At 48.1% G+C, this 66,042-nt stretch overlaps 4 protein-coding genes across 5 annotated transcripts; all 4 read right to left on the reverse strand.

The window, feature by feature from the left end:
- Positions 1-781: 781 nt before the first annotated feature.
- LOC308657082 (protein S100-A12-like) lies at positions 782-2,373 on the reverse strand. Of its 2 annotated transcripts, none has more exons than XM_081308537.1 (3): positions 2,232-2,373; positions 1,514-1,671; positions 782-1,024 (listed from the first exon to the last, which is right to left on the reverse strand). In XM_081308537.1, the coding sequence occupies exons 2-3, from the start codon at positions 1,649-1,651 to the stop codon at positions 884-886; spliced, it is 279 nt and encodes a 92-aa protein (XP_081164663.1). In that variant the 5' UTR covers positions 1,652-1,671; positions 2,232-2,373; the 3' UTR covers positions 782-883. The 2 variants fall into 2 exon arrangements, with proteins under 2 accessions (XP_081164663.1, XP_081164664.1); XM_081308538.1 differs by having other exon boundaries at positions 1,514-1,674; positions 2,232-2,341.
- Positions 2,374-12,291: 9,918 nt separating this feature from the next.
- S100A8 (S100 calcium binding protein A8) lies at positions 12,292-13,390 on the reverse strand. The gene is made up of 3 exons (XM_081308571.1): positions 13,268-13,390; positions 12,646-12,807; positions 12,292-12,493 (listed from the first exon to the last, which is right to left on the reverse strand). Exons 2-3 carry the CDS (start codon positions 12,784-12,786, stop codon positions 12,365-12,367), a joined length of 270 nt encoding a protein of 89 aa, XP_081164697.1. The 5' UTR covers positions 12,787-12,807; positions 13,268-13,390; the 3' UTR covers positions 12,292-12,364.
- Positions 13,391-21,100: 7,710 nt separating this feature from the next.
- Positions 21,101-22,828, reverse strand: LOC308657212 (protein S100-A15A-like; the record flags this gene model as incomplete). The annotated part of the gene is made up of 2 exons (XM_081308741.1): positions 21,101-21,277; positions 22,658-22,828. 2 exons carry the CDS (start codon positions 22,826-22,828, stop codon positions 21,101-21,103), a joined length of 348 nt encoding a protein of 115 aa, XP_081164867.1.
- Positions 22,829-43,504: 20,676 nt separating this feature from the next.
- On the reverse strand, positions 43,505-45,196 carry S100A7 (S100 calcium binding protein A7; the record flags this gene model as incomplete). Its single annotated transcript, XM_081307862.1, has 2 exons — positions 43,505-43,669; positions 45,056-45,196. 2 exons carry the CDS (start codon positions 45,194-45,196, stop codon positions 43,511-43,513), a joined length of 300 nt encoding a protein of 99 aa, XP_081163988.1. The 3' UTR covers positions 43,505-43,510.
- Positions 45,197-66,042: the final 20,846 nt, after the last annotated feature.

The raw sequence follows: 66,042 nt of genomic DNA on the forward strand, positions 1-66,042 counted from the left end.
CCTCAGCACCACATAAAAATAAATCAATAAAACAAAGGTATTGCGTCCAACTACAACTAAAAAATAAATTTTAAAAAAATGTAGCTGTAGCTGTGAGATATACTGAAAGTATAAAATACACCTTGGATTTCAAAGACTTTAAACAAAAGATAAGAATGTAAAATATCTAAATAGGAATTTTTATATCCTTGATGTGATGTAGTCCTCTCTCCTGCAGACCGTATCCCACCTACCCCCACTCCCCAACTCGGTTATTGTGTGCCAGGTACACTGGCTTTTGTGCCATTCTTTGAGCCTATGCCCACCTCAGGACCTTGATCTTTCCCTGTCAGGAACTCCCGGATGCCAGATATCTGCAAGCCCCTCCCCTTTGTTGCTTTCCGACTTCTACTCCAATGCATACCCAAAACATTCCATCTAAACTAACATCCCATTCTTTTTCCTTCTACCCCGGCCCAAATTCCCTGCTTTAGTTTTATTCACATCATTTATTATCACCTACCAATGTTACCATAATATATATGTTTGACTATTCATTTACTTCCCAATGGAATATAAACTCTGAGGGGACAAGGACTTTGTTATTTTGGTCTCTGGCTGTCACAAATATTCAATGAATATTTTTTCTAAACAAGCAGTGGACTTTCAGTAAATATTGGGTCGACATATGGAGCCAGGGGTTTAAAGGGTCTAAATGAGGCTGTCAGAATAGCAAGGTGACGTACAGCTAAGTTGAGGGACCATGCGCGGAGAGAGATAAAAGTGGACAGATGCTGTTAAGAATTTTTCATGAGTACGTTTATTAATTCTCACTCCCGTCAGGCAAAGCAGGGCTGTGGTGAGGGGAAAAACATGGCTGGGGAAAAGGCTCTCAGAGAGGTTGCTACTCTCGGTGGAGGTTCTTGTGGGTTGTCTCCAGCACAGAGGCTATCAGTAACAGGAATTCCCTAAAGTCGACCTCTCCGTCTTTATTATCATCCAGATCCTGGAATATTCTGTCAATGGTAGCTGGATCTTGGGTATTCTAGGAGAGAGAACAGAGACCGTGAGTTCAGACCCTCGGTATCAAACTCCCCCACCGACCCTTCTTAGACCACTCAGCCCTCGGGACTCAGTTTAGTGACCTCTAGGACACTAAGTCATTGAGGTGGCACTGGGGAATCCAACATGACAAGACAGAGGATGTGACTGACATTCCAGATGAGCCACCCCAGACTCAGGCAAGGCTTGACCTGGAAAGTGCTCTGCAGTGCATCTCACCCAGGCCTCCCCTCCCCTGCACCTTTGCACTTGAGGACACAAATCCCAGAGTGAGAAACTGAGTAAAGCCCAAAAGGAGAGAGAGTGTGAGAGAGGGCAGCAGAGGCCCTACCCCACAGCAGAGGGAGAAGGTCCTGGGGAGCTCAAACTGGGGCTGACCCAACCCCCGTCCTTGTCCCGCCATCCTCTCCCGGAACTCGCCACTCCCTCGGTGCATGGGGGGACAAGTGGTGACGAGATGGGCAGCACCTACCTTGATGGTGTTGGCAAGGTCCCTGGTTATCAGCTTCTTCATCTCACTCTTGGAGAGGGTGTCAAAATCCCCCACATGAACTGAGTGCTGGTGGAAGACGTTGACGATCCCCTCCAAGTGCCTCTCCAGAGCGGACATCTTCCCAACCTCAAGTTCACCTTCTAGAAGACAAAAGAGGTCTAGCTTCACTTCCTCCCCGCAACCTTACCATCCACTCTCCCTCTTTCTGTATCTAGTGTGCAGAAAAACCATGACCAGACGTCCTCCAGATCCACTTGGGGTCTCTCTGCTCCAAGTTGGAACCACGGTGAATTTTTGATTTGTGGATAGGATGAAAGAGAGAAATACAGTCTAAAGTCTGACAGAATCAACCCCAGTTGCCCGTGGTGTCACACACGACTCCATCCACCGGGCAAGACCATTTAGAGGTTACTGCTCACTTAAGCTCCCTGCGAAGGGTTCGGGAGCTGACATCGCTCTTCACTTTCCCCAGATAACCATACCTTGGCCATGCAACGTCTACAGACACCCCAGCCCTGGTAAGCCAGGCCTGAGGTTGGATCCACCTAGCACAGCAAGAGCTTGAATTAAGAATGTAGGATCAGCCCAGAAGTGCCCAGGCAAGCGGAGGCTTCTGACACCTGTGATTGCAAAGTGACCACTTGCAATCACAATCCTGTGGGACACCTAAGTAGCCAGCCAAGGAAAGAACACTTACCCTTCAATGCACAAAAGTGTGGAACAGTAGCGGAAAGCCAGCACTGGTGAAGAGCATGAGCCCAGGAGGCTTTTATAATGCAGTCTAGACTTCGCCCTCAACCTTGGGTCAAGAAATCTCTCTGATTCATCTTGAAGCAATTGCTGGAAGATACTCTGTTGCTCAACAGAAGCTCTGGGCTTGTGGTTTCGACTGCAACCTGAGCAGCTCAGATTCCACCCACCCACCTTGAACTTCACATTCCTCCTCAGCTCAAAGCAAAGCCCTGGCACTGGCCACCCACCAACACCCAGGGGCCTTGCACATTTCCCAGCCCTGGGCCAGTGTCCAGCCTTCAAGTTCAGCTTCACACCCTACTTCCTAAAAATAAAAAAAAGGCTAAGAGCAAGCTAGGGAAGGAGAAGGAGAGGTATTTGTTGACAATCTATTACAACAAAAACAATAATGAGAATCAAAATAATTGAAGTAAACACGTAATCCTGGAAGGTGTGTTAGACCAGGACGCAAGAAAAGACCACTGACTCCAATTAAAATCAAATTAAAGCAAGCTTATTATTTCGACCGGCCGGGCTGCCTTTCCCTCCCAAATCGGCGGGAACAAGACAGCACCCCAGCTTTCCTGCAGCCCAGCTTTATAGCCCAGAAAGTTACACAAAGGGGGGTTACAGATAACAGAACTCTGATGAGCATCACACTAATGGTAGTTTACATTTTTTTTTGCTGGCCCCGACATCAGAATTTATGAAGGTCATCAGAGCCTCAGAGAGGGTCGTTGTCTGGCCAGGGAAGGCCAAGATTTATGAGGTGTCACTAAAGTTTCAGAGAGGGCTGCCATCTGGTCAGAGAGCCAGGCAGGGGTGAGTTCAAGGCACGGGCAGGCATTCCAAGCTGGTTCAGAATTTGCAGTAATTTATAGTAAAGCCGAAATTAGCTTTTCATGGCTTTGTGGAGAGATGGCTCCCAATTTTAAGAAAAGATCAGGTTGGGTCTATCAGGTGAAAAAGAGATTAGTTTAAGCTAAGGAAATCTGAATAAATGGAATTCTGCTAATATCCATAGTGAGGCATTCACATTAACAAATGTAACACACCAATGTAAAATATTAATAATAGAGGAAGCTGTATGCCAGGACGTTGAAACTGTCTGTACTATCTTCCCGATTTTTCTATAAACCTAAGACTATTCTAAACAAGTCTCTGTTTGCCAAGAAGTGAAGAGGCATTGGGCACTCAGCACACCTTCAAAGCAGCCCTATTTTTCAGATGAAGAAAGTCCCTGGGGCTGGGGATGTGGCTCAAGCGGTAGCGCGCTCGCCTGGCATGCGTGCGGCCCGGGTTCGATCCTCAGCACCACACACCAACAAAGATGTTGTGTCCGTCGAGAACTAAAAAATAAACATTAAAAATTCTCTCTCTCTCTCTCTCTCTCACTTTCTCTAAATAAATAAATAAATAAATAAAACTGAAAAAAAAAGAAATTCCCTAAAATGAGAATAGTTTTATTGTTATAAAAAAACAATACCTGCTCATTCTTTTAAATATATACATATATGATTTTTAGTAGATGTAGAGAATTTTATATCAGACCTTTGTCTTTATTTCCAATTTTTTCCCGAATACAGTCAGTTCTCAATTTTCTTTTTAAAATTTCTTCCCTCAAGGCAGCCCAAGCTCCCAAAATCACTGTGGGAAGGCCCTGGGCCGGGCTCAGGAGTGGAGTAAGAGCAATCAACCAGACAGTGTGGCCGCCTCCCTTTCGCCTCCTCTCACCCCACCTGGGCACCAGCCTCTTGTTTGGTGCCCAGCCAAGGAAGCGGTAGGGGATCAAGGGTGTTGTCACAGAAAAAGCACCATGCAAAGTTCCTGGCTGTCAGGGGCTGCCCCTGTCTTCCCCACCCAACAGGAAAGCCTTGGGGTCTGGGCTGTGCAGGAAGACTGGCGCTCAGGGAAGCCAAGGAACCAAAGTTTGTGAAACTGCTGGGTACCGTGCCACAAGGCAGGACATGAGTCATTAGACGGTACCAAACCCCATAGAAGGCACAGCAGCTGGGTTGAACCCTAGGGTAAGCCATGGGCTTTAATGGCAATTAGGATCAATATTAGCCCATCAATTAGCATGCGAACACCCCAATGCCGGGTGTCAATAGGGAAACAGAGAGAGACAGCCCAGGGCATATGGGAACCCTCTGCACTCTCTGTTCAGGTCTTCTGCAAACCCGAAACTTACCACCACCAAATAGTTCATTGATTTTAAAAAGTACCGCCACACCTAAAATCACTGTGTACAAAAAGTAGTGGAATACAACACAAGATTCAAACTTTTTAAATAGTCAAGCTCACTTTTACCACTCCCTCTCTTAAATCAATCAAATTGCTGTGGAAAATGATAGAAAAACCTAGAACATTTGAAAAACAATTAACAAGTAAAAGCATGATTGATTCTAATTTTTGCAATCTCAACTAGAAATAAATAGGTACTCTAAAGCAGAAGGGAGAATTTTAAGAGAATGTCATCATGCAAGCATCTGAAAAGAGTTATCAAGACAGCTTCGAATTAAAAAAAAAATCAGAAACAAAGATTTACATTGGTCATTGTGGGTCAAGGGTCTATGGGAATTTCCAACCCTACACTTGTGATTTTTCTCTAAGTTTTAACTTGTATCAAACTAAATTATGTCAAATTAAAGTAATATAAAAATTAAGTCAGCAATACAAAAAAAAAAAAAAAAGTTATGACAACCAAAGGACTCTTTTAGTTACCCAAGAAATAGGGAAGGATATGCAACTTCCAGTAGGGCAGGATGGCAGCCGCCGCCCTCCCCCACCCAGTTCAGCTGTCTTCAAGTTAACCCAGAGCCTGGCTCTGGGGAGTCACTCCATAACTACAAGTGACTTTTCCATCACCAAGTCATTTCTCTAAAGCTACCATGTCCAGAGAGGAAGTAAACTCCCAGGTGTTCAACGAGAGAGAAAGAGGGCAGAGTTACTTTAAAGGGTCTGGCACTCTGGGTCCAGAGAGGTGGGCAACCTCAGATCAGTTCTAGCCTCTGAGCAGTTCCCACCTCTCACCCGGAGGACCAAGCCTCTAGCATATGGGTCTTTGGGGGAACATTCCAGACTCTAGCAGGTGGGGATGGAGGTGAAGAGGGCCGGGGGAAGCACTGCTTCTTGTTGTTTTAACAGAATAGGTACCAACCCTGGGTTCCGGCAAACAGAACGTCACCTTCAGGTTTTGGTTTTGGTTTTTGTCTTGTCTGTGGAAGAAATGAATGAAACCAATGAGGCAAGAAAGAAGAACTCTCCCCCAGTTGTTGGGGACGCAAAGCTGGCCACTGGAGTAGAGGGTCAATTTTTAAAGCAGGGCCCAGGGCTTTTCAGGAAGGGAGAGAACAATCCCTCTCTGTCTTCTGTCCACTCACTTTCCCATCACACTGCCTGAGAATTTGGACTAGGGAGACCACTACCTGTAAAGTACAGGCCCACACACTGGCTACTCTACCACTTGCACAAGTCCAATGAGACAGAGCAAAGCAACTGTATTGAGGGTGGGGTATGAGGATTGAACCCAGGGGTTCTTTACACTGAGCTACATCCCCAGTCCTTTTTTATTTTTTATATTGGAAACAAGGTCTTACTAAGTTGCTCAGGTTGATTTTGAACATGTGGCCCTCCTGCCCCACCCTCCTGAGTTCCTGGGATTACGGGCCTGCACCACTGTACCCAGCTGCAAAGCAACATTATAGCTCACAGATTGGCAACCACGGACCACAGACGCCTAGAATTCATGGCGAGCTGGTCCCCCAAGGTTCAGGAAAACCAGCCAGGCAGGATGGAGTCTCTCCTACATATACCCATGTTGCTGGAGCACTCTTCCCCGGGTTTTATACACCAGGGGCAACTGGAATAGCTGGGTCAGCAAGGCCATGTGGGAGCTTATCTTGCAGTCCACCCTGCAAGCCACGAGGCGCAAAGATAATTCATCTCATAGGCCTTACATCTCCCCAGCCATCTAGAGAAGAAGGTGCTGAAGAGGCCAAAGAAGGATCCTTCAAATGGCTCCACTGTTTGCAACCACTTGTGGGGAGGGGACTGGTTCTGGGTCTCTCCCACGGTGTCTCTGTAAGTACAGCAGGAGGTGTTGGCAATGACCACACACCACCCTGTTCTTCCAGCACAGAATCAGAAACCATTCAGCTACGCACCATCCTCCTGGCCCATGAGTTCAGCAAGTCTTGTTGGTCCTAAAGAGCCTAGGTGGCAGTGTTGGCCATCTCCACCAGAGTCCATGACAGGCTGGGGGCCACTCTCCAGGTACGAGGACACAGACAGAGGAATGGAGTCTGTGTGGCTGGCGGGGTGTGTCAGAGTGTCAGCCATTCCATCTTTGAGTGTCACTTTGCACAAATACCTAAGGATCCAAAATTGCCAAACATCATGCCCCATCTGAGGGTGGCAGGCACCCCACAAAGGAATATATGAGGGAGTGAAAGTAACCTGGTTAGAGAGTGGTCACTGTAAGAGCGTAGCACAATGGTACTACTCTGGTTTAGCCATGAAGGAAATGGCAGGATTAATTTGCAGGACATACATGCCCTCCCACACCACTGGCAATGTTGAAATCTTCCGAGTTTATATCTATGTTCTAACATACCACCCACATTGAGGGTCTCACTCTCCAATCGGAATTGTCAAGGGCCCTTGGGACCCCCATTGGCCTGGCGATAGGCCACACGTAGGCCCTTCAAGTCTGGAGGGAAGTGCTCCAAAACTGGGTGTGGCCGATCCAGTCACGCTTCAAAGCACCTGGGAACTTCCCAAAGCTCCGGATACTGGAAGGAAGCCTCCTCCGCCCCAGAAGGGAGAGGAACTTGCTGCTGGGTCAACCCCTCAGAGCTTAGCCAGATGAAAAGGTCAATCCTCTTGCTCTACGTGCAGCAAGAATATCCTTGTCTGAAATGTTACTCACACCAGGAAAAACTCACAGCACTTCAGGCCCCTAAGGTGTGTCTGAGACAGCAGAGGGGACCCAAGAGAGAGAAGTCCGTCGGCACCTGCTCTGCCTACCTGTCACTCTGGACAGCAGAGGTGGGGCAGGGGCCAAAGAGAAAGAGGCTGGAGAGGCAGGCAGAGACCAAGGCCGGTCCGGTCCACACACAAGACGGAAAACCAACTAGAAAGGGCACATTTGTGTGGCAAGAAGGCTCTCTTGCTTGTGACAGCTCCAAGGTCCTAATTCTACCTCCGCCACTTGCCAGACTAGGAAACCGTCAAGTCTTTCCATATGCAAAAATGGAAACAGTAATCACCTCTCACACACTTGTTATGGGAAATAGATGAAATCAACTGCCTTGGCATTTCGTGCTGAAAAGCAAAATTATCAACAATTTTGAGCCTACACCAAAATTTGATTTTGTTCATGAGAGAACTGGCAAGGAAGATTTTTCTTTTAAAAGGTGGCTTGAATAATATTTGGGAATATACAAAGACAGTCAGAAAAGGAATGCCTAAGTAAGATTCTTAAGTTACATGTAAGACTTTTTTTTTTATAAAGAGAGAGACAGAGAGAGAGAGAGAATTTTAATACTTATTATTTATGTTTTTTAGTCATTGGCGGACACAACATCTTTGTTTGTATGTGGTGCTGAGGATTGAACCCGGGCCGCACACATACCAGGCGAGCGCGCTACCGCTTGAGCCACATCCCCAGCCCAAGACTTTTTAACTTTTAATGGGGTGATAGAAAGCATGACAGTTTGGGATTTAGCGTCTTGACCAGGCTGCAAACCCCTATTACCCTGTCTAGCAAATAAAAACTATCTCCTTCTTTTTCTGTGGTGAACTGCTAATCAAACATGCTGTGCTGACCACGATTCTCAAGTGTCAGGTCATGATAAGTAGCAAGACCTACTTTCATCCTGACAAACTCTGACATGAGATTGAAAACCCAAGCAATCACCATGTTGTCTTTCTCCAGGTTTGAAATTCTGTTTTACTGTCACACAGACATACAGCTGGAGCCCGATCAGCATTGGGAGCTTCCTCTCCCCTCTTCAGCCTGTTTCAATTTAGATGGAAATCCCTAAGTCAGGACAACCAGAAAGTGGGCTGGGACCTGGCCCCAACCAAAATGGCTCGGTCCCCAGGTAGAGAATGTATGGGGAACTCTTTTCCATTGGGATAAGCTCTTTTGCTCCACTACCAGAGACCAACTGCCCAGTTCCAGATCCTCTCCATGCCCAGGGGGCTGAGGCAGGAGAATCGTGAGTTCAAAGCCAGCCTCAGCAAAAGCAAGGCGCTAAGCAACTCAGTGAGACCCTGTCTCTAAATAAACTACAAAATAGGCCTGGGGACACGGCTTGGTGGTCAAGTGCTCCTGAGTTCAATCCCTGGCACACACGCACACACAAACACACAAGAGCCTTAGGTGGAGAACCCGGATGGAGAAGCAAGATTTTAGACAATGTCATCCTTTCAATCTCCGGAAGTCTCCATGGCCGGATCTGCCTCAATTGGTGAGCCAAGGTCTGTTTTGTGGGCTCCAACGTTGCACGAGTTTTCCTGCCAAACTACTATTTCTCAACTTCCCGCTGCCTTGTTCTTCTTTGTCAGCTGAGGGAACGGGAAACCAAATCACCTTGCTCTGGGCCACAAACCCTGTCTGACTCTGCCCAGTGGTTCCTGTAATAGGCACTGTCTGGTTTGTCAGTGATAATCTCCAAACCTGCCTCCTCCGTGAAGCTTCTAAAAACTGCCCCGCTCACCTCCTCTTTCTCCAAGCTCCCAGAGCCACTTGGGCCACCTTCTCTGCCCAACCATAAGCTCGGGAATCAACTGTTGGTACATGGGTGTTCTTTACAACCAGAGCCCATCACTTAGGGTAAAACTCCACAGAGCACTGGGCCACCTCCCCAGGGTTCCCCTGGATGGACTCAGAAAAAGCAGACGCACAGGCATTCCAACCAAAGGCAAACATTATCGATAATATAAATTCTAACAAAGACTTCGCGAAACCATGAAGTCCCACGTCTTCAATTCTGTGAATATTTCATTGAAATTTACTCAGGTGCATTAAAATAAGTTGGAAATAATAATCTAGAGTATATACATATGACTGTATTAATATCACCATATTATAGTGTAATAATATTCTTATTGATATTATTTTTAAAAAATTTTTTGTAGTTGTAGATGGACAGAATGCCTTTATTTTATTTGTTTATTTTTAAGTGGTGCTGAGGATCAAGCCCAGGGCCTCACGCATGCGAGGCAAGCACTCTGCCGCTGAGCTACAGCCCCAGCCCCTGGTTGATATTATGATATAATTATACAATATTTTATGTACTGTATTTAAGGTAGTTTTGGTGTTCCACACCTGGGACAATGGGACAAAATGGGTTAATGGCAAGTCCAACTGTGCATTTTTAAGGGCAATCAAAGGCACTAGGATATGTTACCCCCCACTTCAACCCTGACACACACACAACCCATCACCACCGCCATCAGCGTAGGTAACTAAGAGGCAGAAACGGTGTATTCCCTGCTGTATTCCTGAATTCTCTCTGCACCCACTCCCCCCCTCAGCGTCCAGCAACGCCTGGGATGTGGTTAGGTGACCCTGGGACCCTTCTCATCTTTCTTGGCCTGGGCCACATTTGGGCCAGCTGCTCGCCTTTGTACTACAAGTTGGAGAAAATTATGGCAAGATCCCTGTGGTGCCTCTCAGAGAGGCAGAAGCCGTGTTTCCACCTTGCGAGTGTGGAGCTTGAGAGTGAGCAAAGACATTCTTCCACAAAACCAAGAAGAAAACCGCTTTCTCCCTGGACTCCCACTCACCCGGCAGGAGCCGTCTTCAGGTTCTGTGATTGGATTCCCACCCACCTCAGGTCCCGTCTTCGCCTCAGCTGGCTTCCAACCCTGGTCACTAATATGCCACCCATCATAAAATGGGCTGGTAACGAAAGCCTCAGTGAATAGAGTTAACCTGCCACCTTTCCCTCTCGTCTGCATTTTAATATGACCGAGTTTACTACAAACAAAGAGCCAAAGTTCCTGAATCATCTAGTTGGATCCTCTGGGGTTCGGTGCGGAATTTGTCACACCTGCCCTGGGAAACTCAGGGCAAATCCCTTCACCTTTCTGGGCCTCCGCTTCCTCACCTGTCCAGGGGCAGTTCCACTCCCATCTTCCTCGTAGGCATGCTCTGAAGTTACTTTTCAAATTTATTTTTTTAACTTATGGGTTCTTCTTAGTAAGCATGACGGCAGCACCCGTTTTGACAGAATTACTCAAGCAGGGAATACACCTTATTCTGATTCTGGCCCAGTACCTCTCCTCTCCCCTCCCTTGCCCCACACCTGCTCTCTTGTCTCTATTGATTCTTTTACCCATAGTTATTTTTTTTTAACTAATTTCTTGTGGATGGACATGATGGTGAGATTCTCTGGGGGTGTTCCTATGTGTTCCTAGGAAAGTCACGTCAGGTTCATTCCACGGCCTCCTTTTCTCCGAGGTTCTTATGAGACAACATGGAGGTGGCTTGCACTGTGACAGGAGAATAACGCCACAGATCCTCAGCCTTGGAAGCAGGGAATGGGACTGGCATTGTGTTAGTGGTGGGGAGGGGTCGGTCCCTCCTGAAATCCTGGAGAATTGGCCACCTCCTCCTCTCCTCTTCAGCCTGGGGTGCACCTGGCTCCTCCAAGAGCCCTCCCTCTCTCCAGCCCAGAGCTGCCTTCCTTCCTCTGGCCCAGAAAAATCACCCCAGACAGGGAGGAAGGCCCTGCTGGGTTCAGGCCCTGGCTCAGCGCCTTGAGGTCCCAGTGCAGAGGACCTCAAGCCACCTGACCCCCCGGAGCAAGGCACCTCAGCCCCCAGAGCAGGATGGTCATGAGGGGTGCCAGCAACAGGAGAGGAACTGACCTGGCTGATGACACCACATGTCCCCACAGAGTCCCACCACCCACCCCAAACACAGCACCATAGAAATACCCCACCCTTCATTCCTGAAAACCAGCAGCGAGGCCCTAGGTTTTGCCTTTCTGGGGTCTTTGGGTCCTTTTGAGAGTCTGATGGAGCCACAGAGGAATGTCCCTCTGCACACACCCTCCAAGGCCCTTCCAGGGATGCGCAGACTGGCTGAGTTAAGGACCCTGGTTTAGAGATTGGGTGACAGCTCCCCACCCTGTTCCCCATCACTGACGTCAGTGCCCCAGCCCCCAGGGGGGGACACCAGCAAGTTTCCCAAGCCTCAACTTGGAAATCCAGCTCAAGAGTCAACTCTGCTCAAAGGTACCCGTTCCTCTCTGGCCTTCTCTTTTAACCCACCTTGGAAAAAATCCACAGATGAATGATTGGGGAATTATTTTAGATAATTCACAGGTCACCAGAGAGTAAAATCCCACAGAGCAGCATTTGAATAACCTATTTCTTGAGTTGGATTTTATTAATGGATTAGCCTATCTGCCCATTCCTGTATCATTTAATTGAGTTGGGAGGTTGGAAGTGAAAAGGGAGGAAAATCTTCCCCAAATCCCTAAAGTCAAACTACAGATGTGGGACCAGGGATCTCTCCTCGTGCTATTAAGGCAAGAATCTAAACAGCGGTCATAGAATCAGCCTCTCTCTCTCTCTCTCTCTCTCTCTCTCTCACACACACACACACACACACACACACACACACACACACACACGCTTACACAGCTATCTCGCTGGTTTCCCTAGAGCCATATCTAAGACATTTAGCTGGAAACTAAAACGTAACTGGGAGAACAGTATTAGTTTTCCTAACGCCACCCTGTTCCCAAATCACTCATTTGAGGGGAACTAATAAAATCATCATCTATAGTGTTATGGGCTTTTTAAATCCTTAAGTCCCAGGACCAATGACTTGGGACCATGGAGCTAGAAGAGACTTAGAGTAACTTGGGGAGAGAGAGGGGAGGAAGCCGAGGAGAGGGGAGCACTGGAGGCTTTGAGGGGTGAGGGTAGCAACAACCCGGGTGTCTTCTTCCTTTACCCCCAGGAAGTTCATCCCACAAGAGAAAAGCGAGAGACCAAGAGAGGACTGAGGTATGGTGACTTTATTATCCTGCAGGTACATACACAGGGGCTCAGCCCCAGGGCGGGACAGCTCTGCTACTCCTTGTGTGACTCTTTGTGGGCTGCCAAGCCCACCTTGATCACCAATATGAGATACTCCTCAAAGTTAACAGCATTATCTGCATTGACGTCCAACTCCTTGAACCAGGTATCTGCATCCTTATTCTGTGAGGATCAAAGGGGGAGAAGCCAGAGTATACATTTCTCAGAGAAAGCTAAAGCATGGCTGTCTACAGAGGGCAGCAGGGAAGACCAGTGACCCCTGGGGGCTTCCTCAGAGCCAGGCAGACCCCCAACCACGCGCAGCCCCTCCTCACCTTCGTGTAATGAGGACACTCTTTGGTTAGCATTTTTTTCAGGTCGTCCCTGTAGATGGCATGGTAATTCCCCTTCTGCAGGGAGTACTTGTGGAAGACATCAATTAAGGAGTCCAGGGCCTTCTCCAGATCAGTCGGCATGATGTCCCAGGATCTGCTCACCTGAAGGAAAGAGCCACGTGGGGAATCCTGAGCTGGAGGTGGTGCACTTGCCCATGGAAGAGGGAAGGGACACTCAAAGGGCTCCATCCCCGAGTCATGGCTTGACCTGGCCTCTACCATCCAAATGTTTAAACCAGGAGGTGACCGTGGCTTTGATGGTAAAGGGTGGGATGTGGGTATGGGAGGGACTCTCTGTCTCTCTCTCTCTCTCTCTCTCTCTCTCTCCCTCCCCCATCCCTTCCTCCATATGGCACCACCCTCTGTCAAAGAAGTCCCTGCTGAGGAAATGAACGTGCCCTCGCCCGCTGGCAGAGTGGACGACTCCACTTATCCATGGCTCCCTTCTCCCAGAGCACCAGGCCTTGGCTGAGATCTCCCTGAGCTCCCCTCCTCTCTCACAGAAAGCTCCTTCCTCCAGGGAGGCCTCCAGGGCAGGGCCGACCCAGGCAGCACCACTCACCAGATGTCCCTGAAGCTGGCTTGACAGAGGATCTCCAGCACTGAGTATCCACTCCCCTTTATAGCGGGGAGGCCGGGCCAGCTCCCTGCGGCTGGGCCATTCAGAGAGGCAGCTCCCTGCAGAGTTGCTCCAGCCTCCGGTTTCCCAACCAGGTGGGTGTGGCAAGCACTGGGCACAGCCAGAGTTTCTGAGGGGTGGAGAGGTGGGGGGAGCGGGGAGGGAAGGCTTGCAGGGCAGCAGGCCCAGGGCGAGCAACCAGGGGGAGGCCATCGCAAGGTCCTTTCCTGGGTCCCTGGAGCCCCCTGCCTCGCTGCAGCCATAGTCTCACTCCTGAGCCCTCGGCACTGCTGCTGCTGCTGCTGCGCCTGTCAGCCAGTCTGCGCATCCCTGGAAAGGCCTTGGAGGGTGTGTGCAGGGGGACATTCCTCTGTGGCTCCATCAGACTCTCAAAAGGACCCAAAGACCCCAGAAAGGCAAAACCTAGGGCCTCGCTGCTGGTTTTCAGGAATGAAGGGTGGGGTATTTCTATGGTGCTGTGTTTGGGGTGGGTGGTGTCATCAGCCAGGTCAGTTCCTCTCCTGTTGCTGGCACCCCTCATGACCATCCTGCTCTGGGGGCTGAGGTGCCTTGCTCCGGGGGGTCAGGTGGCTTGAGGTCCTCTGCACTGGGACCTCAAGGCGCTGAGCCAGGGCCTGAACCCAGCAGGGCCTTCCTCCCTGTCTGGGGTGATTTTTCTGGGCCAGAGGAAGGAAGGCAGCTCTGGGCTGGAGAGAGGGAGGGCTCTTGGAGGAGCCAGGTGCGCCCCAGGCTGAAGAGGAGAGGCGGAGGTGGCCAATTCTCCAGGATTTCAGGAGGGACCGACCCCTCCCCACCACTAACACAATGCCAGTCCCATTCCCTGCTTCCAAGGCTGAGGATCTGTGGCGTGATTCTCCTGTCACAGTGCAAGCCACCTCCATGTTGTCTCATAAGAACCTCAGAGAAAAGGAGGCCGTGGAATGAACCTGACGTGACTTTCCTAGGAACACATAGGAACACCCACCCCCAGGGAATCTCACCATCATGTCCATCCACAAGAAATTAGTTAAAAAAAAATAACTATGGGTAAAAGAATCAATAGAGACAAGAGAGCAGGTGTGGGGCAAGGGAGGGGAGAGGGGGGGTACTGGGTCAGAATCAGAATAAGGTGTATTCCCTGCTTGAGTAATTCTGTCAAAACGGGTGCTGCCGTCATGCATTACTTAAAAAAAAAAAACATAAGTTTTTAAAAAAAGAAGATTTCTAAAAACTTCAGAGCATGCCTACGAGGAAGATGGACGGGTGAGGAAGCGGAGGCCCAGAAAGGTGAAGGGATTTTCCCTGAGTTTCCCAGGGCAGGTGTGACAAATTCCGCACCGAACCCCAGAGGATCCAGTTCTAGAACTTGTTCTGATGGGAACATGACTGACAGGGAAAATCCCTCTTTCCTTACCTCCTTTAATCATCAGATATTGACCAGGCTTCCCGGCCCCGGGCCGTCAGCGCCACCTAGGGGAGGGAGACGGTCTCTCTCCTTGGGATCTCCCCAGCCCTCTGGGCTTTACTAGGCCACTTATTGTGTAACAGTGTGACCTTGGACCGCTTACTTACCTGCTCTGTGCCTCAGTTAAAGCGATTCATGAATAGAGATGCAAAATGGAGTAAGCCTTCCACCCATAGAAGGAGAGAAAATATTTGTAAAACATGTATCCAATAAAAGGTTAATATCCAGAAGACAATAAAACTCTAGACAACTCAGCAACAACAGAAAATGGGCTAAGGGTTTAAATAGATATTTCTACAAAAAGTATACACATGGCCAACAAGCACATGGACAATATGCTCAGAATCACTCATCATTAGGAAAATGCAAATCAAAATCAGAACAGAAGGAGGAGCTGGGGTTATAGCTCGGCGGTAGAGAGCTCGCCTCACACACGTGAGGCACTGGGTTTGAGTCTCAGCACCACATAAAAATAAATAAAATAAAAATAAAGATATTGTGTCCATCTTAAAAACATAAAATAAAATAACAGAATGAGACACTATCTCATACTTGTTAAGAGGGCTACTATCATGAAAAGAAAAAAAAACATCTGAGAGGGTGGCCCATGACTCCAAGCTACTCAGAAGGTTGTGGCAGGAGGATCGCAAGTTCAAAACCAGCCTGGGCAACTTAGTGAGAGAGATCCTGTCTCAAAAATAAAAAGAACTTGGAAGTATATTTCAGTGGTAAAATGCTGTGGGCTCAATTCTCAGTACCACCAGAAGAAAAAGGAAAAGGAAAAAAAAAAAGTAACAGCGGTTGGCAAAGACCTAGGGAGGTCGGAAGACTTGTGTGCTGTGGATGAGGATGTAAAATGGTTTGGCGGCTCTGAAGAAAATGGTATGTGGCTTCTCAAAAAAAATAAATAAATAAATAAACATGATTATCACATGATCCAGCAATTCCACTTCCAGGTATATACCAGAAAAAATAAAAGTAAGGTCTTGAAAAGATATTTGTACACCCACATTCATAGCAACATAATTCATAAGAGCCAAGAGGGGAGAACACAAGAGGACATTAACAGGTGAATGGATAAACAAATACACATATACAGTGGAATATTATTCAGACTTTAAAAAGGAAAGAAATCTTGACATTTGATACCATATGGATGAACCTTGAGGCTATTATGCTAAGTGAAATAAGCCTATCACAAAAAGACGAAGGTCGTGACTTCACTTATATGAGGTCAGTAGAGGAGTTGGATCCATAGAGACAGAAAGTAGAAGGGCCAGTGCTGGAGACTGGGAGGAGGGCAAATAGAGGGTAGCTGCTCGATGGGTCCAGAGTTTCAGTTTTGCAAGATGAAAAGAGTTTGGAGATTGGTTGTTCAACAATGTGAGTGTACTTTTAATACCACTGAAAGGTACACTTTAAAACGGTGGAGATGATTAATGTAATGTTATGTATATTGTGCCACAATTATTTTTTAAGTTGTTTTAAAATGCTTCCACCTACAAAAAGAATTATACCTTGTGAGGATTAATAATAGAGCCAAAAAACTTACGACTTAGACACTTTTCTTGGCACATTTTGTCCAGATGTCATATTTGCCCAATCTTCTATTTATAAGGCCACTATATGTATATTACTATGTTGTCCCAATGTCCCTTTTATAGATTTATAAGCCAATCTATCTTTTCATTTCCTCCTCCTTCTTCTCCTCCCTTTATTTGGTACTGGATGCTCTACCACTGAGGCACATCCCCAGCCCTTTTTATTTTGAGACAGGTCTCACTAAGTTTCCCAGGCTGGCCTCAAACTTGTGATCCTCTTGCCTTGGCCTCCAGTGTCACTGGGATTATAAACATGTGCCACCATACTCGGACAGGTTTTTTTCTGTTTTTGTTTTTGGAGGGAGGTTGCACCAGGGATTGAACCCAAGGAGGCTTTGCCACTGAGCCACATCACCAGCCCTTTTTTATATTTTATTTAGAAACGGGGTCTCGCTGAGTTGCTTAAGATCTCGCTAAGTTGCTAAGGCTGGCTTTGAACCTGCAATTCTGCCTCAGCCTCCCGAGCCACTGGGATTACAGGCATGTGCCACTGTGCCCAGCCAGACTTTTGTTCTTAATGATCATAAAGGATATGTAAGTTCTAGTTCATGGTATACCACCTATTTTAATGCACTTGTGTCAATTTCCCTGAAATATTTGCAGAGTTGAAAATTTGGGACTTATTACTATGCATTATATTTTAATAAAGGGTTTACGCGCGCGCGCGCGCGCGCACACACACACACACACACACACACACACTATGTTTGGTGCTGAAAGCAGTGAGCCATGCTTTCTGCCCCAGACCTGTGCCTGATTCTCTAGCCATGTTGTGAGCCCTCCAGAGCCAGACTGTGCATCTTTGCCCTCGACCCCAGGACCCAGCACAATGCCTAGCACACCCAAACAAATAATTGCAAAATCACAGCTGACATTTGCTGAGTCTGTATCCTATGTCGGGAATCATTATAAGTGCTTCATTTGCATCACTTCATCTAACTCTCACAATAATCCTATGAGTTTCATACTTTGCAATTTCTATTGTACAGACAAGGAAACCGAGGTCCACAGAGAGACGGAACAATGAGATTCAGGATATGCTGTGACACTGTCTGGAAGGCTTCTTCATCCTTGTGACATCCTTCTCATCCTTCCCAGCCCAGTTCTGAGGCCACCTGATCCCCGCACACACACCCCCCATATACGTGGGTTAGTTCCTCTCTCCCCTGTGCCACCCAAGCCCCTCTCCGTCACGACATTGGCCCTGACTTTCTAGGATTCACCTGTTTGTGGTCTCCCTTTTCTTTGGCACTGGGAAACCCTCTAGAAGAGAACCTACCACTTATTTCCACACCTCTAGGTAATAAATGAATACAAAATTGAATTTTAGTGTTTTCTTTCCCCAATGCAAAAATTCCCTTCGTTACACTTAGCCATTTGGGGAAGAAGGCAGAGCGTATGAATCCATCAGCCAAATGCACTCTAACTTCCTTGACAAGAGGTGAATCAACCTCTAGGTCAGACTACAGTGCCCCTTCTGCCAGGACAAGTTTTCAACCAGTGATCAGCCCATAAATTGTATATAGTATTCGTCAGGGACTATCCTATATGACCTGCCAGACACTACCTTATCCCAAAGTGTCACATATTTTCAAAGTGTGTTTCCATCCACTGACTCGCTTGATATCCCCAGCAACCTTATAAAGTGGGTGTCACTGGTATCATCATCCCTGTGTGGCAGATGGAGAAACTGAGGCATGGGGTGTGGCTGGAGGTCCTCCTCCAGGTAGCTCAGGAGACTAAAGGCAGTCATGAGTGGGGGCTCCCTCATGGCATCCTGTGCAGGCTGGCCCGTGACACCATGAACGGTCACCCACAGAGCCCTCTGATAGATAGACGTGGGGGCTGCAGAGAGAGGAGAAGGCTGAGCTGAGCTGGCAGGAGATGGGTGCCAAGAATTGGGCAAACGTGTTGGGGGAAAGGCAGAACCTGCAATCAGCCTGAGGGACATGGGGCAACCCAGCGGAGCGGAACCTGGCCGTGTTTACAGGAAAGGGCCAGTCCCCAGTATGTGTCCCAACAGACTGACTCAGCCCATCCCCAGGCTGAGGAAGTACGGACAGAGCAGGGAGAAGTGGTGGAGAAATCCCCAGAAAGGGGGTGAAGGGAGGCCCAAAGGACTCAACCCGGTGCCCTTGTTGAGTCCTCAGAGCCCCGGACAGCCCCCACAGAGCCCAGGTGAGACGGGCAGCAAGGCCTCTACCCTGGACGTTGAGGGTCTGAATACTCTGTCTCCATGACTGGACCAGGACTTGACCAAGGGGTCTGCCTTCAGGAGGGGGAATCGTGGGTCCCCAGCCAGCAGACCCCTCCCTGTTGACACCTGCTGAGCTAGCCCCGCGCTGACTCGGGGTCAAGTTCATGGTCAGGTCTGGGGATACAGAGAGTGGAACAGAACTACAGTGAACAGAGCATGCCCCTGAGCCAGAGGATCACAAGTTCAAAGCCAGCCTGGGCAACTTGGCAAGACCCGGTCTCAAAATAAAAAGGGCTGGGGGTGAGGCTCCGTGGTAGAGTGTCCCTGGGCTCAGTCCTCAGAACTGAAAAAGTGCCTCTGGATAGGGAGAGACCCAGAGGGAAACGGGGTGCAGAAGGCTTCCCAGAGGTGAGCATGCTATGGTGGCCCGTCATTCTTTCTAAATCCATCCTTTTGATCATAATAAGCTCAGGCCACGAGTTCCCAGACCCATCCTCAGAAAAGGAAGCCCACCAAGATGGGCTCCGACGGGGCCTGAAGGCAGATGAGACCCTCCCCGAGGAATTCTGCCTCCAATTCCCGGGCTCCAGGGGAGATCGAGACAGAAACACCCCAGATGAGGCAGGGGCAGGTCTCAGTTGGGAGGGGTCAGGGACCACCAGAGGGCTTGGACCATGGAGTCCAAGTAACTCAGAGACAGGACACCACATCCGTCATCAGGTTTTATTGGTAAACACCGGACCTGACCTTTCCTCCTCCAGGAAGTCTTCTCTGCTTGTCAGTCTCAGGTCCACGCATGGCCCTTCCTATGACAGGAGTCTGTCCTCTTTAATCCGTCTCCACCTCTGAGTCAGCAGGAACAAAGCCTCAGGCACGATCCTCCCTGGAATGACGGCTCCCCACCCCAACACCAAATGCCAGCACGTGTTCCCCTCTGTCACCCAAGCCTGAAACATCAGCGTCGTTCTGGACCCCCCTCCCTCAGTTTGTCACCCAGGTCTGGGGCTTCGATGTCCCCACTTCCCCTGGGTCTATGCCCCCCCTGGTTTCCCTGCATACAACCACTGACCTCGTCCTCATTGCCCTGTGGCCAGGCTGCGCAGGAGCCGCCCGATGGCTCCCCAGCCTCTCCCCTGTCTGATCTACCCCCGGGGTCCCCAGGTAGTGCTGAGAGCCATTGCCAAGTAGGAATGACGCATCAAAATTTCCTTGTCAGCCTACCCCATGTTGCTTAGAGGAAGGACTCTCCATTGTGGAAATGGGCTTGCCTTTGGACCCAGGTCATTTGCAGTGACACTGCATGTGTGCTGGAGTAAGGTGACCTTGCTCAAAGACCAGGGCGGGTCCGGGTTGAGGGCGGATCAGGTTTTAGGGAGTATCCTGCTCCTTGGGTTTAGGGCGGTTCCAGGTTTAAAGTGTACCCTGCTGGGAATAGGGCGCATCCTGCTGCCTCAGGCGCCTTGAGTTCCCGTTGAGTTCTCGTGGGATTCAGAGAGTATTTGGGATTCAGAGCCTGGTGGAGGGTGTGGATTTTGCCCAGAACGTGGATTTCCCCAGAACGGTGTGTGTAGAGTGCTGGTGTGAGTTCGGGAATAAAGAATTGCTGTTTGAATCTACAAGGTGTGGTGGCTCGTGATTTTGTGCCCAGCCAGACTGCGGCAAGGGAGCCTCTGGGGGAGTGTTGGTCACCTCCACCTTAGACAGCCCCTCGGGGGTCCATTACCCAGGTACAGTCCAACCCCAGAGATGGGCCTTCCAGGACTGCGGGGGTCTTGTGCTGGACCTGGGGTGCAGCTCAGTGTAGAACTCTCACCTAGCACACACAGCCAGGCCCTGCGCTCAGTCCCCCAGTGAGAGAGAGAGAGAGAGAGAGAGAGAGAGAGGGGGGGGGGAGGCTCCTCAGACCCACCTATTCAAACAGCTGGCTTTATTCCCCTTGGAGATTCATTTCCAGGCCCACTTTCTGATGTCCTGGACGACCACAGGTGTCTTCACTGCCGTTCCCTCTCTTAAAATGTGCTCCTCTCCCCTCCCTGGTCCCTCCCCAAGCCCAGGCCGGTCCCTTTATATACAGGGTCATTGAAGCTCTCATTCTGAGCAGGGACTCCTTCAAAAACAATGTCCAGTGTACTTCTGCCCAGTGGCTACCCTTCTGCCCCTCTGTCCAGGGAGAGAGTCATCAGGAACATGACTGGGGAGGCACAGCTTCCTTATTAGAGGGTCAACTGCTCAAAGGAAGAGCCTCCTTCTCACAGTCTGAGAGCCGAGGGCAGGGGCTGCGTCCCCACTTAAACAAGAACACGTGGGCTCCGGGGCTGTGCCTCCTCCATCAGTCAGGGGCCTCTTGAAGGCAGAAGTTGAATCTCCCATCCATGAATGGTACCCAGAACCATGAAGAGACTCATACCCCAAATGAGTGTGAGGCTGCCCGAGTGTGAGCTGCACACACAGCAGAGTTCTCCGCCGGCCCCGTAGCCAGCTCCTACCCCTCCTGGAAGCAGGCTCCAGCGGCCCTAGTACAGGTTATGCTGGGCACAGTGGTGGGCACACAGCTGCCGGTGGTACTGCAGGTGGTAATCCTTCGCCAGCTTGCCCAGGATGTAGAGGAACTCTTCAAAGCAGACCTGGTTGTCCTTGTTCTTGTCTGCTGCCCGGAACAACTCCGCGACATAGTAGGGCTCCTTCCGACCCTGAAGAGTGGCAAGAGGGTCAACCACCCTCCAAGCACGCAGCCCGCCCACCAGGCCTCGGCCACCTGCAGGGTAACAGCAGAGTGCCCTGCCCATTGCAGGAAACACTGACTAGGACATGCTGCATCCCCGACCTTAGGACTGAGGTTTGATAGAGGAGGGGACACCGTGAGGAAACGCAGTGGTCAGGCCAGGTGGGCACGGCGAGGCAGTGGGTCGTGGCAGGGGAAGCAGATTTAGTAAGATTCGGCTGATGGGCGTGGCGCCCCCACACCGTTTGGGGCCTTTGGGAAGCACTCAGGGGAGGGGGCTGTGGCATGTGGGCAGCCCTGGGGCTGTGGTCAGCCTTCATCCCTGCAGGCAGATCCATGGCCTCTCTCCCACCACCATCTTCCGCTCCTATAACCCTATCACCACCTCTAGGCTGGGCGCCAGAGAACTGCTGGAGGCTTCCCGCCCTGAGCAGGCTCTCCCCGGCTTCCCTCACCTGTGCCACATCAAGCCTGCTCCCCGTGCCCAGATGTCTGTCCTCTAGGGCCCTGTACCTAAGTGGGACTGTGAGCCCCATGCATGGAGGGCCTGGGGGGTCCAGGCACAGCCCCAAAGAGTTTTCCCTGGAAAGGAAAAGGTGTCCTAGAAATAAGACTAGTCACCCCAGCTCCCCTACCCATGCCCAGGGGTATGCTCCAGGTGACAGAGGACAAGATTGTCTCCTCTGCTCTTTCCCAGTTAGGAGCAGGGATGGGAAATGACAGTGATCTTGAGTCAGTGGGTGAATCTCATGTCTCTGGAGATGACTGTTCAGAAATCCTAGGGGATAGGACAGAGGGCGGAGGGTAGCACCCACAAAAATCCTTGTGGGCCTTACAATCCTCAAGGATCCCCTGGGGTGGGCAGGGCTCGTCCACGTCTGCGACACTCAGGGGGCAGGAGGTGGGAGGAAAAGTTAATTCTCCTGCCCCCGCCTGTCCTAGGGTGGCCCCCACAGTCTCAACTCTGCTCCCCCAGGCCCAGGGGACAGAGTGGCAGGGGAAGGAGTTGAGCTCAAAGGGCTGGAGAAGGGGTCCAGGGCTGGGGGCAGTCGCTGACAGATGGGCCTGCCAGCAGAGGGAAGAATTTAGGGCCTGTGCTCAGCAGCCAAGATGGACAGAGGGACGCACAGTCTGGGGGTGAGGTCTGAGGGCCTGGGACTGGAGTGAGGCCGGCAGGGGAGGGAAGGGCGGGAAGTGAATCTGGGCAGACCCTGCTCTCCTCCACTTCCCTCCATAAGTTGGAGATTCTCCTGGAAGTCAGCTCCTTCCCAACGCCCTCACCACTCACTTCCAGCACTCCCCTCCAACCCCATGGCCAGCCCCATATCCACCCCCTCCTCATCCCCACCTGGTCCCAGACCCCACACACCAAGGTCTCCATGAAGCGGGGCACGTTGTCCGTGAGCAGGGCCCTCAGCTCCTCCAGGGTCAGGGTCTCCACGTCCCCTTCGCGGGCTGCATACTGGTGGTAGCAGTGGATGATTTGGAAAAGGGAGTCCTCCACTGGTGTGTCCGGCATGACTGCTGGGCTCCCACCTGGGACAGGGGGCAGATCTGGGGCTGCAGGGGACAGCAGCTGGGCCCAGCGGAGAATCTGGTCTGGGGCAGTCCACAGCAGGATGGAGGCTTCTTCCCAGAACCTTCTGCCTTCCTCCTCCTGCCCACGTTCCAGCCCCTGGCCTCAGGTGTCCTCCCTGCAGTCCCCTTGCAAACCGACTCAAAGTCACTACCCTGCAGGAAGCTTTCCAGCAGAGTCCCCGGATATAACTGTGTCCCCTCACTTGGACTGGGGGGGACAGGCGTCCTGGGTGCAGGATGCACCGTGTCCTCCTCCCCTCCAGACCACCTGGGTTTCAGAGTTACCCGCCGTCAAAGGAGGAGGGGAGACTGAAGACCCTCTGAAACAAAACAGCGTTTATGTGGTATACAATGGAAATTTAAAATCCTTGAAAAGGCAGTATCCGCGTCCCTGCCAAGAACAGTTTTGTGCCACAAGCAGAAAATTCAAATACCCAGATGCTCGGGGACCCAGCCTGTTCCTGCTGTTTTCTTTCTCACTTAAGTGTACAGACAGCACGGGAATCCACACCTTTGCCTGCCATCCCCTGGCCGTGTGGACCTCTCTAGGACCTGCCAGGCCAGCAGCTCTCCAATCCCGTGGTCCTCCACCACCTCTGTGCAGCGCCCACCTTTGAGGCTGTCACCTGCTGCACCCCACTTCCTACAGAGATGGAGATGAGATCCAGTTTGGGGGATCCAGCTGTCCTCCCTGAATCCTGTGCCTGTGAGAATCGTGACCACATTCCTATACCTTGTCTCGGGCGCTGCTTCTACCCTTATGGGGCCGGCCAGGTGACAAAGCACTGTCTACACATTACCCCATTTAATCCTCACAGCGACCTTAGAAGGTAGTTACCATTACCCCTATTTTCCTGGGGGGTAGGGAGATGAAACTCAAAGAGGTCAAGAAGTTTCTCAAGATCACACAACTGATCCACCTGGAGTCGGATTCAAACCCATGTCCTTGGGAACAAGCCCAAACACCTGCTTTTGGCTTAGGGCCACACAGCTATGCTGTTAGGACACCCAGCTACACTGTGCATATTGTCCAAAACAGGTGGGCCACCCTCCTGTGCTCTCAGAACCGCTCTCACTCAGCACAGCCCACCCTGCCCCTGGGGTTCTCTTGGAAGAGATGCTGACCTGTTGCCGTTGGATCCCCAGAACAGCCTGTGTTGATCCTGGAGATTCCCGAGCTCAGGCAGGAGGCAGTTGTGTGAGCAGGAGACCCCCCTCCAGGCCCCACAGCCAGTGCATCCCTGGTGCCTCCTATTATGCCAGTGTGTGCTTCTCCCTGGTCCCCAACAGCAGGATGGAGCCTCAGCAGCATTCCTGACGTGACGTCACAACCTTTATTGCTAAGATGAACTCATCCAGTTTCAGGGACCCACCTGCCCCTGAAGCAGGATCTGTGGTACCTAAGAATCACCAAGGTCTCATTATCTATCTCCTGCCTCAGAACTCATCCTCCTGGTGCCAGGGCTTAGGTGGGGTCGGGCACACACTTAGACACACTGTTGTCAGATGTCCTCCTGCAATTAGTGACCTCCAAACTCCACAGTCAGGGCACACTCATTTATTCATTCATTCAACAAATATTGCAGAGCACCTTCCGTGTGCCAGTCCCTCTGCTAGGCATTATAAATAAGACACGGGTCAGCAGAGAGGGTGGTGATGAGTGAAGGGACAATCATGCACTGTCATGATGCACTCAGTGACATGAACAGGGAGCTCCAGCCACCTGACAAGGCGCACCTTCTGCCTGCGGAGTTGAAAGACTTCCTTAGGGAGGTGGTATTTGAGTTGGGACCGGAGAAGACGTGGTGGGTTGCAATGAGAAGTGGAGGCCCAGGGGCTTCCTGCAGAGGAAACAGCGAGGGCTCAGGCTTGGAGGTTTGAAAGAGCTAGGCCTGCTCAGGGGACAGAGCAGGGCACCCACAAGCAGTAAGAATACACGAGGCTGGAGCAGCGTGTGAACCAGAGGTGAAGGGCCCTAGACCAGGAGAGAGCTCAACTCTGGCCTGTGCATGGAGAGATGCTAAGGGGGCTTTTCCTTCATTTGTTCTCTTTGGGTACATACGACAGTGGACTGTATTGTGACATATTATACATGACGAGTGTGACTTCCCGTTCTGGTGGGTGAGCATGATGTGGAGGTGCACTGGTCGCGAATTCATAGGTGAACACAGAAACTCATGTCCAGTTCTTCCTACTGTCTTTCCTATTCCCGTTCCCCCTCCTTCCCTGCCTTCCCCTTGGTCTAATCCAAAGCACTTCTATTCTTCCCTCCCCTCCCCCTTATCGTGCGTTACAGAGAACATTCCGCCTTTGGTTTATGGAGATTGGCCCATTTCACTAGCATGAGAGACTCCGGTTCCATCCACTTATCAGCAAATGCCACAATCTCATTTTTATTTATGAAGAGAGGGGTTTAATGAGTTGTGGGTGGTGGGTGATGAGTGGTGGATGGGTGGACCAGCTTCGTCCCTGAGGAAATAACCCACTGCAATGTGGAAGTGGCTCTACTCTGAATGGGGCAAGGCCCAGAGGCTTGGCCTCCACCCGGATGCCACCGGAGCCTTTGACAGGTGAGCTCCCCTCCCCCATCTCACCCTAGCCCAAGCCTTCTCTCAGCGCCCCCCCCCCACCGACCCCCAACCCCAAACACAGCTCCCTGGGAGGCCCACACAGGCTGATGCGTGAGTCCCCCAGAAGAGGGCGCCAAAGGATAAGCAGCTGAACCAGACTGCGCCCGGGCATCCTGAAGGCTGGGAGCCACCAAGGCTGGATGGGGTGAAGCTCAGTCCCAGAGGGCGTGCCTGTGCCAGGTCTGGGGTTCCGTCCCCAGCACCAGAATCATCATCATTATAGGCCAATACTTAAGCCAATTCCTTTTCCACTTTGACATATAACAATTTCCTCAACAAACAAGTGGTTCATTCATATTCTCTCTCTCTCTCTCTGTCTCTCTCTCTCTCTCTCTCTGTCTCTCTCTCTGTCTCTCTCTCTCTCTCTCTCTCTCTCTCTCTCTCTCTCTCTCTCTCTCCTTACTAGAAATTGAACCCAGAGGTACTCTGCCACTGAGAGACATTCCCAGCCCTTTTTTTTCTTTCTTTTTTTTTTTAATTTGAGTCAAGATCTCAAACTTGTGATCTTCCTACCTCAACCTCTCAAGTAGCTGAGATCCCAGGCATATGACATCATATCTGGCTTACACTTTTGTAATTTCTAAACTAAAAATATGACTCAAATTTCTAAAAAAGTAAAACAATTTGGCTATACCTAGCTAGGGGCCCAGAGAATTTTTTATTGAGTACCTTCGACTCAGCCCTCCTTTCCCTGGGAATTTATCCCAAGCACTTCATTAGCCAGGTTTTAAAAGCAATAATCAAGGAAAACATTCACCACTGAAGTATGTACAATCAAGAAACAAAAATAAAATTAAAACCTGGCAGTCAGGTAATTAACAGTTTAGTAGACCAGTGTGACTCATCCTTGGACAATTGCTGGATAATAACTGGTCTCGCAAAACAAATCCCATTTTTAACCCATAGCTTTCTAGGGAGTCAGACCCTACTCCTCTTACCCCGCCTGCCTGATTTTTTTTTTTTAAATCCTCTTCTGGGGCTGGGGCTGGGGCTGGGGCTCAGTGGCAGAGCACTTGCCTGGCATGTGTGAGGCACCTGGGTTCAATTCTCAGCACTGTGTATAAATAAACACCCTGCCCAACATTTACTGAACAACAACAACAACAACAAAAGATCGTCCTCTTCTTATTGGTGTGTTTATAACTGCATACAGTAGTGGGCTTCGTTGAGACATATTCCTACATGAACATAATTTGGTCAGTTTCATCCCCAGTTCCTCCCCTTCTCCCTCCCCTCATTCCCTTCCTCCCTCTGCTGGTCCCCTGGCTGTCCCCCCTTTGTCTCTCTACCTTACACATGGGAGAGGACACATATGACCCTGTGGAGTCAGCCTTATGTCACTTAATGTAAGGTTATCAAGGTCCATCCCTTTTCCTGCAAATGACACAACTTCTTTTTTATGGCTCAGTAAAACTCCATGGTATGTGTACCCCACATTTTCTTGTATCTACTCACTTGCTGACAGACACCTAGGCTGGTTCTATGGTTTGCTATTGTGAATTGTGCTGCTATCAACATGGTTATGCATGGACCACTACGTTATGATGACTTTCATTCTTTTGTATAAATACTGAGGAGTGGTAGACCTGGGTCATGTGGTGGTTCCATGCCTAGTTTTTTGAGGAATCTCCATATTAATTTTTACAGTAGTTGTACTAATTTACAATCCTACCAATAGTTCCTCCTGCCTTTTGTTCAGTCTAAGACAAAATATCCCTACATGGCATGCCAGTACACAGGGACAATTCCTTCACAGCCCTGCTGTAACTCCCCCTTCATGTTGTGTTCTAGACACCTTCTCACACGCTTAACCAAAGCCAGCCTGATTTTCAATGGCCATATAATAATCATTGGCATGTATCGAAAGTTCTTATTGATCCATTATTGGTGAGACCCTTAGGTAGCCTTTAGTTGTTATATTTTAATATCGACTCTGACTTCATACTGACATTTCTGCAGAATGTTGCCATGTGATAGGGTTCTCGTTGTACCTGGGCTGGGTGCTGGGGAGAAGAGGGTCAGAAGAGATTTGAATGACATTCCTCCTCCCAGAAGTCCACTGTCGGAGGTGGAGTGAGACATCCAGACCAAACTTCAGGGGAGTGTGCTTGGCGATGAGCCACAAGCTCGGGGCCTCCCCGATACTCACCCCAACTCCCCCCACACCCACCCTGAGGCCAGGGTAAGTTTGTGACACACGAGCCTCCCAGTCTTCCATCTCTCTGATTATGGAGGCCGGTCACTGGAAGCTACACTTGGTGGTGTCCAGAAGCCCCTGCAGCAAAGGAGACAGGCTTTCTGGTTGGCTGGAGAAAAGAAATCCACCCCAGATGGCCCTGAAGTCCCCCAGGGTTTCAGACAACTCTAGGACAGGTAAAGACCTCAAGAAGATTTAATAAGAGTTTGGCTAAGAGGGTAGTGGAGGGTGGAAGAGACCAAGCAGTTACTTTGGAAACTAAAGAAACAGGGTCATCTTTGCACCCAGGATGATGAGTCAAGTTCTACTGTGACATACTGAGGCTTATTTGGGATTTTTACCAAATCTCATCTGTGTATATCTACTTTCAATTTTATAGACCTAGTTTATAGAGTTAGAGCAAACTGACATCCTACTCAGTATCTAAACTGGCCAGACGCCGTGGTGCACACCTTAATCCCAGAGGTTTGGGAGGCTGAGCCAGGAAGATCTGGAGTTCAGAGCCAGCCTCAGCAAAAGCGAGGCACTAAGCAACTCAGTGAGACCCTGTCGCTAAATAAAATACACAATAGGGCTGGGGATGTGGCTCAGTGGTCGAGTGTCCCTGAGTTCAATCCCCAGTACTCCCCTTACCTCAAAAAAAAAAGTATCTAACTGGGTGGGGGATTCATCTGGCTTGAAGAAGGCAGATGGCTACTGGCTGCTTTAGAATCCTCAAGGGAAATGTTTGGAATAACAGACTCCAGGAGGCTCCTGGGGAAGGAGGACACAGCAAAGCCCCGAGTTCTTCTCCTGCGCTGAGCACTGTTTTGTTGTTGCTGCTGTCTTTTTGATTCGGTTTTCATGTCTGGTGCTGGGGATTGAGCCCAGGGTCCCACACAGGCCAGGCAAGCGCTCTACCACTGAGCTACCCCCCAGCCGGCTGAGCACTGTCATGGCCTCTACAACTGCCCGCTCATTTCATCTTCCCAACTAACAACTGCTGACAAGGAACCCAGCACGGCAACTTGTTTCCTAAGTAAAGCAACATGCTCAGTGACACAGCTAGTGTACGCAGGGGCCTCTGTTCCTAACCACTACTCTGTGTTGCCTCTGAATATTGAGGGGTTCCCCACAGGAAGGCCAGGGGAAGAGCCCTGCGGTTAGAGGAAAGAACTGGAACAAAGGCTCTCAGCTGGAGCCGCTCCTGTGTGTTCAAAAGATAAAAAGAAGGGCTGGGAGGAGGACGCAGAGCAGAGAGTCAGGAGGTGAGGCCCCAAGCCCTCTGCAAATTTGGAATCTACTCTGAAGGGGATGGGAAGTCACTAAAGGATTTCCAGTAAGAGAGATGCCATTTCATGGATCAGAAGGCTCTAATAATGTAGAACAGCAAATTCTCCCAAAAGCACTCACAGATTCAGTGTGTTCCAAACCCAAAATCCTAGCTGGGATTTTTGTAGAAATTTATAAGCCAAATTTAAAAAGTATATGGGAATGTGAAAGTCAGGAAAAGCCAAGACAATCTTGGAAAACCAGAGACTGGAGGGTGGACAGTAGGATGCTAAGGTTTCTGATAACAGCTACGGGAACAGCTACGGGGACTAAAGTGCTGAGGGACTAGTACTTGGTCACAGAGACCAATGGAACTTAGTGGAAAGCCGAGAAAAAGGCATGAGCATCCGCTATACTTATTCTATGAAATAAATGACACTGCCTACTTTTTACTGGATCATGTGGACATTAATTCACAGAAACAGAAATGAAACCGGACCTCAGCAAGCAGACGTAAATTGATCCCAAGTAAATTGTAGGGTCCAAATGTAAAAAGGTAAAGTAATAAAGCTTCTCTAACTTAAGAAAATATATTCAAGACCTCAGTCTTACAGATTTACTTCTATATTTTCTTCTAAGGGCTTTCTGATTTAGGTGTGTGGCCCATTTTGAGTTAATTTTTGTATATGATGGAAGGAAGGGGCCAACTTCATTCTTTTCCATGTGACTATTGGCTTGTCCCAGCACCCTGTGTTGAGAATGTTACTGGTCAAGGTCCCCTGCACAGCCAGGGTAACCACAGAGGTCCTTAGGTGCCAGTTCTTGTGATTCCCCCAGAAACAATTTGAGCACAGCACAGAGTGGCCATCAACCTTTAACACAAAGTGAGAAGGAGGCACCACACAGCATCGGCACGGACCACCCACCTCCAATAGAGGGCGCCGTGGTGCTCCCAGAGCTGCAGTTTTTAAGGAAATTGAGTTCCCTGTTCTCTCCTCAATTTCCCTACCCGCTTATTTGCTTGACTTCCCTTTGGATAGCCCCCAGCAAACTCTTCTTGACAGTCCTGATGTTCTGGTGGCCAGGGTGATTGGTGGCTGTGACACGGTTTTATGATAAGGGAGGGACCTGGTGACTTGGTCACATTAGACGATGGCAACATGATCTGCAAACAGATGAGGGGTTATAATAAATATATAACCCACCCGACACCCCTTCTCTGAAGTCTGTCTGCTTCAGTTAGGGTTCCCATGAGTCTAAGTGACGGTCCCCTTAAAGGATAACCATGGTCGAGGACCAGGGGAAGGTCGGCCTCTCCACTTCGGGCTCCCCAACGGCTTGCCTGTTTTGGTAGGTTCCTGGGTTTCAGTTTGGGGACTCCTGAGTTGTTCTCGGTGCACAGGCCTGACGTCTGTCCTTCATTGACCTTTCTGTCCATGGCTCACTAACTAACATAACTTAAAACACTATTCTTCCTATATGACTGTCTTAAAATCCTTGCTGAAAATCCACCCACTGCAAATTCGAAGGTCAGGTTTACCACCGACTCTTTTCTCACCCGTGTGGGGGTCTCTTCCCTCTGCCATGCCTCCAAGGTCTAATGTGACTTTATTACTCAAAACAAGCTCGGCACAGAGCGCTGTGGCCTCGTCTGCAGGGCCTTGCCACCCACCGGAGCCCTCAAGTCCCTCCCCGTACCATGCCACACCCTACAGGCCCCCTCCCCACCCCACCATCCCTCCATTCATAGGCCACAGCCAACTTGTCCTCTGATCTTTCCGTTAGGATTGGGTCAGTACTCTGCTTTTCCATGACCTTTTCCAATTAGGACTATTTTTTAAGCACTTCATCACCACTCTAGGTATCCTTTGTGTCTCTCCTTCTAACCAGGCACATTACACTGGATTTCTGAGCCACTTTTACTGTAAGAGCTAAGAGAAATCCCACCCCCTGCTCACCCTGCTGCCCTCTGAGTGTTTCCTGGAATAAACTGACAAAGATTAAGTGGGAGAAAAGGCCTAGAATGTATTACAGGACGGAAATTGCAGCACGGGGAGGTTATTTACTAGCCCCAGTTATTCAGAAGCTCATACACTCGCTGTCTGTAGGGAGGGGAGGAATTGGGCATGTGGGGGAACAGGGAATGATTTTAAGGAGATGTCAGTGGGCTCGGAAAACAGAGACTGGGACAAAGTCTGCTGGCACCCAGAATGGACAATGCTTTAAACCAGGGGGCCTTGTGTTGGTCAGCTGTTTCACTGCGGTGACTTAAGGACCCACCAGAACACCTGTAGAGAGGGAAAGTTTATTTAAGGACTCTCAGTTTCCAACACCTCAGTTCCTACACAGCCAGCTCCATCATGGTAGAAGAGCACGGCAGAGGGAAGAGCTCACATGGTGATCAGCAAGCAGAGAGAGGTCTCCCCAAAGCCATGCCCCCGATTCCCCCCTCGTCCAGCCACACCCCACCACTCAGCCATCACTCGGCTGATCCCATCATGGGATCCATTCACTGATGGGGTTAAGACTCTCACAACCCAGTCATTCCTCCTCTGAACCTTCTTCATCATCTCACACTGGAGCTTCTGGGGACCTCCTCACATCTAAACCATAACAGGCCTGAAGCAGAGGACAAAGGTGAGTGACAAGAGTCTGCACAGGTGTGCTGACAGACCTTCAGTCCTTCTTCCTGCGATATGACTTTTGTTAATAGAAGCTTGGGGAGAGGCCGTGTTGTCTTCTTTGGGGTCCAGATTTTAAACAGAAAGGGAGGTATCAGAAGGAAGACCTTTCCAGAATCCTTCCAGAATCTTCTGCTCTCTAGATTCCTTCATTTGAGAATAACCAGCAGCGTATCGACAGCCCTACACTCACAATTGTTGGCCTAACGACAGACACCTTCCTTTCCCCACCCCACGTTATGAATACTGTTGTTATTCCCAAGAAATGGAAACTGGCCCAAGATAAAGCTACCAGCCTGGGGACATGCTGGCCTCTGCCTGTTCTCTCATTGAGAGACAGGAGACGGCTTACCAGCCCCTGAGATGAGGATGGGCTGGTTTCTCTGTTCCCTCCTTGAGAGATAGGAAAACCGCCTGTCTCTGTTCCCAAGGAACAAACTTGCCTTCCACCAGATCAGGGGACGCTTGCTATGCCAGTCCCCAAGATTAAACCTGCCTCTACTGCCCGGCCATGATTCTAGCCCATAAAAAGTAACCAAGTGGGGGTTGCTGCTGCCGCCCCTCTCCCTGCAGAGCAGAACCCACTTCTTGCCCCAGGTGTGTGTGTGTGATCAGTCCTGCGCCATTTTACTTTCAACAGTGTTTCTGACCCCAAAGGAGGAGAGGTTCCCCCCACCCACCGGTTCTCCAACTCTCCGAACACCAGGGGACGTCCTCCTGTTCAGAGCAAGTCTGACACTAACCAGCAGAGTTAGTACTGAAGACCCAGCCCCCAAAGACGCCCCCTCTTTAGATGTCAGCTGGAGGATGAGGCCCCCCTATGGTCTCCAGCAATACTTTTTTTTTTTTTTTAAAGAGAGAGTGAGAGAGGGGAGAGAGAGAGAGAGAGAGAATTTTTAATATTTATTTATTTTTTTTAGTTCTCGGCAGACACAACATCTTTGTTGGTATGTGGTGCTGAGGATCGAACCCGGGTCGCACGCACGCCAGGCGAGTGCGCTACCGCTTGAGCCACATCCCCAGCCCCGGTCTCCAGCAATACTAAGCCACTTCTCTCAAAGGACCTGGTGTCCCCCTCGGTTCCTGACCCCTAAGTGCAGCCAACATGGCGGCCTCCAGGGTGGAGGTTGGTCCAAAGCCTTCTGCCAAGTGGCAGAGATGCTTTTCTTTGTCAAAGCTCAGATATCAGAGTTATTCAGATACTACACTGAGAAGGAGCCCACGTCTCTCTCTTGCTGGGCTCCATGCCCCTGTCCCCAACTCTGCTCCTGCCCCATCTATTCCTCCAGGGCATAGGGGAGACCAGTACCTCCTTGGAGGGCATCCGGACCCAGGGCCCTTGGGTGAATGGGAGGCTCGGCAGGGCTCTGAGGACTGCTGCCTGATCCTGTGGGCTGGGCCCTAGGGCTGCGCCCTTGTCTGTGTGCTGTTGACTTGGGTGTATGGGCTATAGGTGACCTTACAGAGTGACAGAGTCCACCTGATGCTAAGCTGACCCACAATAATGGCTTGTCAAACACCAGGAGTGAGAATCCGCAGGTCCCCAGGGTGGGGAAAGTTCTAGCTTTTGAGGAAGCCCACACAGGCCCAAGGAAGACCGGCCTGGGTCAGCAGCACTGTGGGAAGGCTGACGGGGACAGGGAAAGGGTCAGACCTTGTGGCCTCTCTCTCTGCAGGTGAGTGCACAGGGGTTTACAGGTGGCCCACTCTGGGCAGGCACTGTGCAGAGGCTGAGGACGCAGGAAAACATCAGGTCATGGGGCTGCCTTAGCACAGGGCTGACTCTACCCAGAAGTGCAGTGTCCCCAGGAGGCCACAGCACAGGGTCGGCCTCATCTCACCTCCTCTGCTGCCTTCAGACCATGTCCCCAGAGCTGCTGTTAGCCTCACCTCTGTGACAGTCACATCGTCTGTCCGACCAGCCCTACCCTCCCTCCTGGCCACAGGCCCGTGAACTTCTTAGTTAGACCAGGCTTCCTGGGAGAATCAGGCGGCTGTCTTGCAGATTCTCTTTGAATCCCACCTGTGGGCAGCATGTGCAGTGAGTTATTTGTATCCATGGTGATTGGTCCACTCCCTGCTCACACCATTCCTTTAGCACCTCTATTCATTGACCATCACCTCCTCTCCACATGAGGAGCATCGTTTCCTGACCATATTCCTCACCTTGTCATTACTCAGGGGTACATCCCAATATTTGACCTTTGACCCTTACTTTCTTCTCCCTCTCACCCCCACTCCCTCTTCATTTTCTTTTTCTTTTCTTTTCTTTTTTTTTTTTTTTAGAGTAAGGAGTGGGGAGTAGATACCAGGGATTTAACCAGGGGTTTTTTCCCACTGAGCTACATCCCCACCCCTTTTTATTTTGAGACAGGGTCTCACAAAGTTGCTTAAGGCCTCCCTAATTTGCTGAAGCTGGCCTCAAACTTGCAATCCTCCTGCCTCAGCCTCTCCAGTCACCGGTACACACCACTGCTCCCAGCTTCCTCCCTCATTCTTATTCTGCTTGTTTTCAAACCACAAAATCTTGTCTTTCCTAAAATGTCATTTGTGTTCCTTATCAGCCCCTGTGGCTCTCCCTCTGCAGCCTGCCTCCCCAAGAACCACTATACAATAATTGCTCTTTCACCTAATCTCAGTTCCCTTGCCCCTTTCCTTTATGCCAGAGCTTCCCTGTGAATCTCCAAACCTGAATCCACCTCCCCCATTTGTCCTCTGTCCCCTATACCAGGGCTGCTTGGAACCATCATGCCAGGCCTCCAAAAGATGCTGTCTGGCCTCCTGTCCGGCCAGTACTCTGGGAACCCCATTAACTAGCTCCTACAATTCTAAGTATTTGCAACTTCCCACCCTCAACATATCTCTTTATTTCTTGCCTCAATATCAATCTTTCCAATTGCTCCCTCCCCATAAAATACATGGCAATGTCTAATCTGCCTGATTACCATCAAATTTCAAGACTGAACTTTAACCTTAACTTCTACTTAGACATTTAGAGAATGAACTGCCAACTCTCTACCCAAAAGAAATGGTGTCTCTCTCACATGCACCTCTGAACCCAAATCTACTTTAGCAACCAAATCCCAGTTTTCCCCTCTGCCTTCCTGGACAACCCTGAGTTATGGAGGAAAATCACTTACCTTAGCCACATAGGAACTCCAGCACAAAACAACATCCCTAGCCCATCACAGGTTCTGTAAATCATTTTTTAATATTTATTTTGTAGTTATAGGTGGTCACAATATCTTTATTTTATATTTATGTAGTGCTGAGGATCAAACCCAGTGCCTCACACATGCTAGGCAAGCGCTCTACCTCTGAGCCACAACCCCAGCCCCTGTAAATCATTTTTTATTAAAGTGTATTTGTCTAAAGCCTGGTCAAAAATCTAGTATTAACAGCAGTTCAGAATCTAAAACCTTTCAGACCTCTAACAGGAAGACACTTCATCCTTCGAATACAAACCTTGCTGCTCTACTACTGTGCCTTATTCTTTAAGTGACTATGGAGGAAGCAAGATCAATCCTCTTCCCTTCCCAGGCCAAGCTACCTGTACTTCAGCTCATTGGCTACAGGACTGTCTCTCAAGGTTGTGACTCCTGGTAAGGCACAGGTGGGGCATGGCTTTTAGATCCCCTTTGTAAAAGCCCATGTTCCCCCTTACAAGTTGAAATCACAGTCTCTGGGGCAGAGTTCCCCTGTGCGGACTCCCCCTTTTCTAGCAAAGCAATAAAACTTCTTTTTCTCAAAACCTTATCTTCATTATTGGATTAGCATCAAGAAAAAAAAAAGCCAAACCTTTGGTATCAGGTCTATAGACAGGCTGTGAAGTAGAGGAAAGCACCCCAAGAATCAGGTCCAAAGATTAATGGAACTAAAAGTAACCAATAAAAAAGTAAGAAAAATAAATAAGTAAATTTTAAAAGACAAATGGAAACCACTAAAAGCCTCCCAGGTTTCAATTCCTGGTCCCCCAGGAGAAAAGACGCTCCATAAAACGCGCAGGTCACTGGACTTTGAAGTTCATTGCCAGCATACCAAAGACTCCTAACCCAGCACCATGATCCTAAGGTCGGCTTGCCCTGTCTTCTTTTTTTCCAGCTCAGGTTTAACCTTATAATGCTCCCTTCACCTGGCAACGACACATAAAATTCAGGAGGAAATGTGTTGACAAATATTTCTTCATCCTCTTGCCAGGAGGACTTGTCTAGTGGTGGTCCTGAGAATAGTTCACACTCTAAGTGCTTCTTCTGTTTGTGCCAGTTGGGTTCATCATGCCTATCATGAATAGATCTCCCTGAGGGCAAGGAGCACGTGTCTCACCTGCAATTCCCATATGTCCTGAGATATTGGTGTTTCTGCTATGGCAGGAAGTCAAGAGAAATACCTTCTTCCCAACCCACCACAGTGGCTTACAGAAGAGAACTGATGTAAGGAGGGAGGGAGCCAGGCCATGGCCCAGGGCACCAGTCACCAAACTGGAAACTGAGTTGGCTTTCACCAGACTTTTAAAAAAATTTTTCAAGAAATAGGGTAGGGAATCAAGATATTGTTTGAGATTCAAAGTAGACAATTATAGGAATGGGCCTAAGACTACAAGTTTTAGAAGCATCCTGATCAGAATTGAACCTTCATTCTGAAACATACTAAAGCAAGATTAATCACTTGATTAAGAGCAATTTAGTAGTATTTATGCATTATGTTAGTGTTAAAGAGAAAGAATAATTAATAACTCTGTGATTAACTCACATGACAGCCAACGTGAGAAAGATCTGGGAATCCAAACGATCCCAAGGAATCCAGTAATGTTGCATGGTAGATAAACTTTACCAGCGTGTTTCTGTCCTTGGTGCTGAATCATAGTGTCCTCTTCTCACCTTTTTTCTTTCCGGTGCCACGATTAAACGCAGAGGCGCTCAACCACTGAGCCACATCCCCAGCCCGTTTTATTTTTTATTTTGAGACACACTCTTGCTAAGTTGCTGCAGCTGACTTTGAACTCGTGATCCTTCTGCCTCAGCCTCCCAATCTGCTGAATTTACAGGCGTGCACCACCACTCTCAGCACCCTTTAACCTTCTCTGTAGGAGGAACTCTATACAAGCATTCCCATGCCTGTTTCCTTCCAGATCACTAAAGATAATTTCTTTAGTATTCTTGCCCAGGAAAGGAATGGATGGGCTACAAAGAATAAATACATTCAATAGATTCTACTATCATGTAAAACTAAAAGAACAAATCAAGATTTTTTAAAAGAATAAATACATTCAGTTAAGTGTAAGATAAAATCTCGTTGTTGTTTTAATTTCTATTTTACAAGAGTTTTGACAAACATGAGATAAGTTCCAGGGCTCTCCTATCCCCCCACCACCCTCAAAATTGTTGGATTAAATGCTGGCTGCTTCTCAGTGGGCGCATGATTCTGTCTCTGATTATACTCAATTTCGTATTAAGACTTCAAATTTCTTGTTGAGTCTTTGGCTTATTAGCATCATTTTTGCTATTTGACAATCTTTTAATCTTTCATTTTCCATTTGGATTTTTTCAAAATACATTAAGGAAGCTCACAGGAGCCAGCCAACTTCTGTGACAATTTCGTATAAGAAAAGGAGTCTGTAATTCATGCACTCCAACAAAAGAATTTTAAAGAAATTTAGTGGAACTCTAACTTGTATCCAGGCTGTTCTCAGATTATTATATCCAACATGCATTTACTTAATAATGTGAAGCCACAATATTTTGTCTACAGCTCCCCCAAAGATACATGCTGTACCCCAAGATTGCCTCCCCCTTCTTACCAACACAAATGCTATGATGAATGTTGGTACGTGAGTTCCTTGTGGATCATGTGAGTACTTCTTTGGAGTATATATATTTAAGTAGGACACAGGCTACATGTGCTCTTAGCCTGACTAATGCTTTCTCTCTAGCTGAACTAAGAACCCTTGTAGCTCAATATGACTGCTAAAATGTCTGCACCTGACTACAGTGTATTTTATTATCAGACCAGTTATCCCAATAAAACATATAGGAAAGATGGATAAAATTCAAGAAATAATCTGTTTAAGGGTGTCAGAGGGCTGGGGTTGGAATTTGGTGGTAGGGCACTTGCCTAGCTCCTGTGAGGTGCCGGGTTCAATCCTCAGCACCACATAAGAAATAGATTAAATAAATAAAGGTATTGTCCATCCATGACTGAAAAAAAAAGGTATCAGAAATTTACCAAAGTAGCCAAAACTTGAAACGTTTTGATCCCAAGAAAAAGAAAACTCAATGAATGAATTCAAAATTTTAAGCCCCTTCTCTCCTTGAGGCATTTATTAGTTCTTAAGTATTTTGGACACAAATTAGTTCTTAAGTATTTTGGACAAAACTGAAAGTAACTTATAAAAAGCAAAGAAGATTGAGATTGCAATAAACCATCAGGGCTGATGAGGTGAAAAACAGAGTTTAAAACTTTCAAGGCAGCCAGAACTTGAAGGACGGAGACTGTAATAAAAAGGAAGCAAAGAATGGTGAGTGTATCACTCTCTGTGGCTTTTCCCCTGGGGGGCATACACCTAATCCTAAGCCACACAGGCCAAGAGGCAGAAGCAATCAGAAAGTTCCCATTAAGAGCTCAAATAGAAAAACAGAACCTTTGGAAGATAAAACCAGAGCTCAGAGGATTACCAAGGTTAAAACACCCTTTAAAATTCCAGAATTTCAGTTAGAACCCTGAAAGAATTGCTCTCAAGATGAAGTGTGTGCAGATCAGAAATAAAACAAATCTTACAAATCCTAAGACCCAGTCTCAAATCAACTTTATCCCAGCTTAGAATTAAATTATTTCCCTCCAGAAAATTCTTTAGAGGAAGACAAAAATCATCCTTAGCCTATAAAAAATTTTTCCTATTTGGGATTTAGCATTCAGTCAAAATATATATATATGTGTGTGTGTGTGAGATGGGGTCGTGGCTCAGTGGTAGAGTGTTGCCCAGCACGTGTGAGGCCCTGGGTTCAATCCTCAGCACCACATAAAAATAAATAAATAAAATAAAGGTATTGTGTCCAACTACAACCAGTATATATATTTATGCCATGTACTCCCGGACAGAAGACAGAGAGAAAAAGAGAAAATGGAAGAAACCCCCAGATGATCTGGTTACTGAACATCCACATTAATAAAATTAACTGTGACAAACTGTCCAGCACATGCGTAGGCAGGGGCCATTATCCCAGGGGAAGTGCCCAGGGAGAGGCAATAATCCAGTGGAACCCACTAGCACAACTTCCAAAAACCCAGAATCAAAGCCACTGCCTGAAGGGCTTATATAATTATTTCAGACGTAAAGGAAGGCACAAACGTAGAGCTTAATTTTTTAATAAAAACATATCCTTGAGAAAATAATGTGATTAATGTGTTCAATAAAATAATGACAAAATAAAGAATTCCCCCAGAGAAGTTAAATTCAAAAGAATATAAGAGTTTATTGAAAATTCCAGAATTAAAATAAGGGAACTAGAATGAGGGCTGCAGCAGGCAGACTTCACAGTAAATTAATCACAGGGAAGAGAGACTTGGTGATGGAAGATGGGTAGAAAATGGTCACTTGGAATCACACTGAGAAAATAATGCCAAATAACACAAAGACACTGGAGACTTTTATATGAGATGTAATTAAAAAGTCTCACTACAAAAAAAAAAAAAAGACAAAGTCTCTCTGGCCAAGTACGGTGACACATACCTGTAATGTCACATACTAGGGAGGCTAAGGCAGGAGGATTGCAAGTTGGAGGCCAGCCTTGGCAATTTGTAGGACCCTATCTCAAAATAAAAATTAAAAAGGGTGGGGGATGTAGCTCAGGTAGGTAAATGGAACACAAGTAAGAGAAGCAAAAGAGATTGGGGGAAAGCAATATTTGAAGATATAAGGACTTGACATTTTCCAAAAATGAGGAAGATTGTCAAGGAACATATTCAAGTAACACTATGAACTTCAATTAGGATACATTCAAGGAAAACCACACTCGAGTAAGCCACGGTAAAATGGCAGACAAAAGAGCAAAAAGGCAAAGGACACAGGGCCTTCAGAGGAGTACCAATAACACTTTCAGACTGACTTCTCGGCAGAAGTATGGAAGCCAGAGGCAATGGAACAACATCTTAATACACACACACACACACACACACACACACACACACACACATACATATATACACACATCCTTTCAAAAATGAAAGCAAAACAAAGGCATCTTCAAGCATAACCTCATTAAATAAACATTCTAAAATTAATACAGGAAAAAAATACGATTCCAGACTATAGCTCAGAAATGCAGAAGCAAACCAAACGCAACAGAAGAAGTAGGCGTGCAACTCATGGCTCCCAGGTTCCCTGGGAGTCACAGCTGCCAAACAGGCTCTGCCTATGAACAGCTGGCACCCTAACTCCAAGAGCCTGGCACCAAAAGTCTGTTGACTCTTCCCTTTTCAAGGGTGCTATCGTTGTGCTATAGAAAGTGTTGAAATATCCACACACCCAGCATATTCAATGAAATTCCATGTCTTCATGTGCCGTGTGTGGGAACAATGGAGGGAACCGTGAAATCTATGTCCTCTCTTCTCGCCAGTGCTTTAGTTTGTAAACTTCCCCCATAAAACCTGCTTTTTTAACACAAACAATGCAATATGTAGAATTCTCTTGAGCCTAGCACATAACACATGGAAGCTAAAAGAGGCATTATCTTATATGACTTTGAATGTCAAGAGAAAATCACAAATAATGCCAAGGATCTTTTTGACCTGAGCAACCTGGCGTTTGGAATTGCTATTAAACGAGATATAAAAGACTGCGGGTGAAACAAGTTTGAATCAGGCATGTCAAGTTAGATAGACCTATTAGGCACTTGAATAGGTAACACCTACTTAAATAGGCACTTAAATAGGTAATTAGACATACTAGCCTGGAGTTCAGGGGAGACGTTCTGGATAAAATATAATTAAGAAGTCATAAGCAGATAGCTATTATTTAAAGACATGAAATTAAAAACCCCAAGAGAACAGGTGCTGACAGAGGGCACAAATTTACAAAGTGTGACCTGTCAACAAGGTCAGCACCTTCTTCTCCCGACAAGTTCAACTGCACAAGTCAGAGTGGGATAGGCAGGGGGAGACTCCCCTGGTGTTCCCATCATTCATGGCTGATAAGAAAATAGATAATATGTGCTCTTGACACAAATAGACAAAGCCACTTGTAAAGTAACTTGGCTGAAAGAAAGAAAGAAAGAAAGAAAGAAAGAAAGAAAGAAAGAAAGCCCTGAGATTAATATCAAACTAAAAAGCTTCTTCACAGAAAAGGATACAATCAAGAACAGGAAGAAAGAGCCTTGAGACTGGGAGAAAACCTTTCTCACTGCACCTCAGATCGAGTATTAACCTCCAGGATATATAAAGAACTCAAAAAACCTAACACAAAAAAAAATAATAATAATACTAACCTAATCAATAAATGGGCAAAAGAACTGAATAGACACTTCACACTTCATATATTCAACAAATACATGAAAAAGTGTTCAACATCTCTAGCATTTGGACAAATGCAAATTAAAACTACACTGAGATGCCATCTCACTCTAATCAGAATGGCAATTATCAAGAATACAAGCAACAATAAATGTTGGTGAGAATGTGGGGCGGGGTGAGGGGAAGGTTTACTTATAACGTTGCTGGTGGGACTAAAAATTGGTGCAACCACTCTGGAAGGCAGTATGGAGATTCCTCAGAAAACTTGGAATGGAACCACCATTTGAACCAGTTATCCCACTCCCCAGCATATACCCAAAGGACTTAAAATCAGCATATTAGTCACATAGCTACATCAATGTTTAGAGCAGCCCAATTCGCAATAGTCAAGCTACTACAGAACCTACCTAGGTGCTCTTCAACAAATGAATAGATAAAGAAAACATGGTCCATATACCAAATGGAATATTACCCAGCCATAAAGAAGAATGAAATTATGACATTTGCTGGTAACTGGATGGAACTGGAAGCTATCCTGCTAAGTGAAATAAGCCACTCCCCCAAAACAAAGGCTGAGTGTTCTCTCTGATATGCAGATGCTGACTCACAATGGGGGTGGGGAGCAGAGGTTCACCAGATTGAACAGGGGAATGAAGAGAAGGGAGAAGGAATGGGAATGGGAAAGATGGTAGAGTGAATCAGACATAACTTTCGTATGTTTGTATATGAACACACAACCAGCGTGACTCCACATCACGGACCACCACAAGAATGGGAAGCTATACTCCAGGTATGCATGATATGTCAAAATATACTCTGCTGTCATGTATAACTGAAAAATAAATTTTAAAAAATGAGCCCTGAATAAAATCAAAGCTAACTACCAATTTTAAAAGAAGGGGTGGAATCTGTTAACTGACAAGACAGGAATGCAATCAGTGATATGGAGGCTCTGGGAAATTATGTGTTACCAATGACCCATTTTCTTCAATGACAATCACAAAAATAATGGGGAAAAAGAAGACATGGGGGTAGAAGGTGTACCCTTTCAAGATTTCAAGAACCATCCACCATTTGTAATGTATGCATTTTATTTGATCTCAGTTAAAAAAAAAAAAAAAACAACTTAGGAAAAAATTCCCTGACATTTGGAGATGCGAACACTGATTGGATGTTTGGTTTTGTTAAAGAAACAGTGTCGGTGATTTTTAGGTGTGACAGTAGTAATGTGGCTCTGGGTTTCTTAGGTTGTCCCTATCTTTTAGAAATACAAATTGAAATAGTGATAAAATGATATCATATCTGGAATATGCTCCAAAATAACTAGGGATGGGAGTAGGTGAAATTACAAATGAAACAGGATTGGTTGTGTATGGACCATCATCAGATTGGGTAATGGATACGTGAGGAATCATCCCATTATTTTCTCTACTTTTGTATTTGAAAAAAAAATCCTTCATGATTTTTTTAAAGATTCACATGGTGAAATGACACCTTGAAATAGTCAAAAACTGAGAGTGCTAACCCCCCACACACACAGATTCTCCCTTGAGAAGCTTCAAAAACAAGTACTATGAGAAAAAGAAAATCACCCTAGGAGGGAGAGCTGAAGGGCAAAGGGAGTGGTCAGGAATGGGAACAGCAGACCAGGGGGGAATTCGAACCAAATATTTGTATCAGTCAAAAATAATAATCCCTATGCCAGGCGCTGTGGCTCATGCCTGTAATCCCAGCTGCTGGGGAGGCTGAGGCAGGAGGATCGAGAGTTCAAAGCCAGCCTCAGCAAAAGCGAGGCACTAAGCAACTCAGTGAGACCCTGTCTCTAAATAAAATACAAAATAGGGCTGGGGATGCGGTTCAGTGGTTGAGTGCCCCTGAGTTCAATGCCCAGTACCAAAACCAAAAATAAATAATAATAATAATAATAATAATAATTCCTAATTAGGGGAGAAGTTTTTAACAGGTAGAGCTAAAAGGCTGGAGAAATAATAGTATATAAATTGGAAGGAGAATCTCTCAAAGCAAATTCTTCATATTGTTCAGGAGTAGACTCCAGTCTAGCTTATATTGTGTGCAAGTTTAAATTTCAAAGGAAACCACAAAAACTGTGTGTGTCTGTGTGTGTGTCTCTGTGTGTGTGTGTGTGTGTGTGTGTGTGTCTGTGTGTGTATTGATGCACGCGTCGGATTTCCAAACCTTAGCTATGAGGGGAAATAGAACTTTTTAAAACCATGAAACAACCCACCAAGGGTTGAAAGAGGCAAATAACACCAACCCCGAGAGCAACGGAGACAGCAGTTTATTTGTTGGGGGTCTGCTGATCCCAGGCCTCAGTGGGGACCTCGGGTGGGGCTGGGTCTCTAGCCCTCGGAACAGGGCTTCTGGCCTTGGGACTCAGTGTACATATCCATGGCCACTGTCGCAACACTGGAGAGAAACTCAGGAAAGCTGATCTTCTCATCATGGTTCACGTCCTCCTTCTGAAAGAACTTTTCTAAGAAATCCGGGCTCTTTTTTTCCTATGGAGAGAGGATCACCAACAAAAGAAAAAGAAGTTACAACCTAGGCTGGATGAGGAGGAAGAGGAGGGAATGGAGGGGGAGGACCATCTGTGGGGTCAGGGCAAGGACTGCAGGAGGGACGGTGAGATGACCGGGCTGGACAGAGCCTGAGTCTGGGGTGGTGGGTGTTCTGTTTTGGTACTGGGGGTTGAACCCAGAGGCACTTTCATACTGAGCTACATCCCCAAAACTTCTTCTGTTTTACTTTGAGACAGGGCATCACGAAGGTGCCCAGGTTGTACTCTAACTTTCCATCCTCCTGCCCCGGCCTCCTGAGTAGCTGGCATTATAGACTCCCTCTGACTCTGAGCTTTTTAACTGGCAATTCTTCAGCTCCAGTGAGCACATACACAGGAAATCAGAGTTGGCAGGAGGTTCTGCCCACGGCCTTTGATATAGCGCATTCATTTTTCCTGGCCTGACACCCCTTGGACCTCAAACGGCCTCCACCCTCATTTCCATCAAAACTCGCCAACTCTGAGGGCCCTGGGGGTCTCACCTCTGGGATTTAACCTATTGAATTCTTTGTGCAGTGAGTTTGGTGTGTGCTAATAATTCAGTAGTGAGATTAGGACTATGGTGAGGAGATTCAAGGGCTAGAGGTTTCAGGGGTATCTCATTTCACTTGGCACCTGATTTCTAATGTGTTACTTCTACTCCCAGGGGTACATGAGAAGAAGCAGCTGTACTCTAAAAGGGGGAATGTTTGCTACTCAAAAGAGAGAGCCTGTAATCCTCATGGCTCAAGAGGCTGAGGATTGCAAGTTCAGAGCCAGCCTCAACAATTTAGTGAGGCCCTGTCTGAAAATAAAAAGTAAAAACAGCTGGGGAAGTCGCTCAGTGGTAGAGCACCCCTGGGTTAAATCCCAAGTACCGAAAGGGAAAATTACGTCAGAGACCTTCCCTGACCCACAGATCACCATGTCGGCTGACTATGTGAAACAATTGTTAACCGCCTTACCCCTCTTTCCATTTCACAAAGTATTCTCCCTGTTTTGCCCATTTAAATGCTCATAACAACCCTGGGAAATAGGGGCCCGTGTCGCCATGAGATGTCTGAGGTAACTAAGGGGAATGGGTGGCTGGGTCTTTGTGACAGTGGGACACGGAAATGGCAGTGGCTACGCAGGAAGCTGGGTCTTCCGACCACCATCTTGGACTCTGTCCACCACAGTCTGGATTCAAGGGGATGGGCCTGCCAAAGGCTGGGTCCAGGTACAAGACGCCAGTCAGCCCGGTCCTCTGGCTGCCCCCCAGTGAGCTGGCACTCTGGGGCACAGCAGGGCCACAGTGCTGCTCACTCCTGCCCCCCTCCTGCCCCGGCCCACTTAGGTCCCTACTCACACAGGCCGACAGGAAGGTGGGGAAATTCTCCTGCATCATCTTGGATAAGCCAGCTTTGTCCACAGCCCCTGAGTCTTGGGCGTACTGGTGGTAGAGTTGGAGCAAGCCCGTCATCTTCCTCTCGGCCTCCGTGTTACCCATCCTGCTTCCAACAAGCTGCGGGAAACACACGCAGTCACCCAGCGCAGTCACCTTCCAAGGAGAGGCTGCAGGAAACAGACGGGGAAGGGGCTGGGCCAGTCCTAGGGCCCCCCACTCACACACAATTATCCTGGACACATTCTGGGCCCAACCAGAAGAGCCCTGCCAGAGTGGAAGCTGCTTTGGCAAGTGCCATCAAGGCCATAGGATGCAATGGACCCCAAAGGGCATCTGCTCTAGAGACTGTGGATAGGATTGTCCTTCTCCCAGCTCTAGGGGCAAGGGCTGACCCCGAGCCCCTCGGTGCCTCTGAGCATCTTGAGGAGACCTGAGCCCAGGGGCCCCCAAACCACAGGATGAAGGATTGTAGAGGTAGAGACAGTTCTGGAAACCTAGACCCGGCCATGTCCTCAGTTGCCTGGGAAGACATTGTCCCACTGGTTCCCGATGAAGGATGGGATGTCACAGAGCCACCAGGAGTCAGAACAGAAAGGAGCTAGATACCTAGGCCGTTCTCCATTGCCCAGAAGAGGCTGCTGAGGCTTAGGTGGATGCAGATGGGGGATGACTGTCCAGGCGCCCTGACTGCCGCCCAGGGAGAGTCTCTTGCTGTGAGCAGAGCGGGCCAGGGCCCTGCACCTAAACCTACAAGCAAGAGCAAGCAAGAGGCCACGGGGACTCACCAGACCCTGAGGAAGAGGCACCAGGAGAAAGACGGAGAGGTGTGCTCCAGGGTGAAGAGATGCCCCTTTTATGGTACTTGGATCTGGGCTGGGCTAGGGCTGGGAGCCTGGGGCTTATTCCCTCAGCTGCCCCAGCATGACCCGGTTCTTGGTGGAGACTCACACCCAAGACTCTGCCCTGGGGCTCAGAGGTGCCTGCCAACCCAGCCCCCATGCGGAGCCCTCTTGCCTTCCTAATCTTATGGGGATGGAATAGCAGGGAGTGGAAGGGGGAGAGGTCTGCTGTGCCCCAGGAAATAGAGCAGTTGGGGCTTTGCAAGTGGAATCCGAGTCTCCCATTATGTACCCAGTGAGTCATTCAACCAACTTTCATTCACTGCTGATAATGCAAAGTGATTGCCATTAGTGCCAGATTACCACATGCCAGGTGGGGTGCTGAGAGCTTCGAAGGCTTCTCCCATTTAATCCCTGAGAACGTCCTTCATGACAGGCGATCCAATTCATTGACAGAACTGGAACTGAGAGTTGAGCTAGATTTCCCAAGTGGTTACCCTAATAAATGACAAAGTCAGGATTTGAACCTAAGACCTGCTGACCCTGAAGCCCAGCTTCTAGCACTCTGCAGAAATCCAGAGTCTCAGGCTGGGGCTGGGGCTCAGTGGCAGAGCACTTGCCTAGCATGTGAAGTAGTGAGTTTGATCCTCAGCACCACATATAAATAAATGAAGGTCCATCAACAACTAAAAAAAGAAAAAGAAAAAGAAAGAAATTCTGAGTTTCTATTGTGTCCATCCATGTCTGGGATGAGTGCTTAGAGCCAGTCCAGATCCTGTCCTGCAGGAGTCCACTGTCCAGCATAGATGCCGTATGTGCAGATGTGCACACTACAGTGACCAGGACTGATACATACACAACCCAACTGTTACAGCCCATGTCGTCTTCTTTGTTTGTTTTTTGTTGTTGTTGTTGTTGTTGTTGTTGTTTTGGTACTGGGGATTGAACTCAGGGGCACTCAACCACTGAGCCACATCCCCAGCCCTAGTTGTATTTTTCTTAGAGACAGGGTCTCACTGAGTTGCTTAGCATCTCGCCATTGCTGAGCCTGGCTTTGAACCCTCAATCCTCCTGTCTCAGCCTCCCCAGATGCTGGGATTACAGGCGTGTGCCACCGCGCCCAGCCTGATGTCTTCTTGTGAGAACTGCATCTCCCTTCCTAAACGGAGGCTCCAAAAAAATTGCCTGTATGTTCGCTGCCTGACTTGATTTCGTTTCCATCTTCATCAGGTCAGAAAATTCCAAGACCCAGCCTCGGGAGGACCACAGTCTGTCCCCAGCAGGAAACTACAGGGCCAGGGACAAGGCTGCCAACTCACTGGACCTCCTGTTTACTGCTCTGTGCTCCAAATCATTCCCCATGGAGGGCGGGCAGGCTGCAGCATCCAGTGGGCGTCCACCCTGCACCCTGGCACTCCCCACAGCTCTTCCTCATGGCTCCCTTAAATAGAGCCTCTCCTTGGGGCCTCACGTTCCCCCTAAACAGCTCCTCTGCCCCCAGCCTCCCTGATATCAGGGCCCTGGCTCTCCTCTTCTACCAACTGCCCCAACACACGTGTGCACACAGACACACACATGTGCACTGAATAAATCTGCACTTTGTTCTTTGGAAACGTCTCTGTATCCCCTACGTAGCCTCCCATCCTCCCTTTCCCAATGATTTTATTACAAGATACATTTTGCAAACAAAATTGTACTTAGGAGCCAGAGAAATCAAATGTATAAAGGAGAGGAGCTCTGGGGAGGGATGGGCACGGAGCCAGCAGCAGCCAAAACAGCCTCAAAAGCCTCTGCTTAAAAAGCATAGATTGTGGGGCCGGGGCTGTGGCTCAGTGGCAGAGCACTTGCCTAGCATGCGTGAGGCACTGGGTTCGAACCCTGGCACCACATCAAAATAAAAACAAATAAAATTAAGGTTGTCAAAAAAAATCACAGATTTTGTAATCCCAGCTACTCAGGAGGCTTAGGAGGGAGGATCACAAGTTCAAGCATCAGCAATTTACAAGACCTTGTCTCAAAACGAAAAAGAAAAAATAAATAAATCAAGAGGGCTGGGATGTAGCTCAGTGGTAGAGCACCCCTGGATTCAATCCCCTGTATAGGAAAAAGCAGATTCCAGATGCCATATGACTTCTTGTGTCTGTGTCCTCATGAGTAAAAATGGTGAAAATGGTGGCAGAGAGCCCCTAGTTTACTGTGGAAATCAGATTTTGGTAGAGATGAAGCTCTTGGGAGAATACTGGCAGGTGGTGTCTGCTCTATGTGTTGGCTATGGTTATTCTATCTGTAGTCAAGAAAGTAGCAAAGCAGTGTATTCCTTTTACCCTTGTCCCTAGGACAGGCAGAATAGGGACATTGGGGCAGGCCCACAATGGCTGTAGTCAGGCTCCCTCACCACGGTTTCCCGCAGGCTCTGTTGTGTTTTTAGCGTGTGGCCAAGGCCATGAATCAGTTGTATCAAGGTCGATCTGTGGTCAGGTTCAGAAACGCTCTGACTCAGTGTATGTACTCAAGGTCACACATCTGCCGTGAGCATGCATAGGGAACCTGTGGGCAGTGTGCCTTCTTTGTGTGGCCTGCATATAAAAGGGCCTATGGAACTGACTCAGGGGAGAGCGGGTAAAATGGAACTACTGGGGGAGAGAGGGAGGGGCTCCATGGAACTGGGGGGGTGGGTAAATCTGAAGCTGGAGGCTGCAGGCTGCTGTCACCTCTGAATAAAACATTCCTACTACCCTAACTGCATCTTCACCTTCTTCCACCTGCCGGCACCCCAAACCCTGCTTCCAGGGCCTGCGCCTCACCCTCCACATGACGGGGGAACCTAGAAAACAATTTCACCCCTTACAGCAAGGGCAGAACCCCCTTGCCTGTCTCAGAAATGCAGTTTCCTGACACACCTGAGAGTCCCAAAAGGAAGCTGTGCAGCCCCCAGGTACAGAGGGAACGTCACATGGATTCAAGGACTGGCCTCGTAAAGTAAGCGCTCGTGTGTGGCTCCCTCTGACCAGTAAGGGACAGATGCTTGCCCAGCTGCTGAGGCTTGCTCCAGCCCCATCCCTGCAGGAAATCCACAGCAAGACACTGGTTTGCCAAGTGTGCTGTGGGGACATAATGTCCTTCTGTGGGACAGAAGAATGCCGCAGTCTGGGCTGGGCACAAAATCACGAGCCACTCACAGCTTTGTAGATTCAAACAGCAATTCTTTATTCCCGAACTCACACCAGCCTCCACACACGTTCTGGGGAAATCCAAGTTCTGCCGCACAATTCACGTCCCAAATACTTTCTCAATTCCTCGAGAACTCAACGGGAACTCAGGCAGCCGGATACGCCCTATTCCCAGCAGCAATAACCTTAAACCTGGAACTGCCTTAAATCCAGATTGTCCTAAACCGGGAACGCCCTAAACCCAAATTATCCTAAACCGGGATACTTCCTAAAACCTGCAGGATACACCCTAAACCTGGATCCACCCTCGTCCTTGAGCAGGGTCACCTTTCTCAAACACACATGCAATGTCACAGCGAATTTCCAAGGCAAGTCCATTTAACATGGGGTACACTGGCAAGGAAATTTCAATGCGTCATTCCTACTTGGCAATGGCCCTCAGCAGAAGAACATATGATGAGATGGAGCCACTGGGACTCGGGCACCAGACCAGCAAGTAGAGGTCTCGGTTCTAGTTTGGGGACCAAGGGTAAGACTTGTACCTCCTTCTGTAGCGTCAGCTCATCTGCTAAAGGGGAAGAAGAATTCACCAAAGGGAATGCTGATGAGATTCACAGGAGGTAAGAGGGCAACGGGGCAGGAGAGGTTGAGAGATAACAGAGTAACTGGGGCAGGTCAGGTGGGGCAGGAATTCATAACCAGCCAAAGAAGGTCCACTGATGAGGAAGCAGGTGTGCTGAGCATCTGAGACTCAGGCCACCTGTTCCTAATAAACCATGTGGCCAGTAACAGGGACAAAGTGGGCCTCTGTTTCTTCATCCATAAGATAGTACTAAACCCTGTGCACTCAAATACTGTGCATCAACAAAGTCCCTCTCATCCAGTGTTTCATTCCACTTCCCTGAGCCACCACCCAGTGTCCACTCTCAGGCACAGTCTCCTGGCTCCTCCAGCCTCCTCGGTAGACAGGGTTTGGCTCTCGGAGATGCTGATTCTGAACTACAACTTGGTTCAGATTGGGGTGACAGGATTCCAGCATAACAGGGGTCAGGTGACAACACTTGACTATCGGCAACAAGGTGGAGTAATATCGTAAGGACAAGCTCAGGCTGGAAGCCCGGGAGTGTGGCCCTCCGAGATCTACGGAGATGGCTGAAGAACATGGTGTCCCAAGGCAGAACATGGATGGGAGGCTGCGTGATAGAGCATTTAGGTTCACCCAAGAAGAGGCCTAGCCTCTGCTCTCGGCTCTCAGAACCCCGATAACCACCTTCCTATGGAAATATAATGAAGGTTATATTTAGTACAATATTATAGCAAATATCAAGGTTTACTATAAAGCTCCAGTAATTGAGGTAGGGCAGTATTAGTGCAAGGATAAACAAACATACCAGTGGAACAGAATAAACAGTACAGAAACTGACTCACAGCACCATGGGAAAGTGACGGTCCTTTCAACCAGGAGTGCTGTTTCGATGACAAAGGTACGTGAAAAAAATAAATCCTGGCATCACCTTACATCATACAATAGAATCAACTCTAAGCTGATTGTAGCTCTGAATGTAAAAGGCAAAACAACAAAGCTTCTGGAAGAAAATATGGGACCCATATCTTCAGGAGATTGAAGTAAGCAAAGATCTTTAAAAGAACAGAAACCGAGCATTGGCAACAGAGGGTTAATTGGACCACATCAGAGCGACAAACAACTATTCGTCAAAAGTCATCATTAAAAGCATGGAGACACAAACCACAAAGTGACAAACACACACACACATGCACACACACGCATGCACGTGTGTGTATATAAGGAATTCCTACAAGTTGATGGGAAAAAGGGCAAACATCCAAGAGATGTAAGTGGACAAAACACTTAAATGAAGATATTTGGATGTCAATAAACACGTGAAAAAGTGCTCAACTTCATTAGTCATCATGGAAATAAAAATATGAACTATGTGAGGACTGGGGCATGTGTGAGGCACTGGGTTTGATTCTCAGCCCCAGGTATAAACAAATAAATAAATAAAGATCCATCAATAACTAATAAAAATGTTTTTTAAAAAACTATGAGCAAACCTCAGTGCACATCCACCAGAATGGGATAGACTTAAAAACAGAGATAATAAGGGATGTGAAATAATTGGAACCTACCAATAAAAGTGTACAACTGATACAACCAGTCTCTTCCATATTGTTTGGCAGTATAGACTAATGCTGTACCTACATGACATCCTTTGATACAGCAATTTCCCTCTTGATGTTTACTCAAAAAGAAATACATACATCGAAAGTCATGTATAAAAATTCTCTTAGTAGGGTTGGGGCTGTAGCTCAGTGGCAGAGCGCTTGCCTAGCACGTGTGAGGTACTGGATGTGATCCTTAGCACCACATAAAAATAAACAAATAAAATAAAGGCATTCTGGGGCTGGGGCTCAGCAGTAGAACACTTGCCTAGCATGAGTGAGGCCCTGGGTTCGAACCCCAGCACCACACAAGAAAACTAAATAAACTAAATAAAGGTATTGTGTCCATCTACAATTAAAAATACTTTTTTTAAAAAAAAAGGCATTATCTCCACCAACAACTACAAAAAAAATTTTTTAATGCTCATAATGGCATTATAGTATCCAAAAACTGGAAATAGCCCTAAAACTAGAAACAGCTACCCATCAATAGTAGAATGAGTAAGCATCTATCATGGTATATTCATACAATGAAATCCATCAAAAATCTTTAAAATGAGCAAATTATAGCTACACATAATGTGAAATAATTTCACAAACAGTATTTTAGAAAAAATCAGAAGACATAAAGAAATGTATGCCATGTGATCTATTTTTTCCACATTTTTATTGGTGCACTGTAGTTGTACATACTGATGGGATGTGTTACATATTTGTGCATACACACAAAACGATATAATTTAGCCACTACCACTTCCCCTTCCCTTGCCACATGATTAAATTTGTATAAATTTCAAAAACAAATAAAACCAATCTTCATTAGACTCCATATAAGTGGAACCCTTTGGAAGGAGAGGGGGATAGTGGATGAAATGGGACATGAAAAGGGTCTGGGGTCCTGGTAATATTCTATTTTTTTTTAAAGAGAGAGAGAGAGAATTTTAATATTTATTTATTTTTTTAGTTCTCCGCGGACACAATATCTTTGTATGTGGTGCTGAGGATCAAACCCGGGCCGCACGCATGCCAGGCGAGCGTGCTACTGCTTGAGCCACATCCCCAGCCCCTATATTCTATTTCTTGACCTAGGCACGGTTATCCAAGTGATCTCACCTTGTGACAACTCACTGAGCTGTACTCATAAGCTCTGTGCGTTTTTTCATGACTTTTGATTTTTAAAAACACTCTCCTTGGGTGTTCCCTTTGCTTTTCTCTTTCCCCAGAGCCAGCCCTGCAGACCTGGAACCCCTGAGGATGGCAAGCTATGAGAAGCAGAGCCTAGAAGTACAACCTGGGAACATTCCCTCCTCTAAGTCAGGCACTTACTAACCACGGGTCGTAGCTCAGAGAAGGAGTCAGAAGTCATGTCTCTGAAGGAAAATTGAAGTGTCTTAAACAGGAAGAAGGAGTACAACTGAAGGGCCATGAGGGGTCACTCCTGAGAGACAAAGCAGGTGAGAGTTAGAGGAGGTGGTGAGCAGAGATTTGGGGATTTTCTTGGCAATTGCTCATCCCACATGATACCATGCAGGAGAGGGCTAATTCCAAATGGCTTTACACTGGCAAATGAGAGTTTGTAGTTCTCAGTGCCCCCAGCCCCAGGCAAACACCCTAATGGGGGATTTCAGTAACAAATGGGGGGTAAGATACTTAGAGCCCTGATCTTTTTCTTGTTCTTTAAATCCCATCACTCTGACCATGTAATGTCGATTCTATAGATCTCGGATTAATGTGGGTCTTCCAAGAGAGGCCAATACTGGGTGAGATATGCCAATGGCTAATCAAGAGAAATACATGTGAAAGAGACCTGGAGAGAAATAATAAGAGAAAGAAGGGAAGCCCTTCAAACTTCAGTGCAGGCCAGAAGTGCAAGAGAACAGAGGAAAGGATCGAGTGGGAAGAGTCTCAACCCCAGCAGAGATCCAAGAAAGGCTGATGGGGAGCCCCAAGCCAAAGTGGTCCAGCTACTTCTGTCAGCACTGGGTCAGCCTTTGCATCCCTGCCATGCTCCGTCACAGGGTGAGAAGCCCCAGAGAAAGCACAGCCTGTGGACAATGCAATGATGGACTGGCAGACAGCCGCAGGGACTGTCCATCAACTCTGCCCGCTGTCGCAGGAGACTGCTGTGGTACTGACTTCCACATTTTACTCCTGGCTCTAAGAGGATCTGCTCTTCCACACCACTTCAAGGAGAAGCTCCTCCATGGATCCCGTGGGCCTCTCTTCCTGAAGCATAATTTAGAAGGGGAGACCAGTAAGTGAACGGCAGCCTTGGTCACTCTGACTCTTTCCCAGGACACAACTGTGATCACCCTCTTCCTCCTCCACCTTGCCTTCTTAGTCATTAGCCTTACTGAGCACCTTGACGAGTCGTGATGATTTCCCTAATGATATAACCCAAAACTTCATTTCTCTCTTTTTTTTTTAATGTTCTAATTCGTTACACATGACTCTACATGACAGTAGCCAAAACTTTATTTCTGAGGAGCCTGAGCCCTTGACTATCGAGACAGGAGCAAAAGACAGGTACCTGATTATCAAAGAGAAGGAAATGGGTTGCAAGGGACAGCACTTCTCTGCTCAACCAATTGCTGACACCTGGGGAGGGGAGGGGAGGAATCCCACTTTCCAAACCCACGATTACTCCCTGGGCTGCACTTTTCCTGCCTTTGGGCATGTAGGCAGGAAAGAAAAAGAGGGTGGAGGTCTAAAAAAAACAAGGCACAACCCCTCCTGGAGAAGTCTGTTATCTCTCTCTGTCCCTTAAATAAACTTGCTTTCTGTGCTTGCCTCAGCGTTTCTGGGGTGTTTAATCTTCAGCATGGCGGGGAGGAGGACAGGAGGACCCAATCCTAATTTCTAAAACCGGTGTCAACAACATACTGTCCTCAGGCCAGAGTGGATGCAGCGTTTGTTCACAGTTATGATGGGAGAAGCAAGAGCCAGGAGGTAACCAAGTCAACTACCCGAGTTCCACCAGTATCCCCCTACCTGCAATAGCCCTGTCTCCTGCTGGTCAGGATCAATACTCCTGCCACAATGACAACTGTCTCCTCCCTTGTCTGTCCCTTCTCCTCTGAGGTCCCCTAGTCACAGCTGCAGTTTGCAGTTTAATGGGGCCCTTGCTGTATCCCCTGGCAAAAGTGCTCCCCCTCTGGGGGCTGAGCCTTCAATTCTTGCTAATCCCAGAATTTTGGAAACAAGACACAGAGACTTCTGATGGGTCGCCAAACTGATGTTCAGTGGGGCCAACCACGAATCTCCACAGAGGAAGGAACCCCAAGTCGGAGCGTTGAATCATGGTTCCTGTCAGACCGGGCTGTGTCTCCGGAGTCTCTGGAAATCCAGATCCATCCATTCCTCAGCTGCTTTCTCAAGGCACCCCTCTCTGCCACCCTGCCCAGTCTCACTAGAGGGAGCTTTCCACAGTCCTCAGCCAGCAAGACTCCTCCAGCTGTGTGCATGTCCAAAGCTTTGAGGGATGGAGATGAACCAGCTCACCTCAGAAACCAGATGGGCTCTGTCTACCGTGGTGTCCCGTGCAGCACTGGGCTACCTGACCACCAGGCTGCCCCCCATGGGCTTAATGGGGCTGGGACAGTCCCGCCAGGAGACAGGTTAGGGGAGGTCTTTGTCACTCCCCATATGGCTCCATCTGCTTGTGCATGATAGGGCTTGGACGGCTGTCCCCTCTAGGGGCATTGCAGATTCTCATGGCCATCGTGTAGTGGCACCCCGTCCTCCACAGAAAATCTTAATCAAGCTTCTCCAGAAATCTTTACCATAACTGATCTTAGGACTATCAGCACAAGAGCCTCTACAAAAGAGTTCAATATAGTTAAACTTCTTATTTCTTGATGTTCCATCTTATTTGGCCTGGAAAAGAACAGCACTCCAAGTGCTGAACGCCCCTTGACTCTTTTTCACAAACATGATGGACTATCTAGTGTAAATAACAACATATATAACAGTTTGTAAAATTGTGCTTGCAAATGCAGAGTGCAATATGAAAAAGAGATCCCTAGGCGTGTCCTGCCACCTGGGCCTCCAGCTCCTCTGAACTTTGCAGAGTCCTGTGCTGAGCCCTCACTTGATGCCAGCACCTCCTTTTCCTCTGTCCATCTTCCGTGGAGAAGCCTGGGCCAAATGCGACTCGGGAAGCTTTTCAGCACTGCCCCTGGGTTCAGCTACAGCCAACACGATCTCCACCATATTAACCTGACGAATCACCCAGAGGGGACTGAGAGCAAAAGTTTACATAGTGAGCGAGGAACAGATTCGAGCCAGCACCATGCTCTGAGAGTCCATCTTTCTTCATCCTTCCCATTGATGACTTTGGCCTTGACCCTAACACCTCCCACAAGGGCAGAATTCTAAGATCACAGTTCACTGGTCTTTCCCTCAGTTTCACATGCTAATAATGGATGACATTCATCCCGAATCTTTCAGCATCTCTTCCATCAAATCAGAATCGCTTTCTCAAACTTTGTATTAGAAAGATGACCAATATACTAAAGCAAACCGAAAAAAAGAGGGGAGGAATGCAACTCCAGACTTTGAAGGGTTGCTCTGAGCTGGAGTCTCGGCTGCCCCTGTGGGGCTATTCCAAAGCTCTGTGAGGCCGGCTGCTTCTGGGTGGGGTGGTGTGGGATACCATCATGACCGGGTCATCCTGCCCCTAATGTAGGGTGAGTTAGCAGGGAGTGTTCCCTGTCTGTGGATCAGGCATTATGTAAGCCCCCACGCATTGGTGAAGGCTGAGGCTGTGCAGACAAGAAAAGTAAATCCACCCCTCTGGGAGAAAACCTTTGGCCCTTCAGAATGCAAGAGGCCCAGAGGAGGTCATTTGCCTCCACATGGCTTGTTGGCATCCTCAGGAAATAAATTGCTGAGGCTGACCTTGAACTTGAGATAGTCCTGCCTCAGCCTCCCAAGGTGATGAGATTACAGGCCTGGGCCACCATTCCTGGCTGTGTCTTCTAGTCCTTTGCCTTCCATCCTCTGACTGGGTGGCCAAGCCATTGGCTACTAACAAAAATATGTATATATTCTTACCCCAGGACAGTTCTTCCAAATAAAGTGGATATAAGGGGCATCACTCTACCTATTAGAAAGAAATATCCCTCTGTCTTTTAAGACCACATTTGAAAGTGGCCATCATGTAGCTGCTAGAGGCTGGGCTTGGGGCAAGACACTGCTACAGCTCTAGCAGAAGACATGGAGTCTGGGCTGCCTACCCACGCAGCTGACCCTCGCCCCACAGTTATGTCAGCCTTAATACCAAAGGCACCATTTCTACTGGGGACCAGACTGCTTGGGAAAAGGGTGGCGCAGGACTGATCACACACACACACCTGGGATAAGAAGGGCTTACTGTCAGGAGCCTGACCTGGCTGCTCTGCAGAGAGAGGGGCAGCAGCAGCAACCCTGCCTTGGTTACCTCTTATGGGCTAGAATCATGGCTGTGCAGTAGAGGCGGGTTTAATCTTGGAGACTAGCTTAGCAAGCATCTCCCGATCTTGTGGAAGGCAAGTTTGTTTCTTGGGAACAGACAGGTGGTTTTCCTATCTCTCAAGGAGGGGACAGGGAAACCAGCACGTCTCTATCACAGGGGCCGGTAAACTGTCTCCTCTATATCTCTCAATGAGAGAACAGGGAGAGGCCAGCCTCTCCCCAGACCAGTTAAGTTTTATCTTGAGCTAGTTTCCATTTCCTGAGAATAAGAACACATTCATAAGGTGGGGATGGGGAAAGGAAGGTGGCTGTAGTTAGGCCAACACAGCTGTTGGGTCCCTTTTATGATTTAAGGGCCTATTAGAGCCCAGTTCACAGTGAGCAGTTTCAAATGTGTGCTCATTCGATGTCTAATGGTCAGTGGATGCCCAGGGCCTGATAATGGGTCAGAAGCTATTTCCCAAAAAGCATATAATTTTCTGCTATGGATAGAATGACCTTAGTCCAGAGCCCCAGGCACCTGCATTGCTCTTCTCCCTCTGGGGCTTGCCCTAATCTCCCTACCACATCTTTTCCCACTATTGACCCCTCCAAAATCACAGGACCTGCCAGCTCCTAGCGGAACTGCTTGCACAACAGTGTGGACCTGCTGCAGAGCCCTTCACACTCCTGATCCCACTCAACTCTGGCATCCTTCAGTGTTACCTAGTGCCTAGCCAGAGCAAAGCTCCCAGCCGTGAAATGTCGCCTCCAGAAGCCAAGGAGGCCTGCCGTGCTCCCTTCTTCATGGCAGGGGGGGCAGGGGGCAGTAACTTGCCTTTTATTCTGGATGTGAAGTCCCAGGCCCGCCTGCTCAACCCCGGGGTGGCAAATGCCCCAGTGCACTGTTTAAGAATCCCAAAGAAAGAACAATGGAGAACTCAGTGGGGTGGGTCTGGACGTTTTATTACTCACGTAGTCCTCAAAGGCCGAGGTCCACACACCAAGGGAATACACACAGGATAAGGTGTGTGCCTGCTGGGCAAATGGACTTCTTTGGACATTTTACGAGTATATTCTTTTACTTTACAATCAACCTCACCTAAAGACTGGAGGCCGAGGAAGCGGCCAGTTTCCCTTCTCCTTATCTTTATTATCACATTCTTTGAGGTCCTTCTTATCTCCTCACCAGGAACAACAAGCCCCAACACTACCCCTGACCACTGGACTCTTAAAAATCTCATTGAAGCAATAAGCCCCTGGATCTTCAAAGTGCATGTGTCTCACCAAGAACTCCAAGGCAGGAGTCACCTCTTGCCTATCCTGTCTTATCAGCACGTTGTCAGGCTGAGAAAAGTCAGTCACAGAGCGGGAGGACCAAGTTTGAGATCAATCACTAGGACCTCTCAGTTGAACTGGATTCTCAGCTACCTAAGAAAGGGCCTGTGGATTCTTCCCCTGCAGCCACCTCTCCCAGCCTCACATGCAGCAGATCCCCACTCACAAATCCCACAAGGATTTTTAAGAAGTTCTCCATCGTCTTTGACAGGCCTGACTTAATCAGCATTATCATCTTCTGGGTGTTACTGTGAAACTGATCAATCAACTGTCACAGACTTCTCAGCATGGGTATTACTCACCGATGTTTTCAGACAGGCGTGTTCTATCACAAGGGGTAGATACCTTAGAAAAGAATAAGGTTGATGGATGATAAGATCGGATGAAAAGGATCTGAGGGGAAGGAGGGTGTAATCCGTTTGAAGGCAAAGCTAAAAGGGAGCTGGATTAAATTCATTTTGATCCAAGTGAAACTAGGGGGAGTGGCTCGGCCACCCTCTCTGCCCTGCAGACAGCATCATTTGCATTGTATTCTACAAGTTGTTCTGCAGGAACAGCCTCTGAAGGATGCTCCTGGAACAACGTGCTGCTCTGACAGGGGACAATACCTTGTACTGGAGCCCTGTGAGGTCCCGACACAGTGCTGTTGCAGTTCTTGCTTTGCACAGAAAAGGAAGAGAGCTGAGCTTCCACGTGGGTATGGGAGCACACTGGCCCTGGAGGCTGGCTGCCAGGAGACCCTGTGGTGACCAACAAAAGGGTGGAACACTTGTTGCAAGACTCTCCATGCAAGCATGGCACGTCTCTACCCAACTCCCAGGCTTAGCCGCAACTCTTCCCAACAGTGTAGACTGTCAGAGCTGGAGCCTGGCATCCACAGCAGGGCCACAGTCCCAGACCATCAAAGTCATGGACCTCCACAGAGACACAGACACCCGCATATGCACAGGTGCATGTACACACACACGCACACACACATACACACAACAGCATGACAACTCACAGTGTTGTCGATGACACTCTGGTGCAACTTCCACTCTACAAAACCAGCCCTTAGAACCCACCTCCTGCCGGGTGTGATGCATGCCTGTAATCCCAGCAGCTAGGGAGGCTGAGGCAGGAGGATTGCAAGTTCAAAGCCAGCCTCAGCAACTTGGTGAGGCTCTAAAGCAACTTAGAGAGACCTTGACTCTAAATAAAATATTAAAAAGGCTGGGGGTGTGGTTCAGTGGTTAAGCGTCCCCCTGTTCACACCTCCTCATGATGAGTGTGTGTGAGCAGGAGTGAATTTTATCCTTGGAACACTAATTTAACCAAAAAAGGCATAAGTGTGTATTGTAACCCCAGTAGATTCCAACGGAAAGCAGAAATGCCTGCCTGATTTCCTGATCCAGTTGAGGGGTCAGAAGATATAGAGATTGGCTCTGGGTTATTTGTTCCTTCCCCTCTCAATCAACCAAATTGAAGATATCAGCTTTTTAAAAAAATACTTTTTTTAGTTGTGGATGGACACAATACCTTGATCTTGTTTATTTAATTTGTTTATATGGTGTTGAGGATTGAACCCAGGGCCTCACACATGCCAGGCAAGCGCTCTACCACTGAGCCCCAGCCCCAGCGCCCCCTGAAGATATCAGCTTTTTAAGGAAAGGTCTGGACCAGGATAGCACTGTCCTTGTTTGCTAGGATTCCTAGACACCAGACTTAAAACCCTGTCCAACCATGATGAGTTGGATGGGCCTCATCTGCACTCAGGAAAGCAGCCTGTCACAGAGATGCCCGCACATGATTATGCCCTGAGCATTGGTTAGAGCTGGGGCTGGGACTGGGTCCAGGGCCAAAGTAAAGGCCCAGGGATGGCTTCATCACTAAGGACTCCTTACAAGGGGAGCACTTTGTTTTCAGCTGGTCATGGGTGTAAGCAGGAGACACCAGACTGAACATGTCCTCCTAAAGAGAATGAAATCCACACATTAGTAACCAGTCCAGTAAAATGGGGGAATGAAGCCTTGCACTTCAGGGATAATGAGGATTTGCCTCAGGTTTATGAACTAAGCTCTTCTTTTAAAGCAGAGAGAAATGTGCTCTGAGTGAGGCGCAGGGAGGGAATGACCCATCCAAGGTCAGAGCTGGTGAACCGAGGCAGCCTGACAATCAGCTACATTATTTTTCCCCTGGTCTTCAGGACTAGCACCTGGGCTTTTTACCTGTGGAATCAAAAAGGCTACTGCAGACCTTGTGATGAGTCACTAAAGAGAAAGACGAGCTGATAAGCACCAGGTGCTTCTCTGGAGCCCACAGCTGGTCCACTGCAGCGTCTCACCAACCTCCTGAACGTGCACCATGCCCAGTCATTCCCAACCCCAGGGATCACAATATCCCCGAGACTCAATGGTGCCTTCTGACCTATGCCAACACCTAGGAGACGGGGCAGGGTAGTCTATACCGAGTTGGATCAGTAGGAGTTTGCTGAGCCCCAAGAAATATAGGATTGTGGTCTAGGGAAAGAAATATGAGGTGCCTGGTTCTCCTTTCCGGCCATTCAAAAACAAGAGCTATTAAGACCACTGCCAGACTCAGCAGGCACCTGTAAGGCTGAAGCAGGAGGATCTGTGGTTCAAAGCCAGCCTCAGCAACGAAGCGAGACCCTGTCTCTAAGTAAAATACAAAAAAGTGCTGGGGATGCAGCTGGGATGTGGTTAAGTACCCCTAGGTTCAATCCCCAGTACCAAAAAAAAAAAACCACTTATTGAACATTCTGGGCCAGACAAGTGTAATATGTGATGTAGACATAGCTCTCTGTTCAATCTGTAGGAAGGTGAATATCATCTTCCCCACTTTTCAGATGAAGAAAATAAGACTCAAAGTGGTCCCATAATATGAACTGGCCACCCAGTGGGTAGATGCAAAACCAAAATTCAGACGGAAGTCAGCCTGCCTCCTGAAACCAGCTCTTCACTGCTCTTCCGCATGATGGACTCCCAGGTGAGTCTCACCAGAGCCCGCTGGGCAGAGCCCACTGTCTGGAGAGCCATGGACCTCCACAGCACAGTCCCGTGAGATTTGACAGGGAGAAGCCCAGAGGCTTCCTCCGGGCAGCTGTAGGCAATTCAGAGCTCAGGACAGCAGTGAGTGGGGCCTCCTCTGGCTCCAGAACCCTTCAGTCCACAGGCCACTCTGGAGGGCATTTGCTTTTCTAGAGTTTACTATCAAAAGTAACACCTAAACTGAGACCTGACTTGTCTCTTACTTCATATTGACAGGAAGGGCCTTGGGTTACAAGGAAACTGAGAAATAGGTAAGATTTATCTCTCAAGATCTGCCTCCTGTTGAAGGGGACCAATAGATGAGTTTGGTGGGAACACAGGCTAAGAGACTAATTCTATAAAATGAGCCCACTGTACTGGCTCCCCACAGGCTTTTTTTTTTTTTTTTTTTTTTTTTTTTTGCCAAAAAGCAATCTGACTACAGCTCCACCTGGCCTGAGGGTACAGGAAATTTGTCACATTCCTCAACAGAGGCCGTGGCAGAACGCCTGAAGTCAGTGTAGGTGAAGAATGTTGGGGACTGAGAAGATAAGGACCGTTTCCAAAGAAAAGACAGTGGGTTGCTAACCCCTCCAGGGCATGCACTGCCCAGCACAAGCAATGACCCCCAGGCTGCCCTTCCTGCCCCAGGCACCTACACAGAGAGGAAAGAAAAGGGGAGGCAGTTCTGGGGGCACAAAAGAGCAAGACACACCCCTTCCAACCGGCACCCAGCTCTGAGCCCCACTTATATCTGGAGAAGTCTGTCTCTGTCCCTTTATTAAATGAAACTTGCTTTCTACGCTTGCCTTGATGTTGCTCAGTGTGTGATCTTCAACACGGGGGAACCAAGGACAGGTTCCTGATCTCCAAGACCCGTGTCACTGTGATGGGTGGACCATTTGGAGAATATTCTTTTGTCTTGTTATCCCCCTGATGATCAGTCCACAAAATATCCTCTGGTGTGATACTTGGCCCCTGCTAAAAACTGATATTTTAGGACTGTGCTGTCCAATAAAGGAGCCACCAGCCAAGGAAATGAACTTTTAATTAATTTGAACTTAAATTTAAAAATTGTAGTGTAAACTATTCTTTAAGCATATTCACAGGTTCTGTGACTAAGGATATGGGCATTATTGGGTAGGAACAGTAATTATCCTGCCCTTGTGAGTTTCATTGTGTTGATGGCTATATTTAATAATTGTTGGGATCTCATGATCTTAAAATGCTGTGGAACCTCTTGTTATTCCAACATCTCTCTCTTTAGCAGGTGACAAGATTTGGGGGACAGAAGTGACAGCTGTTCAAGAGATGTCTTCCATTTGCAACAACAACATCGGGGCTTCATCTTATTAAATAAAATAAAATAAAAAAGATTCCAATGTTGACCAGTATAACTCCAAAACCCATGTCTTTATCCACTACCTATAGGGCCTTCCCACTTCTTACAAGTCTGACACTGAACCCTCATCTAATTCTTGGGAATTATTGAAAACTAAAAAGCATCGACATTTTCAGTTTTGATCTCGCTGGTGGCTGAACTCACAGCCCCAACTGCCTAGTCCTTCTACAAATCCAGCTTCCCTGTTGTATCTTGAAGAATGATTTCCCCAGATCCTAGTGCGGTATCTGCTGGATTCCTCCCAATATCTTGAATTACACACAAGTGCTAACTTACACAAAACACCGGAACACAACTCATTCAGGTTCTTTGACACTTCATTATAAGGATCACCTTTCCTTTCATCTTCAGTGACCTGTGCCTCATTGCCACCTGAGACCTCACAAGAATGGCCTTGGTGACCATATTTCTAGCCAACATCCTGTTTGTGGCAGTTGTGTAGCAGCATCCTGCTGAGAGCCATTGCCAAGTAGGAATGACGCATCGAAATTTCCTTGCCAGCGTACCCCATGTTGTTTAGAGGAAGGACTCGTGGAAATGGACTTGCCTTGGACATTTGCAGTGACATTGCATGTATGTTTGAGAAAGGTGACCCTGCTCAAGGACCAGGGTGGATCCGGGTTTAGGGAGGATCCTACTGGATTAGGGCGGATCCAGGTTTAAGGTGTACCCTGCTGGGAATAGGGCGTATCCTGCTGCATCAGGCATGCCCGATCCTTGAGTTCCCGTTGAGTTCTCGTGGGATTCAGAAAGTATTTAGGATTCAAAGCCTGGTGGAGTACGTGAATTTTGAGGCAGAACGTGGATTTTGCCCAGAACGTGATTTTTCCCCAGAACGTGTTTGTAGAGGGCCGGTGTGAGTTTGGGAATAAAGAATTGCTGTTTGAATCTACAAAGCTGTGAGTGGCTCGTGATTTTGTGCCCAGCCAGACTGCGGCAGCATCCCACCCATTAATACCAAAATCTGAATTAGGCTACGTTTTGGACTCTTTCTGTCCCCCAAAATCCATATGTCAAAGCCCTGTCCCACAAGTGGTGATACTTGGAGATAGAGCCTTTAGGAGAGACTGGTGTTAGATGAAGTGGGCCCTGGACAGAGAGTACCCATGTCCGTAGGAGATGAGAAGAGACACCAGAAATCTCTAACTCAACGCAGTGAGAAGGCGGCCATCTTCAAGCTAGGAACCCGACCCCGCCAACACCACGATGTGGACTTCCCAGCCTCCAGAACCGTGAGAAATCTGCTCTTGTTAAGCCACCCCCCAACTCTATTGGATTTATTCAGGGCAGCCCAAGATAAGGCAAGTTGCCATGATTTTACATGATATTATGTAAAAGTTCTGAGACCCTGTCTCAAAATAAAAAATAAAAAGGGCTGTAGATGGAGCTCCATGGTACCTGCCTGGGTTCATTCCTCAGTACCACAAAAAAAAAAAAAGAAAGGAAAGAAAAATAATCAATAAGACATTCAATTTATTAAAATACTGTCATTTTTCTAACTTATGTAATGTTTGTGGTATTTGTCAACTTTTTGAAATTTGTAATTTGCTGCATTCCTTTATTCACTCTAAATAAAAATTCACTTTCATTTTTCATTTTACATTGATGGCTTTGTATTCTATTTCTGAAAAAAGTTCCCCAAAAATGTGTCAGGTCCCACAGTACTGATAGACCCAACCTGATCTTTTATTAAAATTGGGAGCCATCTCATCACAAAGCCATGAAAAGCTAATTTCTGCTTTACTATAAATTACTGCAAATTCTGAACCTGCTTGGAATGCCTGCCCGTGCCTTGAACTCACCCATGCCTGGCTCTCCGACCAGATGGCAGCCCTCTCTGAAACTTTAGTGAGGCCTCATAAATATTGGCCTTCCCTGGCCAGACAACGACCCTCTCTGAGGCTCTAATGACCTTCATAAATTCTGATGTCGGGGCCAGCAAAAATGTAAACTACCATTAGTGTGATGCTCATCAGAGTTCTGTTATCTGTAACCCCCCTTTTGTGTAACTTTCTGGGCTATAAAGCTGGGCTATAGGAAAGGTGGGGTTACTGTCTTGTTCCCGCCGTTTTGGGAGGGAAAGGCAGCCCAGCTGGTCGAAATAATCAGCTTGCTTTAATTTGATTTTAATTGGAGTCAGTGGTCTTTTCTTGCGTCCTGGTCTAACATGTACGTGCTCCGGCCCTCACACTCAGGCCCATCTTGAGCACCAGGGACCCCCAGCTCCAGGACGCCAGGGCACTGTCTTGGCTCTCTCTGGCACCAAAAGTGCTGGAGCTACCTCTCCATAGGGGCGTCCTCTAGCCGAACAGCAGGGTCCTGGGGACAGGCACAGAGGTCCCCACCCAACAACAGGAGCTCACAGAGAACGTGTCTGTGGAGGGTAATAAATTCCAGGCAGGCAGTGGAGGGACAGGATCCGGCTGACACGATGGCCCGGGAGCCAGGACAGGAGTCTTCAGTCCTTCTTTGCCCCTGAACAGAACACACTTCTCCCTGGATAAGAGGTCTTTGTCTTTTCATCCATCAAAGGGGAAAGCAGTTGCCCGCTCTGTGAGATAATGCGTGTGAAAGCACCTAGAGAAGTCCAAGGGGCGTGTAGATAAGTGCTGGGGATTCACTGTATCACTCCTGTTGACGATTCAGGTTTAACACCAAGTGACCAAGACACCTGGCACTTAGAATTCCAAGTCTCCCCTCCCCAGGCGCACCCCAGTTTATTGAAATGGGTGGTGGCAACACAATTCAGTTTCCACAGGGAGAAACAGCATTGTCAACTGCACGATGAGAGGATGGAACCCAGGGCTCCAAATGCCCCTGAGGTCAGAGCCCACCCTCAGGTGAACCCGACTCCCTGCTCATTCTCCACAGAGTGTCCCCAGCTCACCTCTGAGCCCCTTCCTCTCCCCTGGGACAGCCCCCTCCTCCTCAGCATGAGCGCAGAGGATTCAGTCCCAAACCAAGGCACACAATGAGCAGTAGGCTGCATGCTGTCCACACCCCAGTCCTATTGCTGGTGCCAGCATCTGCCCACTGAATTCTCACCTTCATTCAAAAAGATGTCATGCTATCCATACAAATCCTACCCAAGCCTTGCTTTTTTTTTTCTTTTTTGTAAGGTAAGTGCCCATAGTGCTCGCTAGCCCTACAGAAATACAGGAACTAAAGATCAGGGTTTGATTTGTAGCAAAAGGTGGGTGCACATCTGTTCTGCCTGTAGGATCGGAGGCTCCCAGAGACTGGAGACAGAAGACAGATGGGCCTGGCAAATTCCACTCCCCACCCAGCCCTTCCCACCCTATCCCACTGACTGGTCAGCCATGCTCCCCCTGCAAGGGCAGAGTCTGTGGCTGGTTTGTCTGTAGAAGCTCCCTTGTGGCCCCCCTTTGAGGAAGAAGTGTGAGCTTGCCAAGGCAGCATCACAGGTGGTCAGGAGAGCTCCGCCCTGGAGTCCAGAAGTTCATGTTCAATCCCAGCCGCATGTTCTCAGAGGGCTCTTGAGCAAGTTGTCTCACCTTTCAGTGACTCCATTTCGTCATCTGTAAAACAGGGGACT

Source organism: Spermophilus citellus (genome assembly GCF_964194105.1).
Source record: "Spermophilus citellus genome assembly, chromosome: 9".
Taxonomy (NCBI): domain Eukaryota; kingdom Metazoa; phylum Chordata; class Mammalia; order Rodentia; family Sciuridae; genus Spermophilus; species Spermophilus citellus.

Bases quoted from the DNA above. Each gene is read 5' to 3' on its own strand.
- S100A8 (XM_081308571.1), bottom strand. From the start codon at position 12,786: ATGCCGACTGATCTGGAGAAGGCCCTGGACTCCTTAATTGATGTCTTC. The intron at 12,494-12,645 runs GTGAGGAGGGGC...TGATCCTCACAG, and splicing joins AGTGTCCTCATTACACGAAG to AATAAGGATGCAGATACCTG.
- LOC308657082 (XM_081308537.1), bottom strand. From the start codon at position 1,651: ATGTCCGCTCTGGAGAGGCACTTGGAGGGGATCGTCAACGTCTTCCAC. The intron at 1,025-1,513 runs GTAGGTGCTGCC...TCTCTCTCCTAG, and splicing joins ACCTTGCCAACACCATCAAG to AATACCCAAGATCCAGCTAC.